Genomic DNA, 72089 nt, shown 5'->3' with positions numbered 1-72089 from the left:
AAATAAATAATAGGTTCCAGCAATTTCCCTGTGACGGATGTCAAGATAACTGACGTGCCACTCACTTTTGCAAAGTTAAACGTTTTTTCTTTCAATTTGATATTACTTTTAACTTCTCTGTGGTGTGTCCTTCATTTAGATTCTTTGGGTGCGATTCTCTGACCCCCACCCCGGGTGGGAGAATTGCGGGAGTGCCAAGTAATTCACGCCATGCTGCCCTGGCACCCGCACGCGATTCTCCCACCCCCCCCGAAAAATGGCGTCTCACGTTTTGCGACAGGCCGCTCGGAGAATCGCCGCTCCAGTTGAACGGCGATTCTCCGGCCCGGATGGGCCGAGCGACCTGCCTAATACGACCGGTACACGCCGGCGCCAACCACACCTGGTCGCTGCCGGCGTGAACATCGCGCGACCGCTGCGTGTGGGGCCTGTGGGGGGCGGAGGGAGGATCGAGCACCAGGGAGGGTGCTCAGGAGGGGTCTGGCCCGCGATCGGTGCCCACCTATCGTCGGGCCGGCGTCTCTGAAAGATGCACTATTTTCCCTCCGCCGCCCCGCAAGATCAATCCTCCAAAATTGCGGGGCAGTGGAGGGGAGGACGGCAACCATGCATATGCGGGTTGGCGCCAGCCAACCTGCGCATGCGCGGGCGATGTCATTTAGGCGCCGCCGGCCGCGTCATTCAGGCGTCGCCGCTTTGATGTGGGCGTCAAGGCCTGGCGCGCGAGATTGACCCGCCGCCGCTCGTAGCCCCCTGGGGGTGGTAGAATAGGGGGCGAGGAACGGTCTCCGTCGCCGGAGTGAAACACTCCGGTTTTCACTCTGGCGTCGGCACTTTGTCTCCCTTTGGGAGAATCGCGGCATTTCTTTCTGACTGGAATGTGTTTTCAGAGTATTTTGAAATTTCTCCTTAAATATCTGCCTCTGCATCTTCACTGACCTATCGCTTAACCAATTTCCCAGTTAACTTTAGCCAGTTCTGAAACAGTTTTCTTAGATTCGCTCCTCTCTCCCTCAAACTGAATGTGAAATTCAGTCATATTATGTGTGGTGAATGTGATTCACACCGGATTATAATCTGTATATACATGTGTCTATATTGTAAGTGCAGTTGCACTACCTGTCCTCCAGGGGGAGTAGCTCTGGGAATGCTCGAGTTTTATGGGGCTTCTCCCTTGGCTCTGCCCAGGACTCCTCCCCCGGAAGCTGCTGTATAAAGATCAGTGCCACACGGTCAGCCGGCCAGTTCACCGAAAGTTCAATGGCTAATAGGCTGGCTCTGTTGTGAGTATATTAAAACCGCTATTCTAATCCTACAAGCACGTGTCAGTAGAATTGTTGGTTCCAACAATTTAATATACTCAGGAAACAGTCGAAGAAATCATGGAAGCAGCCCTCAAGCCCCGACGCCTAGAACTCAACCCAGAGGATGCAGAGGCTAAGGAAATTTTTTCCCACTGGCTGAGATGTTTTAAAGCCTACCTGGCAGAAGCCAGCATCGCCGGAACAACGGAGGAACAAAACCTCAGCCTACTGCACGCGAGGGTAAGCCACAGAATATCCACACAGCTGAATCCGGCCGGTTCTTACACCGCAGCGCTGTCAATATTGGACAAAATGTACGTTAGGCCCATTAACGAAGTTTATGCACGCCACGTGTTTACGACCCGCCATCAGCGGCCTACAGAAATGCTAGCCGAGTTTGTAAGGGTATTGAACAATCTTTCCAATGACTGTAATTATCAAGCCGTTACCGCGGCTGAAAATAGGGAGCTTGCTGTGCGGGACGTTTTCGTGACGGGCCTTAGGTCTAACTATGTGCGCCAAAGGCTGCTAGAAAAGGGGGCCCAGGACTTAGACACTACTGTGGAAGCTGCTACCACTATGGACGTTTCCTTCCGCAGCCTCACTTCGTTTCCCGCGGACCCCGCGACCTCATCGTGGACCCCCGACCAACAGTCCTCCCAAGCCTGTGCTGCACGGCCCCCCAGCTACCGCACTGCCAAAGCCAGTTACTCTGCTGCCCCAGCCAGTTACCCTGCTGCCCCAGCCAGCTACTCGGCTGCTCCAGTCTGCCATTTCTGTGGCCAAAGCCAGCACCCGCGGCAGCACAGCCCGGCCCGTAACGCGACCTGCAGCAGCTGCGGGCGAAAAGGACACTATGCCAGAGTGTGTCTGGCAAAGATAGCCCCAGCCTCTAACCCTCCCACGGCTCAAAGCACTCATTCCCTGAATTCACAGGCCTGTAGGCCCCGAAATGCTGCAGCCTGTATGCCGACTCCGCCCCCACCCGACATGTGCGACTCATGGGGACGGCCATCTTGGCAATCCTCCTCTATGCGGCCGGCCATGTGCGACTCATGGGGGCAGCCATCTTGGCAATCCTCCTCCATGGGTTGGGGCAGCATGGTAGCATAGTGGTTAGCATAATGCTTCACAGCTCTAGGGTCCCAGGTTCGGTTCCCGGCTGGGTCACTGTCTGTGCGGAGTCTCCCCGTGTGTGCGTGGGTTTCCTCCGGGTGCTCCGGTTTCCTCCCACAGTCCAAAGATGTGCGGGTTAGGTGGATTGGCCATGCTAAATTGCCCGTAGTGTCCTAAAAAAAAAGTAAGGTTAAGGGGGAGTTGTTGGGTTACGGGTATAGGGTGGATACGTGAGTTTGAGTAGGGTGATCATTGCTCGGCACAACATCGAGGGCCGAAACTGTGCTGTACTGTTCTATGTTCATGCGGCCGGCCATGTGCGACTCATGGGGGCGGCCATCTTGGGATCCATCCCCTTCAAACTCTGAAACTCACCTCGACGACTACCAACTCAGAGGGCAATCATCACGGGGCCACTCCAGAACAGCTGATCGAGCCGCCGACTACCTGCAACTCAGCGCAGTCACCCTGGATCAATCCCGCCCCAAGCCCCTACGAAGTTCGATGGCGGAGGTCCAGATCAACGGGTACAGCACGCCATGCCTCTTTGACTCCGGTAGCGCCGAGAGCTTTATACATCCAAAGCTGGTAAGACGCTGTTCGCTTTCTATTTTTCCAGTGAGCCAAACTATCACCCTCGCTTCGGGCTCCCACTCAGTCCAAATCCAAGGACGCACCGTTGCTACGCTCACAATTCGAGGCGCTAGTTATTCTAAATTTAAACTTTATGTCCTGCCCGACCTCTGCGCGCCACTCTTATTAGGCCTGGATTTCCAGTGCAACCTCAAGAGCCTCACCCTCAGCTTCGGCGGGCCCCTGCCCCCACTCACTATCTGCAGCCTAACCATGCTGCACATCTCCCCCGCTCCGCTCTTCGCCAATCTCACTCCAGATTGCAAACCAGTAGCTACTCGCAGCAGGCGATACAGCCTACAGGATAGGGTCTTTATCCGATCGGAAGTCCGACGGCTGCTCAGTGACGGGATCATAGAGGCCAGTAATAGTCCCTGGAGAGCTCAGGTGGTGGTCGTCAAGACCGGGGAAAAATTTTGCATGGTCGTCGACTATAGCCAGACCATAAATCGCTTTATGCTCCTAGATGCGTATCCCCTCCCCAGAATTGCAGACATGGTTAATCAGATCGCCCAATATCGGCTATTTTCCACGGTGGATCTGAAGTCTGCATACCACCAGCTCCCAATCCGCCCGGAGGACCGCCACTACGCGGCGTTCGAGGCCGATGGCCGCCTCTTCCATTTCCTCCGGGTTCCCTTCGGCGTCACTAACGGGGTTTCGGTGTTCCAACGAGCAATGGACCCAATGGTAGACCAGTACGGGCTGCGGGCCACGTTTCCGTATCTGGACAATGTTACCATCTGCGGCTATGACCAGCAGGACCACGACGCCAACCTCCACCGTTTTCTCCAAACGGCACAGAAATTAAATCTCACTTATAACAAGGAGAAATGCGTTTTCCGCACAAACAGACTGGCCATCCTCGGCTACGTTGTGGAGAACGGAGTCCTGGGCCCAGACCTGGACCGCATGCACCCCCTCTTAGAACTCCCCCTCACTCATTGCCCCAAGGCCCTCAAACGGTGCTTGGGGTTCTTCTCGTACTACGCCCAGTGGGTCCCTCAATATGCGGACAAAGCCCGCCCACTCTTTAGGGCCACACGATTTCCCCTGTCAGCTGAGGCGCGCCAGGCCTTCAGCTGCATCAAGGAGGACATCGCCAAAGCAGCCATGCGGACGGTGGATGAATCCACTCCCTTTCAGGTTGAGAGCGACGCCTCACAGGTAGCTCTAGCAGCCACTTTAAATCAGGCAGGGAGGCCCGTTGCATTTTTCTCCCGTACCCTATCCGCTTCAGAACTCCGACACTCCTCAGTCAAGAAGGAAGCACAAGCCATTGTGGAGGCTGTTCGTCACTGGAGGCACTACCTCGCAGGTAGGAGGTTCATCCTCATCACCGACCAACGATCGGTTGCCTTTATGTTTGACAACTCGCAAAGGGGCAAAATAAAAAATGATAAATTCCTTTGGTGGAAGATTGAACTCTCCACCTATAGTTACGATATTAAATATCGACCGGGGAAGCTCACCGAGCCCTCGGATGCCCTATCCCGTGGGACATGCGCCAGCGCGCAGATCAGCCATCTGAAAGCCATCCACGTTGACCTCTGCCATCCAGGGGTCACCCGGCTCGCCCACTACATCAGAGCCCGAAACCTGCCTTTCTCCAACGAGGAGGTAAAAGCGGTCACCAGGGACTGCCCGATCTGTGCAGGGTGCAAACCGCACTTCTATAGACCAGACAGGGCCCACCTGGTCAAGGCTTCTAGGCCCTTTGAACGCCTTGCGATCAATTTCAAAGGGCCACTTCCCTCCACTAACAAGAACATTTATTTCCTCAACATCATCAACGAGTTCTTCCGATTCCCGTTTGCCATTCCATGCCCTGATATGACCTCCCACACAGTCATTAGGGCCCTGCATAGTGTCTTCATCCTGTTCCGTTTCCCCAGCTACGTGCACAGCGACCGGGGTTCGTCCTTTATGAACGACGAGCTGCGTCAGTACCTGCGCGACAAGGGCATCGCCTCGAGCAGGACTACCAGTTAACCCCAGGGGGAACAGGCAGGTGGAGAGGGAGAACGCGACGGTCTGGAAGACCGTCCTACTGACCCTCCGGTCTAGAAAACCCCAAGTCTCCCAATGGTAAGAAGTCTTCCCAGACGCGTTCCATGCAATCAGATCCCTCCTCTGTACAGCTACAAATCAAACCCCTCACGAGCGACTATTCATTTTTTCTAGGGGCACTACCACGGGAGTCTCACTTCCGGCGTGGCTGAGGACACCAGGCCCGGTCCTCCTGAGGAAGCACATCAGGGGGCACAAAACTGACCCCCTTGTTGAAAAGGTGCGCCTCCTCCATTCCAACCCCCAGTACGCATTCGTGGAGTTCCCGGACGGTCGCCAGGACACAGTATCACTTCGGGACCTGGCACCCGCTGGATCCAGCCCCCCCCTATCCCCACTGAGGAACCCCTTACCTCGTTCCCTATGCTGCCGCCCCCTCGCGCCCCCGATTCCGCAAGCTCGCCCCACCGGTTCCACGTGCCAGAACCAGCCCGCCCCCAGCGCCCCCAGTCTCCGGTCGAGCCAGAGGTATATAAAGTTCGGACGGGACTCGCCCCGGAGTCTGCCATTGTACCTCAGCTCTCAACACCCTCCCAGCCACCGCAAGAGGCTGCAACCCCGGTGCTCCGCAAATCGAAAAGAACAATTCATCCACCGGACAGACTCGATTTTTTTCACAGGGGGTGAATGTGGTGAATGTGATTCACACCGGATTATAATCTGTATATACATGTGTCTATATTGTAAGTGCAGTTGCACTACCTGTCCTCCAGGGGGAGTAGCTCTGGGAATGCTCGAGTTTTATGGGGCTTCTCCCTTGGCTCTGCCCAGGACTCCTCCCCCGGAAGCTGCTATATAAAGATCAGTGCCACATGGTCAGCCGGCCAGTTCACCGAAAGTTCAATGTCTAATAGGCTGGCTCTGTTGTGAGTATATTAAAACCGCTATTCTAATCCTACAAGCACGTGTCCGTAGAATTGTTGGTTCCAACATTATGGTCACTGTTCCATATGGGCGCCTTCACTATGAGGTTCTAATTAATCCTGTCTCGCTGCACATTACCAGATTTAGGATAGCTTTAGATTTAGGAAAGCACTCTGTGAACTCATCATTTTGGCTATCTTTGTCAAACTTATTTGTCCAATCTATATGTACAGTAAAATCACCCATGATAATCTTGGTACTTTCTTCACAAACCCACTATTTCCTCTTGCATACACCGTCCTGCAGTCTGGTTACTGTTAGGGAGTCTATCTGACACTCCTACAAGTGACTTCTTACCTTTACTGTTTCTCATTTCTACCCAAATTGATTCTACAATTGATCTAGGTCATTTCTTTCTATTGATTTGATTTATTATTGTCACATGTATTAGTATACAGTGAAAAGTATTGCTTCTTGCATGCTATACAGCCAACACATACCGCACATAGGGAAAGAAGGAGAGACTGCAGAATATAATGTTACAGTTAGAGCTAGGGTGTAGAGAAAATATCAACTTAATACGATGTAAGCCATAATGTGGAGATGCCAGCGTTGGACTGGGGTAAGCACAGTAAGAAGTCTTACACCAGGTTAAAGTCCAACTGGTTTGTTTCAAATCACTAGCTTTCGGAGCACAGCTCCTTCCTCAGGTGAATGTGGAATGAGGCATTCACCTGAGGAAGGAGCAGTGCTCCGAAAGCTAGTGATTTGAAACAACCCTGTTGGACTTTAACCTGGTGTTATAAGAACTTAATACGAGATAGGTCCATTCAAAAGTATGATGGCAGCAGGGAAGAAGCTGTTCTTGAGTTGGTTGTACGTGACCTCAAACTTTTGTATCTTCTACTTGATGGAAGCAGGTGGAAGAGAGTCTGTCCAGGGTGCATGGCGTCCTTAATTATGCTGGCTGCTTTTCCGAGGCAGCGGGAATTGTAGACAGATATTGTACCAATATTGTCCATAATTAACAGAATTACCCTTCCACCTTTTCCTATCTGCCTTCCTTGAATGTTATGGACCATACATTCACATACGGAGTCCTTAGTTCTGTCTTTTTTACATTTTTTGGAATTCTAGCCTTATCTGTTGGTACTCTCTATCCCTTTCTGCACACTCCGATCACCATTTTCCTTGTTCCTACCTTGCTCTTTTGCCTTGTCTTCTCTATCTATCTCATCTCCCAAACTTGATCCCTTGCCGACACTTTTTAGTTTAAATCCCTGTCTACCACCCGAGTGATATGACTCACAAGAACACTTGTTCCAGCACAGTTTAGTAGACTATTCCAATGTTACAGTTCCCAATTTCCCCTGTACTGGTACCAGTGCGCAATGAACCAAATCCAGTTTCTCCCTCACAACCCTCTGAGCCATGCATTGAACTCTCTAATCTGATGTAACCTATGCTAATAGTAATCCAGGGATTACTCTTGGGTATTCCTGTTTGTTCCTAGTTGGAACAAGGTCACTTTAAGAGTCCGATCACGTGACGTATTGATGATGTCATCAGCCATTTGCACGGGAAAACGGGCAGTCTATCCTAACAGCCTGTAGGGTAAACACCTTTCCAATAAAGCTCTTGTTTGTTTGTACCTTTGTGGTTGATGCGACCATCAATTCACACAAGACGATTAGTGCAAGTGAACAGTGGTTTTAATAAGCTAGATCTGTGCCTGCCTGCGACTGCTCTGTACTGAGTGCTGCCTACAGGCTGCAGATCTATATACCTCCCCAAGGGGCGGAGCCACAGGCAGAGCCACAAGGGCATCAACATAATACAATTCACCCCCTGTTAAAAATTGAAGTCCAGCAGGGGTGAAGGGGGCTCACAAATCGAGTCTGTCTGGCACCTTGATCGTTCTCTGTGATCGCCTCAGCTCTGGCTTCGCTGCGGGCACGGGTGTTGAACTCGTTGCTACGGGCACGGGTGTTGGGCTCGTTGACTCCGGGAGCATGTCGTCTGGAGCTTCATCACAGTGGGTCGGCGATGGGGGGAGGGGGAGTGTAGGCCGTGTAGCGGTGGGGGCAGATTCGGTGTAGGAGGGGTGTAGGTGATGGTCGCTGGGGAACCGATGGGTGCCAGATCCCGGACGGAGACTGTATCTTGTCGGCCATGGCGGTGCGCTACGTAGGCAGACTGAGGGTTGGCATGTAGGAGCTGTGCTCTCTCGACCAAGGGGTTGACCATATGGCTCCTCACGTGCTTTCGAAGGAGGACAGGCCCCGGTGTTGTCAGCCAGGACGGAAGCGAGACTCCGGAGGTGGATTTCCTGGGGAAGACAAGTAGACGGTCGGGGGGTCTTGTCGTGGCTGTGCAGAGGAGCGACCGAATGGAGTGGAGCACGTCGGGGAGGGCCTCCTGCCAGCGGGAAACCGGGAGACCTCTAGACCGTAGGGCCAGAATGATGGCCTTCCATACCGTCACATTCTCCCTCTCCACCTGTCCATTTCCCTGGGGGTTGTAGCTGGTAGTCCTGCTCGAGGCAATGCCCTTACCGAGCAGGTACTGACACAGCTCATCGCTCATAAATGAGGAGCCCCGGTCACTGTGGACGTAAGTGGGGAAACTGAACAGGGTGAAGATGCTGTGCAGAGCCTTAATGACAGTGCCCACGGTCATGTCGGGGTATGGGACGGCAAAGGGGAAACGAGAGTACTCATCAACGACTTTGAGAAAATACACGTTGCGGTCAGTGGAGTGGAGGGGAGGGGCTCTTTGAAATCGACGCTCAGGCGCTCAAAGGGGTGGGGAGCCTTCACCAGGTGGGCCTTGTCTGGCCGATAAAAGTGCGGCTTGCACTCCGCACAGACTTGGCAGTCCCTGGTCATGGCCCTGACCTCTTCGGTGGAGTAGGGCAGATTGTGGGCCTTGATGAAGTGGAGACGCCGGGTGACCCCCGGGTGACAGAGGTCACTGTGGATGGCCTGAAGTCAGCCACCTTGCGCGCTGGTGCATGTGCCGCAGGGCAGGGCAGCTGGGGGCTCATTGAGCTTCCCAGGTCGATACACGATATTGTAATTATAGCTGGAGAGTTCGATTCTCCACCTCAAGATTTTATCATTCTTGATTTTCCTCCGCTGTGTGTTGTTGAACATAAAGGGCGAATTCTCCCCCCCGGGCGGGGCTAGGAGCGCGGCCCCGTGCGTCACGGCGGCGCGGCCTTGACGACGGTCGTCAAGGCCACACGTCAAGCATCACGCCGGCTAACGCGGCCGATGACGTCAGCCGCGCATGCGCAGGTTGGACAACGCCAACCCGCGCATGCGCAGTTGGCGCCTTTTCCCTCAGCCGTGGTGGCTTGACCTTGCGGGGCGGCGGAGGGAAAAGAGTGCGTCCGTTACGGATGCACGGCTCGCGATCGGTGGGCACCGATCACGGGCCTATGCCCCCCTTGGCACGGCCGTGGTATTGCCTTGCCAATCGGGCCCCCAGATGCCCCAAATGGGAATCATGCGCCCGTTTCACGACGGCAGCGAACAGGTGTGTTTGCTGCTGTGTTAAAACGGACGTGAAGGCCCGGCCGCTTGGCCCATCGGCCTTGGAGAATCGCCGCTCGCCGTTTTTTACTGGTTCTGACCGCAGAAATAGCAAAGCGGCCTTCGGGTTGGACGGGCGGCCGCGCAGCACAGGCCTGGTACACCCTCGGGTCGGGTGATGGTCGCACCTCCGGCGCGCAGGAGGAAATCGCGTGGTCAGAGGGGAAAGCATTTAGTCTTTGAAAGGCTACTTCTAATGAGGCGGAGAGTTTTACCGTCTCTTCTAGGTCGAAGACACCCTTTTCGAGCAAGCGCTGTCTGACATAGTTGGACTGGACTCCAGCCACATAGGTGTCCCGGATGGCGAGTTCCATGTGCTGCGAGGCCGTGACATCCTTGCAGTTACAGTTCCGGCAGGCGAGGAGGAGGCGGCGAGGTAGGCCTCAAAACAGCGGAACCAGTGTGAAAAGATTCCTTTGGCTTCAGCTGCCTGTGGGTCGAGTTCCAGTTGATCAGGTTTGAGGGCGGCTTCCATAGCCATATCTTAGTTTATTAAATTGATGCGATCATCAATTCACACAAGACGATTGGTAGAAGTGAACAGTGGTTTTAATAAGTTAAATCTGTGCCTGCCTGTGGCTGCTCTGTACTGAGTGCCGCCTTCAGGCTGCAGATTTATATACCGCTCCCGAGGGGGCGGAGCCCACAAGGGCATCAAAATAATACAATACAATACAGTGGTGAATTGTAGTAGCAATACGTTCACCATAGTGATCTGCAAGCCTATCTTTTAAAAATTCCACAATTACCTTTGAGGTTCATCTTTATAATTTAGCCCCTAGCTGCTCATACTCACTCAGCAGAATCTCTTTCCTCATTCTACCTGTGTCGTTGGTATCTATGTCGTCTCCAGTCTTTGGTCTTGTAATTACTTAACTCCTGCCAATTGAGTGAATGCTCAAGTTGACTTCTCCTTTTCTTAAACTTGTAGTTGTAGTAGTCTTTTTCTTCCACATCATGCAATGCAATTCCTGCTTCTGCCTGCGTTATTCCTTTTCTTCTGTACCAGCGTATGCACAGGTGGTTTGGACTTCCGTCTGCTGCCAGGGAAGCCAATTACAGCTCTCCATCTATTTTTTTCTGAGCTTTTGTGTTCATAGTGAAGAATTGTTTCTGATTACAAACTTAAATTTTGGTGGTTGGAGTCTATCATTTTAGCTCCAGGATATCACTGCAGGAGTTCCTCCGGGTAGCGTCTTAGGCCCAACCATCTTCAGCTGCTTCACCAGTGACCTTCCTTCCATCATAAGGTCAGAAGTGGGGATGGTTGCTGATGACTACACAATGTTCAGCACCATTCACAACGCCTCAATACTGAAGCAATCCATGTCCAAATGTAGCAACACCTGGACAATATCCAGTGGGATGACAAGTGGCAAGTCACATTCACGCAACACAAGTGCCATGCAATGACCATCTCCTACAAGAGGGGCTTTAACAATTGCCTCTTGACAGTCAATGGCATTATATCACTGAACCCCCAAATATCAATATCTTGGGGGTTGCCATTCACCAGAAACTGAACTGGACTCGACATATAAATACAAGAACAGGTCAAAGGTTGGGAATCCTGCAGCGGGTAACTCACCACCTGACTCCCCAAAACCTGTCCACCATCTGCAAGGCACAGGTCAGGAGTATGATGAATACTCCCCATATTCCTGGATGAGTGCCGCTCCAACAATACTCAAGAAGCTTTATACCATCCTGGACAAAGCAGCCCACTTGATTGCTACCCCTTCCACAAAATTTATTACCAACAAATAGTGGTCGCCATGTGTACAATCTACAAGATGCACTGCAGGAACTCACCAATACTCCTTAGGCAGCACCTTCCAAACCCACGACCACTACCTTTAAAAGATCAAGGGCAGCGGATACCTGTGATCTCCACCACTTGGAGTTTCCCCTCCAAGCCACTCACCACTCTGACTTGGAAATATATCGCCGTTCCTTCACTGTCGCTGGGTCAAAATCCTGGAATTGCCTCCCTCGCAGAACTCTGGGTATACCTACACCTGATGAACTGCAGCAGTTTAAGAAGACAGTTCACCACTACTGATAGAATTAAGTTTTGATACTCGAGGGATTTGTTGAAAGCCTACAATCAAGAATCATATTTTAATCAGGAAAGCTGCTGTTACCTTAGTAAAGGATGATAACTGCAAGAACAAAGTGTCAGTAAGTTTCTGAACTGGGAAAATGTAGCCTTCAAAACTGAGAAGCGTGTGTATTCAGTCTGATTTGATCTTACAAAGTTATGCACCCGATACTAGAATGCCATTCGTAGTCATAGAAACAGCCAGAGAGGGAAGCCCTGCTAGACAGAGATTAGTCAAGTTCCAATATCCTCAGACAAAACCATTAAAGAGATCAAGTTCCAATACCTTAAATGATGCACACACCGAGTTACAAACTTGAATAAAATGTAGTAATACTGCATCAAATTCCATCCAATCTATACTGATAACCTTATCAGCTAATTGACGGACATCTAGCTGAGCAAACCAAAGACTGGGTCCTCCGGGCAAAGAGGCAAATGGAGACAAAGCAAGGGTTAACCCAAAGATAAGCATCTCCCTAAAAGAGAGGCACCCGTCAAGTTAGCTTTTGTTCTAACTCTCACTCCCACTCTCTCTCAGGGGCTGGTTTAGCTCACTCAGCTAAATCGCTGGCTTGTAAAGCAGACCAAGCAGGCCAGCAGCACGGTTCGATTCCCGTACCAGCCTCCCCGGACAGGCGCCGGAATGTGGCGACTAGGGGCTTTTCACAGTAACTTCATTGAAGCCTACTTGTGACAATAAGCAATTTTCTTTTTTTTTTCTCACTCTCTCTCTAAGCCTGTTCTTGACCTCTGCTCCTTTACTCTGCCATGTGCTTTCTTCTTTAAATCACCTCTAAGTATCTTCTAAATTTATTACGCTTTGTTCTGGCCAGTTGACTGAATTGTTTTATCGATGTATCAGAAATCGTGTATCGTCGGCCACACTGCCTAACACTAAAGTCAAAAGTGAACTTTTACCATCACACGAAATAGGTCCTTTTAGTGAAATAAAAATATAAGGATTTATCAATATGAGTATTCCATCAACTACCTCCTGAAAGACATGCAGGAATGTGAAATAAATGCTGGACTATGTTGTGTTATGTTGCTTCGTGTAGCATAAGCTGCTTCCTTGATGTATCCTTTGACAAAGGAAGCTCCAGAGTATGAAATGAGTTCAACTTGTTTATTGAATTATTAACACAGTTCTAAATGAGTTTGACTCTCTGCTAATCTAGCTGTAGTAATTCAGTCTATCTTTACCAGTCTGCTCTAAGCCACGTGCTGGGTGTGATGCTGTTGATCAACCCTGATGTACTCTCTAGATGTCTGTCTGTGGAAAGATGCAGAGCATGTGTGCCCTGTCCTTTTATATGGGTTGTGAAGTGCCCCCTTGTGGTAATGTCACCTCTGGGTGTCCTGATTACCCATTGGTTGTGTCCTGATCTAATGACCCATTGGCTGTATTTCTGTGTGTCATGACATCTCTGGTGCTCCCTCTAGTGGTTACTTTGTTGTAGTGTATTTACATTAACCCCTTGTGTATATACAGTGATGCATATCACCACTGTCTGGACAGCGACACCCTCATCTCATGAATAAATAAGAAAAAATGTTGACTCCTCTGGCACTTTCTCCTCCTTTGAGCATCATGCCTAGTTCCTGTCCCTCATCGCACTTAAATTCCTCATTCTAAAATGCCCACTCTAGTACCATAAAACCTTTCTCACCAAAAGACCTTTGTTGCTTCCTGCTCTCTGCCTCTGAAAAAAAGTAAGAAATCTTACAACACCAGGTTAAAGTCCAACAGGTTTGTTTCGAATCACCAGGTGAGTCCTGATGAAGGAGCTGTGCTCCGAAAGCTAGTGATTCGAAACAAACCTGTTGGACTTTAACCTGGTGTTGTAAGACTTCCTACCGTGCCCACTCCAGTCCAACGCCAGCATCTCCACATCTGATAAAAGTGACATCCACCCTCATTGATTTCAACCTCCATCTCCACCCTGTGTTAGATACACCTCCCCCAAGTCTTTATCCAACTTATTTTAGTTTACCTCCTGTATTTAAATTGGTCCATAACTTCCAAGTTGTTGGGGCAATATATCTGGGGAGTACCCTATAGATTTTCTGGGGAACTCACGCCCCCACCCCTCCATAGGTTGCTAGGTAAGGATTGCACAGAAATTGCCCTGGAGGTTCAAACGTCCTTTTGGGCAATTGCCCTGCACTGGGCGCCATCTGAAAATGCAATTGGAAATGTTGGATTGTTCCAACTGTCACGCAGCAATAGTTACCCAGAAAAAGACAGAATGACTCAAACAACTACTAGCTTCTTGTTAACTAAAGCACTGACCGGCTTCTAATGACGGCATGTAGGAAGCTGGGAAAATTTCCAGTGCCCGAGGCCAGCATGTGTGCAGAAAGTGTCCTCCAGCTGCAGCTCCTGGAAGACCAGGTTTCGGAGCTGGAGTGGCAGCTGGGGACACCACGGAGCACCCGCGAGTGTCATGGATTGCACATAAAGAGAAGTGGTTCCACCACAGGCTCACATGGGTTCTTCAGGTGAGGGACTCGAGTGGCAGATTGATCTCCACACCAACACGGGTTAATGCAGTGTTTGAAGAGTCTTATCAAAGGCTGATTGGAGCATCTTGAGGAGAAGTTGTCCATGATGCAATATTTGGAAGGGTTGGCCTTTCCAGAGGTGGAGAGCGAGAGCAGGGAGGAGTTGGAATCCCGTTGGATCTTGAGAGAATGATGAAGTGAATCGGTTTGATGCAGTGGGTAAAGCCCCGGGACCAGATGAGTTTCCTATTGAATTTTATAAGAAATTTGCGGGGCAGTTGATCCCGCTGATATTGGACATGTTTAATCATTTCTTGGTCGGGAAGCTTAGCCAGCTACACTGGTGCAGGCATCCATCTCCTTGATTCTGAAGAAGGATAAGGAGGGCAGCACGGTGGCCTAGTGGTTAGCACAACCGCCTCACGGCGCTGAGGTCCCAGGTTCGATCCCGGCTCTGGGTCACTGTCCGTGTGGAGTTTGCACATTCTCCCCGTGTCTGCGTGGGTTTCACCCCCACAACCCAAAAATGTGCAGAGTAGGTGGATTGGCCACACTAAATTGCCCCTTAATTGGAAAAAATAATTGGGTAATCTAAATTTAAAAAAAAAAAATTAAAAAAAAAAAAGAAGGATAAGGACCCCACAGAGTGTGGCCGATTTCATTGCTGAATGTGGATACTAATTGTTGGCTAAAGTGTTGACAATGAGGTGATATCGGAGGAATATACTTTTTTTTAAGGGTCGGCAACTGTGGGCCAATATACGTTGTCTATTAAGTATGTACTGTCCCCTCTTGAGCGACTGATCTGGAGATGATTGTTTCATTGGACACTGAGGAAGCATTTGAAACAGTCGAGTGGATGCACCTATTTGAAATTTTGTGGAGGTTCGGTTTCGGACAAAAGTTCATGTCTTGGATCCATTTGTTGTATAGGGCTCTCACCGCTAGTGTCTGTACAAATGGCTTGAGCTCAGGATACTTTCAGCTGGGTAGGGGTACAAGGCAGGGTTGCCCACTGTCTCCACTTCGGTTTGCCTTGGTAATCAAACCCCTGGCTATTGCCTTGAGATCTTCTGTGGAGTTGATGGGGAGAGAGAGGGGAGGGAGAGAGCAAAGTGTGGCCCTGTATGCAAATGATTTGCTTCTTTATATCATGGATCCAGCCTCCACCATGGATGAGATAATAAAACTACTGAGAAGTTTTGGCTCTTTCTCGGGGTAAAAGCTGGATCTGAACAAGATTGAATATTTTTCGGTGAACCCACCAGGAAGGGGAGCTAATCTGGGGTTGTTGCCTTTTCGCCTTGCTTTTGTTATCTGGAAATCCAAGTGGCCCACTTCATAATCTTAATTACTCTAGGTTATCGAGTGGGGTTCGAGTTAATTTGCAGAGGTGAGAAAACCTGTCCTTGATGAGCCGGGTTCGATCGGTTAAAATGTTCGTCCTTTCAAGGTTTTTGTTTATTTTCCAATGGCTCCCTATCTTTTTTACCAAATCATTCTTTGCTGGAAACCACAAGTTGATTACTTCTTTCATTTGGGCAGGGAAGACCCCAAGGATTCGCAGAAGTTTCTGCAGAGAGAGAGACAGTCGGGTAGCTTAGCCTTACCTAATTTATTATTTGATTATTGGGCAGCCAATATTGAAAAGGTGGTTTAAGGATCTGAATTCCGTATGGGGGCAGGTGGAGGCAGGCTCTTGTCATGGTTCTAGTTTGAGGGCCTTGGTAACTGCCTGGCTTCCATTTTCTCCTTCGAAATTTACCTCGAGCCCGGTGGTCGTGACAACGCCGAAGGTTTATAGGCAATTCAGGCAGCATTTTCGGCTCAGCTCCATGTTGTTGTCAGTTCCTATCTGTGTGAATCACCACTTTGTGCCAGCGGATTTGGACTCACGGTTTGGGTGCTGGGGGAGGGCAGTGCCAGAGAGGTTTAGCGTTATTTTTAGGGAGGGTAGGTTTATTGTATTTGAGGAGCCGGTGGATAAATTCCAACTCCTGAGGTCTAATTATTTTAGGTATCTACAGATGTGCAATTTCCTACTTAAGGGGATCTTCTTGTTTCCTTTAGCACCTTTACCCTCTCCAATGAATAGGATTCTATATTTGGCTGAAGTGGGAAAGGGTGACATTTCAAATATCTGCAGTCAGATCCTCCACTGCAGGAGGTGAGGAAGAAGTGGGTGGGGATCTTTATCTGGTTTTCGAGGGGTGGTGTGTAGAGTGATGCTCTACACATGGTCAACTCGATCTCCTCCCGTGCTAGGCTCAGCTTTATTCTGACTAGTAGCTTGAATGTTTTTTTCTCCGTGGTGGAAGACAGGTGTGTTTGGTGTTCTCGGAGTCTGGCGAATCATACCCAAAAGGTTCTGGTCCTGTTTGAAACTTGTAGGCTTTTAGGTCTCCTTCTTTAACACCATGTCCGGAATCCTTGGTAATGAACTGGAGCCTTATCCGCTGGTAGCCATTTTGGGGGTCTCGGACTCGCCGGTGCTACAGACGGTGCTAGGGCAGATGTCCTCGCTTTCACCTCGTTGATAGCCCGGAGGCGAGTTCTGATGGGATGGAGTTCTCCCACTCGATATGGTTGGGCGATCTAATGGATTTCCTGTACCTCGAAAAGATCAAGTACACCATGAGAGGATCGGTAGATGGGTTCTACTCAAGATGGCAGCCATTTGTTTCCTTTTCAGAGAGTTAGTCACCATCAGCTGTTTGGAGGGGATTATTTGGGTAGTAGTTGGGGTTATCTTTGTTATGAGTTATAGGGGTAAGAGTTAGCGGTTAGTAGGGTTGATAGTGGCTGAAATGTGTTATTTTTGGACTGTATCAAGCCAGTACAGTGGCGCAGTGGTAGCACTGCAGTTTCACGGCGCTGAAGTCCCAGGTTCGATCCCGGCTCTGGGTCACTGTCCGTGTGGAGTTTGCACAGTCTCCCCGTGCTTGCGAGGGTTTCGCCCCCACAACCCAAAGATGTGCAAGGTAGGTGGATTGAATACTCTAAATTCCCCCTTAATTGGAAAAAATCAATTGGGTACTCTCAATTTATTTCTTTTTAAATTTTTGTACTGCATCTGTATATACTTGATGACAATTGTGGTGCTATTTTTTATATTGAAAAACTCTTTTTTGTAATGAAAATATTTTTTAAAAAACCAAAGCACTGACCAACCCCAACCTCCCACCGTACACTCCTCTGCATGACCTCCCTCCCTAATGCCTTGGGACCCCCACTAGCCCCACATCCCTGCACCACCCTATCTCTGACACCACATAGGACTCCCTTCACCTCCCAACCCCCTATGCAACTATTCCCACTACCCCCTGATGCTCATTGCACTTCCCCAACCTCCACTACAATCCCTGGCTACCCCCCTGTCAACCCCCCCCCCCCCCATCCCGAGAAATCAGAGCATTCGTTGGTGGAGCAAAAATGATTGTGGGGGGTGGGGGCATTGGCTGGGAGGCATTGGCTGTTACCCTAACAGATATACGTGTGGGTGGAGGTCAAATAATAAACATAGGGACAAGAGTAGGCCATTCAGCCCATCGAGCCAGCTCATCTCGGTCCCCCTTATTTGAAATTGTGGCCTTTGGCTCTGGATTCCCCAACCAAGGAAAACATCATGGGTGGGATTCTGCCGTAATCGGCGGGGCGGGCAACTCTGGCGGGACGGAGTGGTTTGTGCCCCGCCGGCCGGCGGGAAAGGGACTTGGCGCCACGCCAACCGGCGCCGAAGGGCCTCTGCCAGCCAGCGCGAGTTGGCACAAGGGCGGGAGCGCCAGCGTCTGCTGGCATCATACCCGGCATGCGCAGAGGGCTTTGTTTCCGCACCGGCCAAAGCGGACTGCTACAGCCACCGGTGTGGAATAATAGAGTGCCCCCACGGCTCAGGCCCACCGGCGGATCGGTGGGTCCTGATCACGGGCCTGGCCACCGTGGGGGCACTTCCCGGGGCCAGATCCCCCCGCGCCACCCCAAGAACCCCGGAGGCCGCCCGCGCCGCCAGGTCCCGCCGGTAAGGGACTGGCAAAAAACGGGCGGGACGTCGGCCCATCGCGGACTGGAGAATTCGAGCAGCCCCGGGGCCCATTGAATGGCGGGGACCGGCATTCCGGAGCACCCGGAGGAAACCCACGCACACACGGGGAGGACGTGCAGACTCCACACAGACAGTGACCCAGCCGGGAACCGAACCTGGGACCCTGGAGCTGTGAAGCATTTATGCTAACCACCATGCTACCGTGCTGCCTTATGGACAATGATGTACCATCAATTGATGACAGACGAGAAGTCGGGAGAAAATCTGTGGCCGCGATTCTCCGCTCCCCAGGCCGGGTGGGAGAATCGCGGGAGGGCCGCTCTGGCACCCCCCGTGATTCTCCCACCCCCCTCAAATGGCATGTCACGTTTTGCGACACGCCGCTCGGAGAATCGGCGGTCGCCGTTTTTCATGGCGACCGGCGATTCTCCGGCCCGGACGGGCCGAGCGTCCTGTCGATCCCGACCTGCTCACGCCGGCGACAACCACACCTGGTCGCTGCCGGCATGAACAGCGTGCGACAGGTAAGTGTGGGGCCTGTGGGGGGGCAGAGAGAAGAACGAGCACCACGGGTGTGCTCAGGAGGGGACTGGCCTGCGATCGGTACCCACCGATCGTCGGGCTGGCGTCTCTAAGAGATGCACTCTTTCCCCTCCGCCGCCCCGCAAGATCAAGCCGTCATGTCTTGCGGGTCGGGGGAGGGGAAGACGGCAACCACGCATGTGCGGGTTGGCGCCGGCCAACCTGCGCATGCGTGGCTGACGTCACTTAGGCGCCGCCGGCCGCGGCATTCTCGGCGTGCCGCCTTGACGCAAGCTGAGTTTCTCGAAACGCCGCTCCTAGCCCCCCGGGGGGGGGGGGAGAATAGGGGGCGAGGAGCGGTCTCCGACATCGGCTTCGGCTGTTGCGGAGAATTTTGCCCTGTGGCTTTAATCAGCTTAAAGACACCTGCTGGCAGCCGGTCCCAGAACGAGGGCCGGGCTGGAGGTTGGCCACATTTATACATGATCCCGAGGGGAGGAGCCACAGGCGGAGCCAGCAGGGACAAGCCCGGGCATGTAACAATACAACAGTACAAGACAATACAGTGGTTTACCACAGATAAGGACACCCAGGTCTCTTTGTGCACCTACCCTTCTAATTTCTTACCTTTTAGGAAATACACTGCACATCTGTACCGTCTAGAAAATGGATTACCTAACATTATTTCACATTATATTCCATCTGCCACTTTCTTGCCCACTCACTAAGTCTGTCCAAATCCTCCTGCACAATTTTATATCTTCCTCACAACACACATTCCCGCCTAGCTTTGTATCACCTACAAACCTGGAAATAATGCATTTGGCCTCCAGATCCAAATCATTGATATATATTGTGAACAGCTTGTGGTGAATTATATGCCCCGTAATTCACACTGTACTGCCTTACATGTATTGTGTCCTTGTGGGCTCTGTATACGAGCCGTTGCACGGCTCTGCCCATAGGGGGAGATGAGGATTTTGTACTGGGCTCCACCCTTGGCTCCGCCCATGGCTCCACCCATGGCTCCTCCCACTAAACGGAAGTATAAAGCCCTGCAGTCGTAAGCCTGCTCTTAGTTCCTCTGGTCGCAGGCTGGCTTAGTTGTAAGACTATTAAAACCACGGTTTACTTCCAATCACGTGTCTTGTGAATTGATGGTCTCATCAATTTAATAATCTTAGAAAACTTGAAGAAAACTACTATGGAATCAGCCAACAAACCTGACCGACTAGAACTCGACCCACAGGCTGCAGCGGCGAAATAAATCTTTCTACACTGGCTCAGATGTTTCAAGGCCTACTTGGCTGAATCAAGCACTTCAGAATCTACGGAGGAGCAGAAACTCAGCCTACTGCATGCAAGGGTGACCCATTGTATCTCTACACAACTTAACTGTACTACCTCGTATACGGAGGCTCTAGCCATGCTCGATCGAATGTACGTGCGGTACATCAATGAGGTCTACGCGCGCCACATTTTTACGACCCGCCGCCAGCGCCCCGTGGAGTCGCTGGAAGACTTTCTGCGCGATTTAAAAGCCCTAGCTCGGGACTGCAATTATCAAGCTGTAACAGCTGCCCAACATATGGAACTCGCTGTCCGTGATGTATACCTGGCAGGGCTCAGGTCCAACTATGTGCGCCAACGGTTGCTTGAGAAAGGGGCCCAGAACTTGGAGGACACTGTAGAGTTAGCTACAACCATGGAGGTCTTGTTCCTCAGCCTCACCTCGTTCCCGCGGACCAAGCGACCCCATCGCGGGCCCCCGACCAGCGACTGCCCCAGGCCTGCGCCGCGCGGCCACCCACCCACTATGCAGCACCAGCGTGCCATTTTTGTGGGCAGCCCCAACACCCACGGCAGCACTGCCCAGCCCGCAACGCGACCTGCAGCAGCTGCGGTCGCAAAGGACACTATGCCCGGGTATGCCTAGCGAAGAAAACTCCTACTCCAAACTCTCCCGCAACCCAGAGCACTCGCTTCCCAAACTCACAGGCCCGCAGGCCCCGTAATGCTGCAGCCTATATGCCGACTCCGCCCCCACCCGACATGTGCAACTCATGGGGGCTGCCATCTTGCCAACCCTCCTCCACATGGCCGGCCACATGCGACACATGGGGGCCGCCATCTTGGGCTCCATCCTCTCCAGTCTCTGAACCTCATCTCGACAACTACAACCTCAGCGGACCGTCATCACGGGGCCACACCAGCACAGCTGATCGAGCAGCCGACTACCCGCAACTCAGCACGGTCACGTTGGACCAGTTGCGTTCGAAACACCTCCGCAACTCTATGATGACCGTTAAAATCAACGGGTACAGGACACCGTGCCTCTTTGTGAGGTTAGGTTTCTGGGCAGTAACAAAACTGCCTAGAAACTTAACCTCCGGAAGCACCGAGAGCTTCGTACACCCAGATCTGGTAAGACGCTGTTCGCTCCCTATCTTCCCTGCACGGCAAACTATCTCCCTCGCTTCGGGCTCACACTCTGTTCATCTCCAAGGGCGCACCGTCGTGACCCTAACGATTCAGGGCGCCAGCTACTCGAACTTCCAGCTGTACGTACTCCCAGAACTCTGCGCCCCACTTTTACTGGGATTCGACTTCTAGTACAACCTCAAAAGCCTCACACTCAGCTTCGGCGGACCCCTACCTCCACTCACTATCTGCAGTCTAGTGACGATAAAAATCGACCCCCCTCCACTCTTTGCTAACCTCACTCCAGACTGCAAACCCGTAGCCAATCGCAGCAGGTGGTATAGCCTGGAGGACAGGGTGTTTATCAGAACCGAGGTCCAGAGGCTCCTACGTGAGGGGGTCATAGAGGCCAGTAACAGCCCCTGGAGAGCTCAGGTGGTGGTCGTCAAGTCCGGGGAAAATGTTTTCTGGTCTACAGAAGTGCAGTTTGCACTCCGCGCAGATCGGGCAATCCCTGGTGATGGCTTTTACCTCCTCGGTGGAGAAAGGCAGATTTCGGGCTTTGACGTAGTGGGCGAGCCGGGTGATCCCCGGGTGGCAGAGGTAATTGTGGATAGCTTTCAGGCGGTTATCTTGCGTGCTGCCAACCGGGGGTCACCCGGCTCGCCCACTACGTCAAAGCCCAAAATCTGCCTTTGTCCACCGAGGAGGTAAAAGCCATCACCAGGGATTGCCCGAATTTGCGCGGAGTGCAAACCGCACTTCTATAGACCAGACAAGGCCCACCTGGTAAAGGCCACCCGACCCTTTGAACGTCTGAGCATCGATTTCAAAGGGCCACTCCCCTCGACCAATCGAAATGTGTACTTTTTGAACGTCATCGATGAGTTCTCCCGCTTCCCGTTTGCCATCCCGTGCCGCGATATGACCTCCCACACAGTCATCAGAGCCCTGCACAGTATCTTCACCCTGTTTGGTTTCCCCAGCTACGTACACAGCGACAGTGGTTCGTCCTTTATGAGTGACGAGCTGCGTCAATACCTGCTCGACAAGGGCATCGCCTCGAGCAGGACTACCAGCTCCAACCCCAGGGGGAACGGGCAGGTGGAGAGGGAGAATGCGACGGTCTGGAAGACCGTCCTACTGACCCTCCGGTCCAGGAATCTCCCAACCTCCCATTGGCAGGAGGTCCTCTCCGACGCGCTCCATGCTATTAGGTCCCTCATATGCACCGCCACCACCCAGACTCCTCACGAGCGGCTATTTGTTTTTTCTAGGGGCACTACCACGGAGGTTTCGCTTCCAGCTAGGTTGAAGACACCAGGCCCGGTTCTCATTCGGAAACACGTCCGGGCACACAAAACTGATCCACTCGTAGAAAGAGTGCTCCTACTCCACTCGAACCCCCAATACGCTTTCATCGAATACCCTGATGGCCGTCGGGACACTGTTTCCCTCCGGGACCTGGCGCCTGCAGGATCCAACTCTACCACCGAGGTACCCCCCACGGTACAACCCACCCAACCCTCCGCGCCCTGCGCCTCCGCACCTATAGGTTCACTGCCCATGCTCCACGCCCCCGCGCCTATAGGTTTCCTGCGCTCCCCGTCACCCGTCGCACCAGTCGGGTACAAACCTTGGACCGAATCGCCCCCGGAGCCCACCATCGTACATTTGCCGACCACCCCCACCCAGCCACCCGAAGAGGCTGCAACCCCGGTGCTCTGCTGATCCCAAAGGACAACTCGGCCACCGGACCGGTTCAATTTGTAGACCCATCACCCCGCCGGACTTGATTTTTTTTACAGGGGGTGAATGTGGTGAATTATATACCTCGTAATTCACACTGTATTGCCTTACATGTATTGTGTCCTTGTGGGCTCTGTATACGAGCCGTTGCGCGGCTCTGCCAATAGGGGGCGATGAGGAGTTTGTACTAGGCTCCACCCTTGGCTCTGCCCATGGCTCCGCCCATGGCTCCTCCCACTAAACAGAAGTATAAAGTACTGCAGTTGTAAGCCTGCTCCGTTCCTCTGGTCGCAGGCTGGCTTAGTTGTAAGACTATTAAAACCACGGTTTACTTCCAATCACGTGTCTTGTGAATTGATGGTCTCATCACAGCTGGGGTCCAAGTACTGATTCTTGCGATACCCCACTAGCCACAGACTGCCAATGTGAGAATGACCCATTTATTCCTATTCTGTTTTCTGCCTGTTAGCCAATCCTCAATCCATGACAGTATGTTGCCTCCTATTCCGTATGCTTTTATTGTGCAAATCAACCTCCTTAGGGGGACTTCATCAAAAGCCTTCTGAAAATCCAAATATATCACACCCATCCACTCTCCTGTCACTTTGTCAGGAACATCTTCAAAAAACTCCAACAAGTTTGTCAAACATGATTTCCCATTCGCAAATCCATGCCATCTATGCCCAATCAAATAATGATTGCCCCAAGTGTCCATTTATCACATCCATCATAATAGATTTGAGCATTTCCCCTACCTCTAATGCAAAGCTCACTGGGTCTGCAGTTCCCAGTTTTCTCTCTCCCATCTTTCTTAAATAGTGGGGTGACATTTGCTATCTTCCAATCTCCAGGAATTATTCCAGAAACCCACCCCCGCCGGCTGCCAAATTCTCCAGCGCCGAAGATTCAGCGGGGGCGGGAATCGCGCCAGGCCAGTCGGCGGCTGCTGGCAGTGACCACCCCCCCCTCCCAGCGATTCTCCGGCCAGCGATGGGCCGGAGTCCCATTCGTTCCATGCAGGTCTCGCCAGTGTAAATTGGACTAGGTCCCTTACCTGCAGGACCTGGTGGCGTGGGCAGGTTCCGGGGTCCTGGGGGAGCGCGGGGCGATCTGGCCCCGGGGGGAGCCCCCACGGTGGCCTGGCCTACGATCAGGGCCCACCGATTCGGGGGCGGAACTGTGCCGTGGGGGCACTCTATTCCTACCCGCCGGCCGTGTCATCTTCCGCGATGGCCGACGCATAGATGAACCCTCCCCACGCGCATTCGCGGGGATAACTTCAGCAGCCGCTGACGCTCCCGCACATGCGCGGACTCGCACCGGCCGGATGAGTCCCTTCGACCCCGGCTGGCACGGCGCCAAAGGCCTTCCACGCCAGCCAGCTGGGCGCAAACCACTCCGGCGCCGGCCTAGCCCCTGAAGGTGCGGAGGATTCCGCACCTTTGGGGCAGCCCGACGCCGGAGTGGTTCATGCCACTCCGTTCCGCAGGGACCCCCTGCCCCGCGGGTACGGGAGAATCCCGCCCCTGATCCCCAATGCATCTACTATCTCTGTAGTGATCTCTTTCAATGCTCAGGGATACATAATATCAGTTCTCAGGGACACCAACAGATTGGTGTTCAACTTCTGGAGTCTCCAGGATGACCTTTATGTATAAAGATAGGGTCTTCAGCAAGGAGGCACTTAGGGGTATTTCAGAGAGGAGACACCGATTTACATCTTTAAACCCAAACTAGTAACAACTCTGGACTCAAAAACTTATATTTATGTAGCATCTTTAATGTAATGAAATGGCCCAAGGCGATTCACAGGGACATTACAAAATATAACACTGGAGAACTGGAGATATTAAGAGCAGATGACTAAAAGCTTGGTCAAAGAGATAGGTTTTAAGCCGTCTCCAAAAGGAGAAAAGGAAGATGGGCAGGAGGAGTCGAGGGAGTAAATTCTCGAGCTCATCAACCAATGTCACGGCCAGCAATCATAGAGCAATTATGATTGGGAATGCACAGGAGGCCAAATAAAGGAATGCAGATGTTTTGGAGGGCTGTGGGGTTGGAGGAGATTAGAGATAGGGATGAGAAGATCATCAAGATATTTGAGAACAGGGTGGCGTGTGGCGCAATTGTAGCACTGGGATTGCGGCATTGAGGACCCGGTTTGAATCCCGGCCCTGTGTCACTGTCCGTGTGGTGTTTGCGCATTCTCCCCATGTCTGCGTGGGTTTCACCCCCACAACACAAAGATGTGCAGGTTAAGTGGATTGGCCACGCTAAATTGCCCCTTAATTGGAAAAAAAAATAATTGGGTACTCTAAATTTATATTAAAAAAAGATATTTGAGAACAAGGATGAGAATTTTAAAATTAAGGGACTGTTTGACCGGGAGACAATGCAGGCCAGAAAGCACAGGAGTGCCAGGGGAATCGGACTTGCTGTGAATTAAGAGAGAGGCAGAAGTTTGAATGACCTCAAGTCCATGGTGGGTAGAATGTGGGACACCTGCCAGGTGCATGTTGGAATAGTCGAGGCTAGAGGTTGTGAAGTTAAGTCCTTGATCTGAATATTAACCGTTTCTCTCTCCAAAGGTGTTGCCAGACTTATTCAGTAGTTCCAGCATTTTCAGTTTACTACAGGATGATGAGACATGAAACTGAGGTAGTCACATCTGCCTGCCTGGGTGGATGTAAAAGGTCCCATGACACTCTTCTGAAAAAAGAGGAGAGAAGTTATCCCTGTTGTTCTGGCCAATATCTACTCCTTAATCAATATTACAAATAAGAGATTTGATTTGGTCATGAGCACATTGCTCTTTGGTTATATAATGTTGGTAGAAATAGTCTGTGATAACGACACAACCGAAGCAGAAGACGAGGACTTCTGTTTGTGAGCCAGTCCGAGGATCATGTTGCAACAGTTCGGCTTCCAGTTGGTTCAGATGCTTAACACAAAATAAACAGCTCCACAGCTGGCTGATGGATGCTGGAAGAGGCAGAACAGTCCTCCTGTATCCCAGTTAGCACTGCGCGATATGCGCCCGCCCTTAGCCAGCCTCCCGACGAGCTAACATGGGGGCATGAAGCGGAGCGGGTGGTTTCCGGTTCCTGCTCGCGCTCTCCGGCTGCCCCGGGCCGTCTGTTGTTGAGCCCGCCGCCTCGCTCGCGCCATGGCGGAGAAATTCGACAACCTGGAGGAACATCTGGAGAAGTTCATCGAGAACATTCGGCAGCTCGGCATCATCGTCAGTGACTTCCAGCCCAGCAGCCAAGCGGGTCTGAACCAGAAACTGTAAGCGAGAGAAGGGTGGGTGGGAGGGAGGAGAGAAGGAAGGAAGGGGGGGTGTGGGGTGGAGAGAAGGAAGGAAGGGGGGGTGTGGGGTGGAGAGAAGGAAGGAAGGGGGGGGTGTGGGGTGGAGAGAAGGAAGGAAGGGGGGGTGTAGGGTGGAGAGAAGGAAGGAAGGGGGGGTGTGGGGTGGAGAGAAGGAAGGAAGGGGGGGTGTGGGGTGGAGCGAAGGAAGGAAGGGGGGGTGTGGGGTGGAGCGAAGGAAGGAAGGGGGGGTGTGGGGTGGAGAGAAGGAAGGAAGGGGGGGTGTGGGGTGGAGAGAAGGAAGGAAGGGGGGGTGTGGGGTGGAGAGAAGGAAGGAAGGGGGGTGTGGGGTGGAGAGAAGGAAGGAAGGGGGGTGTGGGGTGGAGAGAAGGAAGGAAGGGGGGGTGTGGGGTGGAGAGAAGGAAGGAAGGGGTGTGGGGTGGAGAGAAGGAAGGAAGGGGGGGTGTGGGGTGGAGAGAAGGAAGGAAGGGGGGGTGTGGGGTGGAGAGAAGGAAGGAAGGGGGGGGGTGTGGGGTGGAGAGAAGGAAGGAAGGGGGGGTGTGGGGTGGAGAGAAGGAAGGAAGGGGGGGGGTGTGGGGTGGAGAGAAGGAAGGAAGGGGGGGTGGGGTGGAGAGAAGGAAGGAAGGGGGGGTGTGGGGTGGAGAGAAGGAAGGAAGGGGGGTGTGGGGTGGAGAGAAGGAAGGAAGGGGGGTGTGGGGTGGAGAGAAGGAAGGAAGGGGGGTGTGGGGTGGAGAGAAGGAAGGAAGGGGGGTGTGGGGTGGAGAGAAGGAAGGAAGGGGGTTCGGGGTGGAGAGAAGGAAGGAAGGGGGGTGCGGGGTGGAGAGAAGGAAGGAAGGGGGGTGCGGGGTGGAGAGAAGGAAGGAAGGGGGGTGCGGGGTGGAGAGAAGGAAGGAAGGGGGGTGCGGGGTGGAGAGAAGGAAGGAAGGGGGGTGCGGGGTGGAGAGAAGGAAGGAAGGGGGGTGCGGGGTGGAGAGAAGGAAGGAAGGGGGGTGCGGGGTGGAGAGAAGGAAGGAAGGGGGGTGCGGGGTGGAGAGAAGGAAGGAAGGGGGGGTGCGGGGTGGAGAGAAGGAAGGAAGGGGGGGGTGCGGGGTGGAGAGAAGGAAGGAAGGGGGGGTGCGGGGTGGAGAGAAGGAAGGAAGGGGGGTGCGGGGTGGAGAGAAGGAAGGAAGGGGGGTGCGGGGTGGAGAGAAGGAAGGAAGGGGGGGTGGGGTGGAGAGAAGGAAGGAAGGGGGGGTGTGGGGTGGAGAGAAGGAAGGAAGGGGGGGTGTGGGGTGGAGAGAAGGAAGGAAGGGGGGGTGTGGGGTGGAGAGAAGGAAGGAAGGGGGGGGTGTGGGGTGGAGAGAAGGAAGGAAGGGGGGGGTGTGGGGTGGAGAGAAGGAAGGAAGGGGGGTGTGGGGTGGAGAGAAGGAAGGAAGGGGGGGTGTGGGGTGGAGAGAGGAAGGAAGGGGGGGGTGTGGGGTGGAGAGAAGGAAGGAAGGGGGTGTGTGGGGTGGAGAGAGGAAGGAAGGGGGGGGTGTGGGGTGGAGAGAAGGAAGGAAGGGGGGGGGTGTGGGGTGGAGAGAAGGAAGGAAGGGGGGGTGTGGGGTGGAGAGAAGGAAGGAAGGGGGGGTGTGGGGTGGAGAGAAGGAAGGAAGGGGGGGTGTGGGGTGGAGAGAAGGAAGGAAGGGGGGTGTGGGGTGGAGAGAAGGAAGGAAGGGGGGGTGTGGGGTGGAGAGAAGGAAGAAGGGGGGGTGTGGGGTGGAGAGAAGGAAGAAAGGGGGTGGGGTGGAGAGAAGGAAGAAAGGGGGTGGGGTGGAGAGAAGGAAGAAAGGGGGGTGGGGTGGAGAGAAGGAAGAAAGGGGGGGTGGGGTGGAGAGAAGGAAGAAAGGGGGGGTGGGGTGGAGAGAAGGAAGGAAGGGGGGGTGGAGAGAAGGAAGGAAGGGGTGGGGTGGAGAGAAGGAAGGGGGGTTGGGGTGGAGAGAAGGAAGGAAGGTGGTGTGCAGTCTGGGGGAAGAGAAGGAAGGGGGGGGGGGAGCCTGGGAGAAGAGAAGGAAGGGGGGAGAGCCTGGGAGAAGAAAAGGAAGGAGAGCGGGGGGGGTGTGTGGAGAAGAGAGCCTGGGCGGAGGGAAGGAAGGGGAGGGGGTCGCCCCTGGGAGGAAGAGGAGGGGTCGCGTGGAGAGGAGGGTGGTGCGATGGGAGGCGGGGGCACGGCGAGCGGAGTCTGGGAGGAGGCGGTGGCGTGGCAAGAGGAGCCTGGGAGGGCGTAATGATATCCGGGTGGGCGAGGGTGGCGTCGAGGGAGATAGGAGAGAGGAAGGAAGGGTGGGAGAAAACCATTTAAAATCCTTGTGTTATCCCCAACACAGTTTTTTAAAAATATCTTTTTATTCTCCTCTTTTTCACATTTTCTCCCAAATTTACACCCACCAACAATAAACAATAATCAGTAACAAATATGTCAATCACCATATCAATAACAACGATCCCATCCTCCCACCAAACCCCAAACATTAGCCCGCATGTTTACATAAACAAATGACAAAAAGAAATCTGGAATCATCCACAGTCACCCTTAATACACACAGCCCCCCTCCCCCAACCATCCACTCCAACTAATGTTTGATGTTATCCAGTTCTTGAAAGTGCACAATGAATAATGCCCATGAATTGTAGAACCCCTCCATCCTTCCCCTCAGTTCAAACTTAACCTTCTCAAGAGTCAAGAATTCGACCAGGTCCCTCCACCACGCCAGGGCACAGGGTGGAGAGGTTGCTCTGCATCCCAACAGGATCCGCCTTTGGGTGATTAACGAGGCGAAGGCTACGATATCTGCCTCCGCACCCGTTTCCAACCCTGGCTGGGCCGACACCCCGAATGTGGCCTCCCAGGTCCAGTTTCACGTGCGTCACCTTGGAAATTACCCGAAAAACCTCCTTCCAGTAATCCTCCAGCTTTGGACAGGACCAAAACATATGAACATGATTAGCGCCCCGCCCCACACAACGCTCACATACATCCTCTACTCCTTCAATCCTTGCCCTCGTGAGGTGTGCCCTGCATACCACCTTCAGCTGTATGAGCTCCAATCTCGCGCACGAGGTGGAGGCATTCACTCTCCTGAGCATCTCACACCAGAAGCCCTCCTCCATACCCTCGCCCAACGCTTCCTCCCACTTTGCTTCGATCCCTTCCAGTGGTGCCTTCTCTTCCAAAATAGCTCCATAAACCGCTGACACTACCCCTTTCTCCAGGCCTCCTGTCGTCAGCACCTCCTCCAGCAATGTGGAGGCTGGTTCTACCGGGAAGCTCTACCTCCTTTCTGGCAAAATCTTGAACCTGCATGTAGCTAAACACTCTTTTCTCTCTCTCTCTCTCTCTCTCTCTCTCTCTCTTCCCCCCCCCCCCCCGCCCCTCCCAAGCTCATATTTTGCTTCCAGCTCCTTCATTCCTGCAAACCGACCCCTAAAAAACTAATCTTTTAGCGTCTTAATCCCCTTTTCCTTCCATTTCCGAAAATTTCCATCCCACCTCCCTTCCCCCGAATCAGCATTTCCCTTGACCCTGCCCCCAACCCGAAGTGTTGTTGGCAGAACTGCCTCCAAATTCTCAATGAAGCTATTATTACTGGACTCCCTGAGTATTTCCCCCGGGCTATATGGAGTGGCGCTGTTGCCAGTGCTTTCAGTCCCGACCCCCTGCCCAAACTCTCCTCCATTCTGACCCACTGGGAATCAACCCCTCTGACCCAGCAGCGCACCGTCTCCACATTCGCTGCCCAGTAGTAGTACATCAGGTTCGGAAGACACAAAACCCCTGCCTGCCTTCCCCTCTGTAGCAGCACTTTTCTCATTCTGGCCACCTTCCCTCCCCATATGAACGAGGTAATCCTTCCCTCAATATCTCTGGAAAAATGCTTTGGCAGGAAAATCAGTAGGCATTGAAAAATAAACAGAAATTGCGGCAACGCATTCATTTTAACCGCCTGACCTGCCAGTGACAGAGGGAGACCATCCCACCGTGCCAGATCAGCTTTCACTCTCCCCACCAAACTAGTGATATTGTATATGCGAAGCCTCCCCCACTCCCGGCAACCTGCACCCCCAGATACCTAAAGTGAGTCCCTGCCCTACGGAATGGCAGCCCCCACCCCTGGTCGAAAATACTCACTCTTGTCTAGATTCAGCTTGTACCCTGAGAAAGACCCAAATACTCGAAGCAGCTCCAATACTCCCCCTTTCGACACACTCTGTTCCGACACGTATAACAGCGAAGTCATCGGCATATAAGAACACCCTAAACTCTATTCTCTCCCCCCCCCCCCCCCCCCCCCCCCCCCCGGGGGGGGGGGGGGGGGGAGGGGGGGCCATAGGACATCCCTGCCTCGTCCCACGGTGGAGAGAAAAGTATCTTGAGCTGATGTTGTTTGTGTGGGCACTCGCCCTCGGCTCCTTATATAGTAGCTTTACCCAGTTGACAAACCTTTGTCGAATCCCAAACACTCCAGAACTGCCATCAAGTACCCCCATTCTACCCGGTCAAACGCCTTCTCAGCGTCCAATGCCACAACCACCTCTGTTTCCTTCCCATCCACCGGTGCCATAACGACATTCAATACCCTTCTAATGTTCGAAAAGAGCTGCCTCCCTCTCACGAACCCTGTCTGATCCTCACATTTCACCTTCTGGTGGCACTCCTGCAGCCTACCCGCCAGTACCTTCACCAATACTTTTGCGTCCACGTTCAGAAGTGATATGGACGTATACGACCCACACCTTCGGATCCTTATCTTTTTTTAGCAACAGTGAAATCGATGCCTGTCCCAAAGTTTGTGGCAACACCCCCTTCCCTATCGCCTCTTCAAACATCCCCACCATCAAGGGCACCAGCTTATCCTTGAATTTTTTATAATATTCCACCGGAAACCCATCCGGCCCTGCCACCTTCCCCAACTGCATCCTCCCAATCGCATCCTTTATCTCCTGCTCCACTATTGCTCCTTCTAATGTAGCCCTGTCCCCTTCTCGTAACCTCGAGTACTCCACCCCATCTAGAAATTCTTGCATCTCTCAGTTTCCCCCAGGTGGCTCTGACCTGTACAACCTCTCATAAACTCCTCAAAAACCTTGTTAATCAGATCCGGAGCACCACCAACTTTCCTGCCCTATCCCTCACCTGAAGAATTGCCCTTGCAGCTGCTTCCCTCTGGCGCTGACCTGCTAACATACGCCTTGCCTTCTCTCCATGTTCATAAACTGCACCCCTTGCTCGTCTCAGTTGGCGCACCGCCTTCCTGGTAGAAAGTCGTTCGAAGTTTGCCTGTAGTTCCTTCCTCTTTTCCAGCTTTGCTGGGCCCCCATCTTCTGCATAACTCCTATCTACCTCCCAACATCTCATCTATTACCCTTTGCCGCTCCAACCTCTCCTCTTTATCTACCCTGGCCTTAAACAAAATTTCCTCACCACCGCCATCAGAGCCTCCAGGCAACTGCCGTCGACACCTCACCTGTACAGTTGAAACCTACATATTACTTAATTACCTTTTCAATTTTGTCTCAGAACGCTTGGTTCCCCAAAAGTACGACATCTAATTTCCACCTCAACCTCTGCGCTACCCCCTTCTCCAGCACCATATCCACCCAATGTGGCGCGTGATCTGACACTGCAATTGCCGAGTATTCCGACCCCTTAACCCCAGCCAGCAAAGCCACCCCCCACAAAAATGTCGATCCGCAAGTATACCTTATGGACGGGCAGCACGGTGGCTCAGTGGGTTAGCCCTGTTGCCTCACGGCACTGATGTCCCAGGTTCGATCCCGGCTCTGGTTCACTGTCCGTGTGGAGTTTGCACATTCTCCCTGTGTCTGCGTGGGTTTCGCCCCCACAACCCAAAGATGTGCAGGTTAGGTTGATTAAACACGCTAAATCCCCCCCCACCCCCACAATCGGTTTGTGTGGCCCCAAACACCTTCTTTGCGAATCCCACATCGTCCCAATTGGGACCATATATGCTTAACAGCGCCACTAATCTCCCCTCCAGTGCCCCTGTCACAATCGCAAATCTACCCCCCTGATCTGCCACCACCTTCTCCATCTGGAAGCGTACCCTTTTGCCTACCAGTATCGCTACCCCTCAAGCCTTTCCAGCAAATCCAGAGTGAAACACTTGACTAACCCAGCCCTTTTTAAGTCTCACCTGGTCCTTCACCCTCAAGTGAGTCTCCTGCAGCACTACCACATCGGCTTTCAAACTTTTAAGATTCGCAAGCACCCGTGACCTCTTGATCGGACCTCCTAACCTTCTTGCGTTCCACGTGACTATCCGAACTTTGGGGGGGCGGGATCTTCCCCAACACTCACCTTGTAAACTCCACATCGTCCCAATTTGGGGCATAAACGTTAACCAGGATCCCCTCCATCTTCCCACTCACCATCACAAACCTCCCCCTGAATCTGCTACTATATTCCTCACCTCAAATGCCACTTGTTTATTTACCGGCGTCCCCTCCCCCCATCGCATCTAATCCTGGATGGAAGACTTGCCCTACCCACCTATTTCTTAGCCATGTCTGATAGCCGATCTTCAAGTGTGTTTCTTGTAAAAAAGACCACGTCCACCTTCAAGCTCCTCGGGTGCGTGGAAACACTCGCCCGTTTAACTGGCCCATTCAGCCCCCTCGCATTCGTGTGACCAGTCTGCTGGGACGGGCATCCCACCCTCCTCCCCTGCCGATCAACCCATACCCCTTCAGGCCCACTCAGATGTCCGCTGTCACCACTCCCTCCCATGCTGCGCCACAGCAACAAACCTTTCTCAGCAGCCCCCCGCTCACTCTCTTTCCCCCCCCCCCCCACCCCGACCCCCGTGCTTCCATTACCTAGCTAGCCTGACAGCCCCCGTCCAAAGTGCCTATGCCTCCCATCTCTCCCCCCCCCCCCCCCCCCCGTCGCACACCTCACAAACAACAATGAGATAAGAAAAAAAAGTTGCCCTCAACACAACAAAACATCTCGAAGGAGAAAAGTTCTCCAACAAACGAGAAAAAGGATACAAGAAAAAATAGACAAATAACGCACCCATCACCCCACGCCTCCTCCACAGATTAATGTCCTCCTTCTCCTGCCAGCCTATCGTCTCTTTAAAAACTCAATTGTTTCTTCTGGTGTTCCAAAGTAAGGTTCTCGACTATTAAAAGTCACCCAGAGGCAGGCCGGGTACAACATCCTGAACTAAACCCTTTTTAAAGAGGGCAGCCTTCACCCGATTACGCTCTTCTCTTCTCCAGGTCCGCACGCGGGGCCTGGTACACCTGAGGTTCATTCCCCTCCCCGTTGCATCTCCTCGGCTGCCTCGCCCATCTCAATATCTTCTCCTTGTCCAAGAATGGTGAAGATGCTTCACCATCGCCTTCGGCAGCACATTTGCCTGCAGCTTACTCATCAGCGCCCTGTGCACTCAGTTGACCTTCAGGGCCTGGTCAAATGCTCCCTTCCCCATCAACCTCTCCAGCATCTTGACTACATATGTGGTAACATCCGCTCCCTCGATGCCTTCAGGCACCTCCACGATTCTTAGGTTCTGTCTCCCGGAGCTACTCTCAAGGTCCTCCATTGTCTCCTTTTAACCGCTTCTGACTGTCCTGCATCACACCTATTTCACCCGCCAACGAGGCAAGCTGCTCCACCACCGCCTCCTCCACTTTCCTAATAGCCTGGCCCTGTGATTCCAGCTCCGCTCCACATGATCAATTCCCATTTTTAACAGTTCCACTATCTTTGCTTGTTCCTCCTGGGCCTTCCTCCTCTGTCAGCTCAACGTTTAATTTAAAAAGTCCACCAGTTGCTCCTCACCCATTGGGCAGCCAAGGTGTAGACCCTTTGCCCTCCGTCATCTTGACCTGTGGCGCACAAAGATTCTCTTGCTCCAACTGCTCCCTTCTTCTCAACCCACTTCTGGTCTATGGATCATTCCACCAGCCCCACCAGTGGAGTCAAATTTTTCTCCAGTCGTCCCTGCACCTTCTTTCCACAAAACATCCACTTTACGAACTGGGAAAGATCAGAAAAAACAGCCTCGAGCGGGAGCTGCCTAATGTGCAACCTCTCACACCATAGCTACCCGACATCGAGGGGCAAAGTTTAGAGGAGATGTATGAAACAAATCTTTTACACAGAGGGTGGTGAGTGCTTGGAAACCGCTGCCAGGGAGGTGGTAGAAGCAGATACGATAGTTACTTTGAAGGGGCATCTTGACAAATGCATGAATTGGATGGGAATAGAGGGATACGGACCCCATAAGTGCAGAAGGTTTTAGTTGAGACAGGCATCGTGATCGGCACAGGCTTGAATGGCCTGTGCTCTACTGTTCTTTGTTCTTTGATTTCCACATTACTTGTGCATATGTATGGATTTAAAATGTATTCAGTTTCTGTGGATTCATTATGACAAATGCTGACAGTTTTGTTGTCATTACCACAGCAAAATTTGAAAAATAGTTACAACACTGAAGGAGAAAAGAAGCACATTAGTGTGAAAGAAAAGTTACATAAAAACATGAAAGCAATAACTGCAGCAAGAGCAAAAAAATGTTAATTACAGGCAAGCATCGAAGGAAAGATATATTTGAGAGTGTGTTTGTCGATGTAACCTCAGCGTGAAGGCGGGGACACATCGACTTTCAGGGTGGTGATGATATTTGTGAGTAGTTTTGTACTCTGAGGGGACAGCCGTGGGGATGTTCTGCATCTGAAGTGCAGATTTTGTACAATTGGAGCAATCCTAAAGCAAATTTACCAGGTTTGCTATGTTGATTTCAGCCAAGACAAAAGTGGCAGGTTTGCATTTGTATTGTGGTTGGCTAAATATGAGTTGCGCATGAAGATCTGGCTAAGTAAAAACACAAAGGATGCTAATAAATTGGAGGTTATGTTCTAATTCAAATTTCAGGAAATGGATGCTGTTATGTTTAAACTTGTTACCATAATCTCGTGGGAGCATAATAGATCCAAGTAAAACTTCACCAGTGAGGAGCATATTTTCCAAAATCTGAAGTAATGTAAAACCATCTAAATCATTTAATAGGATTTGCCAGTAATTTTTAAAAAGTATACTAAAATGTGCATTTCACATCAAAATTTCAAAATCTGTTTTGAAATGTCAGGTTAGATTAAATCTGTTCCGAATTCCTGATTAAGCAAGCGATTGATATGATTCCCTCAGAAGACTTCTAAAACATAACACAACTTTCTTTTAATCTCCAGAAATTCTATGATTACGGGGCTGCAAGATGTTGACAAATGCCGGCAACAGCTGCATGATATTAATGTACCACTGGAAGTATTTGAGTAAGTATTGTAGCTCATTGTTTGTCACAAAAACTAAATTCTGACAGGCAACTAATTTAATTATTACAGTAGAGCTTGGTGCGCACTCAGCCGGGTATTTGAACCAGTATTTCTTCAAACTTAATGTTCAGTTGGTGGAAAAAACAAACCAGAATGCATGTCACTTCAATTGTTCTACAAGTGAAAGCTGTTTATTTACTTTTCTGTAACCTTTCCTGCAATTAGATTTTGCTATTTAAGGCTGCATTTACACGAGCAGTGAAGCTGTGGTGCAAAGTGGGAGTACTTTGCTCCAATTAAGTTGTCTTTGTCAATGCAGAATCAAAATCATCTTTGTTCTGGGGTAAAATAAAATTAGGATTCCCTGAAAAAGTCAGACTAGCTTCAATGTGAAAATGTAGTATAAATACACGTTGAAATGTAAATAAAAATACATGTTTTACTTTTGCTATTTCATCACAAAGCTGCTTACGACCATAAAAACCTAATTTGCGTGGACTGATTAAAATGGTCTGGATTATGAATGCTGAAGAAATGCGCATTGTGAGGTGAAATTGCTATTGGTTTTATCATGTGAATGAAATAATTTCAAGAGCTCCAATTGAACTTATTGTTCAGAAGAACAAGTGTTCGCAGTGAGATGAGAGTGATTGCCCTTGATATTAAGGAGCACAGTTGAAGTAGATTGAAATCGGGGGAAATGTCTCCACTGGGTGCAGTCATACCCAACACAAATGAAGTTGGCTGTGGTAGTTGGAGGCTAATCAGCTCCACTTTAGGATGCTGCAGGAGTTCTTTGGATAATGTCCTACACCCACTGTCATCAGCTGTTCAATAAGGTCAGAATAGAGATGTTCACTAATGATTACACAGCATTGAGTATCGTTCAGAACTCCTCAGATACTGAAGAACACCATGCCTGCAGCCAGCAAGATGAGGGCAACTTTCAGTCTAATAGATGGTAACTAATAATTGTGCTACAGAAGTGCCAGGCAATGGCCATCTCTAACAAAAGAGAATCTGACCATTGCTCCTTAATATGGTTAAATCCCCCACCATTAGCATTCTGGGGAGGGTTACCATTGATTAGTAACTTAAGTAATCTTATTACATAAATACCTTGGCTACAACAATAGGTGAGCAGGTCAGAGGCAGGGGATTCTTCAGTGAGTAATTCACCTCCTGAATCCCAAAGACTGGCCACCATCTACAAGGCACAAATGAGGAGGGCAATGGATCAGTAACTCCAACAACAATTGACGCTCAGAATCGACCACAACAAAACAGCCTGCTTGACTTGACACCCCTTCCACCACTTAAAACATTCACGCCCTCTACCGCCAACACATAGTGGTAGGATTGTGTGCCATCTACAAGATGCACTGCAGCAACTTGTCAGCACTCCTTTTGGCAACGCATTCCAAATTTGCAAACTCTACCGCTGAGAAAGACAAGGTCAGCCGATGTCTGGGAACAGAATTACTTCTACATTCACTTCACGTGGCTTGGAAATATTTGGATTTTCCTCCCTTGCTGCACAATGGGTGCTCCTAATCTACATTGTCCGCAATAGTACAAGAAAACAGTTCACCATCACCATCTCGAGCGTAATTCGGGTTGAGCAATAAGTGCTCGTCTGGCTGGCAATGCTCACATCTCGAGAACAAAGATTTTAAAAGGCATACATCTGCCAAAGCACTTTAAGAAGAATTGGATTGAACAGCTGGTGAATTAAAGTTTGTCAGTGAGGCATAATTTCAAAATGGTATAGAGGGTGCAGAAGGAGCGTGCAAGATGTTTACAAGTTAGACGCGAAAGAAGAGCACTGACTAAAGCACTGTCAACAAAATGAGCAAGAATGCTTGGAAGCTTTTGGTCAGTGAAAGATCATCTCAGAAAATCAACTTCTTATCCTCTCTAGATGCATAGGAAAGTATCGACAAGCTATATATTGGCATTGTTACTTTAAAACAGATCGCTTCACACTTCTCAGCAATAAATTTGCATATGGACCTGCACTTGTATGCTGCTCTATTAATTTGCATCAATCATTTTACACGACAAAATGACCAATTCATTTTAGTGGCATTGGTTGAGGATGAGCTGTTGTCACAACAGTGGGTAAACCTTCTTCTTTAATTTGAGTAGTCAGAGATCTTTGATATCACCGGGATCACCAAAACGTGTGGATGGGGTATCTGTTTTATATCTCATCTGAAGTATTGTGCCTCTAATGATGCAGCACACTTAGTACTGCACCAAGGTGTCCAGCTGTGCAGGAATAGGGCACAGATAAATGTTATGAATAGTCTTAAGGGCAGCACGGTGGCTCAGTGTATAGCACAGCAGTCTTGCGGTGCCGAGGTCCCAGGTTCGATCCCGGCTCTGGGTCATTGTCCATGTGGAGTTTGCACATTCTCCCCGTGTTTGCGTGGGTTTCGCCCCCACAACCCAAAAATGTGCAGGTTAGGTGGATTGGCCACACTAAATTGCCCCCTTAATTGGAAATAATTAATTGGCTACTCTAAATTTATTAATTTTTTTAAATGAATAGTCTTAATTGTTAAGAAAGCCATGGGTTTCTTGGCGCAGTTATAGCAAAGGAGATGTGGGAGTTTCATTCAAGATCAGTATGTTATACTGATAATGGCAGACCATATTCTAGAAATACATGAAATACACACTACATGTATTCTAGAAATACATTTGGTCCAACCAGTCTGTATCAGCATTTTCCCTCCACAAACAACTAGTTCACATCACATTGATCTGCTTTGTCCCAATATCCATTTACCTGCTTTGTTCCAATATCCCTTCAACCTTGTTTTCTTCAATCACCTATCCAATATAAACTGGAAAATTGACATGAATTTCTGCTTCAATTACAAACCCAGGAAGTGAATTGTGAATTGCACAGCTTTCAGAACTCCCAACGGAATTTCTATTGCTCTCTGTTCTAAATCTCTTGCATTTAATCTTGCAATATAACAAAGGACCAGAGGGAATGCATCCAAGGGAAATGAGTGGAAATTATAGTGGCATTGGCCTTAATTTGCCAGTTCTCCATACAGTGATGATGCTAGAGGATTTTAAAATTGCAAATATTGCACCCATGAACAAAAAAGGTTCCAGGAAAATTCAGCAATTACAAGCCAGCCAGTTTAACCTCAGTGGAGGGAAAGCTTTTAAAAATAAGTCGGGACAAAATTAATAACTTTTGCAAATGTGGTTTAATTAAGGAAAGCCAACATGGTATTGTTAAGGGTGAATCATGTTCAAGGCAACTCAGAAGTTGAAAAGTATCGATGTAGCCTTATTCCTTATATGATTCAGGTCATCAATGAAGTACTTAAATGATGACTATTATGTGTTCTTCAGTGCATGTAATGTAGGACTGGTGTACTGTCATTTTTATTTATTTTGATTTAACATTATCCTTCCTTTAATAAGTTGTCTCCCACTTACCTGTTACCTGCTGAATTTGTTTGCCTCTTTCTGTTCCTGCGTTATTCTTTTTGCATGTTTTAACTTGATTACTGTGTATATGAATATTTTGATGCACGTCATGCTGCAATTTAGCCTTCAGGCTGCAAACGTGTTTCTTGAATAAAATACCATTATAGCTAACTGTTGCTGTGGTCACAACGGGTCAATGAGGGGAATGTGGTTGTATGTGAACTCCAAAATGAGTAAATGCCACACAACAGACCTGTGAGCAAAATTGGAGTTCATGGAATAAAAGGGATAGTAGCAACATGGAGGTGTGGAAACAATGGGGAACATTTGTTTTTGACACTGGAGGAAGGTTTATAGTGGTGTTCCCCAGACTTTGGTGTTATGATCCTTGCTTTTGATAGATATATATTAATGACCTAGACTTTGGTGTACAGGGCACAATAAAAAAATTTGTGGATGGCAATATTTAGAAGTGTGAACTGAGTACAGTATTAAACTTCCAAAGGACATAAACAGGTTGGTGAAATGGGTGGACAAATCGCAGATGAAATTTAATGCAGAGAAGTGTGAAGTGATTTATTTTTGAGAAGAACAGGGAGTGGCGATATAAAATATAAGGTACAATTATATACGGGATCTAGAAGCAGAGGGACCTGTGGGTGTATGCGCACAAATTATTGAAGGTGGCAGAACAGGTGAAGAAAGCTGTTAATAAAGCTTAGGGGTCCTGGGATTTCTAAATAAGAGGCGAGTATGAAGGCATGGAGGTTGTGATGAATCTGTATGAAACAGACACTTTAGGAAGGTGTAGACATTGGACATTGGAGAAGGTGTAGAAAAGATTGATTAGAATCGTTTTGAAGCTGAAGCATATTGGTTGCACAGATTGGAGCCGCTGGGGCTGTTCTCCTGGGAGAAGAGTAGGTTGAGAGCAGATTTGATAAGAGGTATTCTAAGTCAGGACTGGTGTGGACAAAATAGATGGGGAGAAATGTTCCATTAGTGGAAGAATTGGATACCAGAATACATCAATTCAAGGTGATTAGCAGAAGCAGCAGCAACAACATTTGGAAAAACGTTTTAGTGAGTGGTTAGGATCTAAAATGCGCTTTCTGAAAATGCGATGGAGGCAGATTCTTCATTGCGTTCAAAAGAGAATTAGATTATCTGAAGAATTATTTGCAGCACTCTGGAGAAAGGGCGGAGAAGTGGTACTAGATGAGCTGCTCTTTCAGATAATTGGTGGGCCAAATGGCCACTATTGATGACAAGATGGGGCGAATGGCCACTATTTGTGCTGCGCAACCATTTTGATTCTGTGATCTCTTGCCGTTGAACTACCGGGAGCAGTCTGCTTCATCAATCCTGCCCCAACCTTTCACAATTTTCGAAAAAGTCATTATGCAATACGCATTGTCCTATATGTTTCTATTTCCTCATACTAGGCAGCTTCCCACTGAACTTGTGATGCTTACTTTCTGAACCCCTCGGAATTCTTATTTGGTGGAGCCCAATACTGCGCGCACATTGGGTCTTGCGGTTTTCTGAAGATTTATCATCGCCTCTTAACTAGTATATCTACATAACTTACAATAAAGATTAGAATTGTATTAGCATTTCTTACAGCTGTAATAATCTTGGGTGCTGGCTTTTGTGAACTTGTTGTCCCTCAAATTCTTCAATTCTATGGCACTGTGACTCCTCTTTTGCAGAATATAAGTGCTATTTTTAACCAATATGTATCACCTTGCACTTACCAATATTGACTTCCATCTCTTTTTGTTTATCCTGCCACTTTGGTTCAAAAATGTTGTCACTTTATGTAACTGTTTTGTCAGTACAGTAGCACCTTTCCTGTTCAGATGTAGTCTCATCTGTTTCAGAACTGTTGCCTCTGCTCAACAAAGTGGAATCCCTCATCCTGATGTTGCTGCTTTATCCATGCATTAATTTTCCCCTGCTTTCTGTCCTCCCCTGTTCTGGTATGTAGCTTGGAGAATAATTGTGTGGATAGACATCCATGAGCTTCCAATCTTGTTTGCTCATCTAAATTAGTTTCATGGGCCCTCAACAACAAGTTCTATTTAAGAAAACTAAATTGGGTGCTCAGCATAGGAATGAGGTGGAATGAGCAGAGTGTTGACTAGGTGAGTTTAGCAAAGATAAAATGGAGGGTGAGGGGAGAGACTGTTAGAATGGGGTTGATTTAGCTTGATAGGAAGGGCTAAAAGAGGAAGCAGCATGGATAATGAATGCATGCTAAGTGAGAAATCCATCAGCTCCTTTCATTTGTTGGAGATGGGAGTGGAGGGGTTAGGAAATAGGGATTTAAGGAGGCAGTTGATAATTGAAGAGAAGCCAAGGGTTAACTTTGCTATCCTAGACGATAAGTAGGTGGTATTGGCATGTGAAAGTGCATGGTAGAGCATGATGTGCTCTAACCAGCTTCGGTGACAGATTGCTAAGACATTTGTACACCTGGATCCAATTACCATGGAATTGTGGGAGAGAACATGCAGCTTGCTCCAAATAGAAATGGATGGGAGGAAATTAAGATGAGGGGTTAAGGACATTAAAGGCATGGGTAGAAATTAACTAAGTAAATCTACAGCTGCAGAAGTGTCACAGTGAATGGAGGTCCTAAGTTTAGGCGGTTGGGGATTTTGGGTGTGGGGAGCAGTGATGGTTAATGGGGAGCTTTTTTTTTAACCTGTTGGAATGGACGTAGGAAGTAATAAGAGTTTGAAGTGGATGGGGAATTTGGGCAATGGATGCCAAGGAATAATCAGACATTGTCCCATTATTGATGGAGACTCAACTTCTGCTTCTTAATATTTTGAGTTCCAGTATCTAGGGACTCTGATTCATTTTCTGCAGGATTATTTGGGAATTTTTAGGAAAATGAGACACAACAGCATGTAGTATTATCTCAAATTATTCATTTTGAATGCAGGTACATTGATCAAGGCCGAAATCCTCAACTTTACACCAAAGAATGCTTGGAGAGAGCCTTAGCCAAGAATGAACAAGTCAAAGGAAAAATTGACACATTGAAGGTAGACAATCTAAGGAATTTGTTTGTCAACTGTCTTCGTTTGCGATATATGGGAAAAATATTCTAACCTTATCTACGGTGTCAACGTAATGGTTTGTAAATGGGAAATAATGAGAAGAATGTTTAGGAAATGGCAAGACTCTTGATTAGTGTACTATCAGAATGATGCAGGATTTTGTTTGGAGGTGGAAATTAGACTATTTTTGTTCGAAGCAAAAGCTGAGAACATATTGAACTCCTAAGTAATAACCTAAAAAAGCCTTTTTTCATGCTATTTTTAACACATATAGATTTGTTAATCTGAAGTTTAATAAGGCAGCTGGTGTGAACCTGGTGATTGAAGCTAACATATGCTTAATTGTGGTTCGACTTCAAGGAAAATTAGCAGAGAAGGGTTACGAATGTGAATCTCAAGGCATTGGAGACCAAGTGAAGGTATATTATTATGATCTTGGTCGAAACCAGTAACTTAAAAAAAATTAATAAATCACGGTTATTTATGGAGGGTGAAGCCACAAGATTCCACGGTTTAAAGCAATGTTTTCATAGAATAATTTTTCTATATGAAAGTCAAACTAAGAAATACTTGGCTAACCCTATCTTAGGGAACCATCTTTATTCTAAAACATAGAACCAGTATAAGTTAAATGTGAATTAACAGGGAACTTGATTATAAACTATAATTTGCATATTACCTGGCAGATGCAACTAAGACAAAATGTTATAAATTGGTTCAACAGTCCACTCAGCATTTATGTCATCGATCTCAATCAAAAGTCTTCAAAACTCTGCGTTATGATGAATTTCAGCTCCTAGAAATCTAGAATTTATCTTGATCCTAAGCCGACAGCAGCATAGAATCATTCCGAGTTCTTCGGGCAAAGTATACATCAAAATGGTACACGTCTGCAGAATCCCCTCAACATTGCTTATCGCAATCTTGGATGGCTTACATCCATCAATATTGTCTTCAAGTAATAGAAACAGCTGCAACAGCTACTCTGTTGCTTATTCTCAGCTTTTGGAATAAGCCTCTATCTTCAACCAGCCTGTACTTCACCACTAGATGCATCATTTACACATACTGAGCTCTGCTGGCTCGTCTCCTTTTATATAGTTTCAGCAAGAAGTTTTGGTTTCTATCCTCAGTTTTAGTCTTTGTTTCTTCAGCACCTGGGAGAGTTGGCTTCCTTTATTGGTTTCCCTCTGTCTCATTTGCCCACAGATTCTATCACAATATAATTTCATAGTTTAATAGGCAAGCAAGTTGTCTTGCTTGCTGGTTTTGAAGAAAGTGCGGTGAACCTATAGAATGCTTACAAGGGGAAGGGAGTGTTTGTGACAAAGGAAGGAAAGGAAATACTTGGTCACTACATTTTCTTGCTTGAAAGAAAGGTAGAGATGGTGGAAAGTGGATAAACACAGATAAAGATGAGAAGGAAAGATGTTGAGAATGTAAATTAAGATGAGGCAAAGAACTCCTTGTGAAGGAAACAATGGAATTGGAAGCCGTAACAAATTGCGCTTAGTTATATGAAAACAAAACTGAAAATTAAGAAATTGGAAACTGGTGAGCAAGGACAAGATTGCAGGGAGGGAAGAACCCTGCATACCTGACATCAACACTTTCTAGAATTCTTGAGGTACAGTACTTGAGTTGCATGGAATAATGATAGAGGCAGATGAAGAGGAAACACCTGTGGTTAATCTGTCAAGGAGGATGTATACCCTTGAATATATATTGCAGGATGAATATCTTGCAGGATCAGTTAAATTGAAAGCCAAAGAGATGGTCAGTGTGCCTTCAGACATAGGTGTGCTGAATAAAACTCCAGAGACAGATTTGAAAAGCATGAAGTGTATAGAAAAGATTTGTGTATTAAATTCATAGACTTCAACTTTTGCCGTTGTCTAGTTTTTGGGATTCAGTGGATTAGCTGAAAAGATTACTGAACGTCTAAAGGGATGCATAGAAGGTGGAGGCTTTTGTGACAATTGATGGTAAAGTTAGTAGTTGGATGTCAGTGATTCAAGGTCATCAGCAAAAGAACCAGATGATCTGGAATTAACTTCCTAGAAGGGTGTTCGAAGCAGTTTCAATAGTAACTTTCAAAAAAGAATTGGATAAATACTTGGAGACAAAAAATACAGGCAATTGAAGAAGAGCAGTGGAGTGGGAACAATTGGATAGCCATACTAAAGAACCAACACCCACGACCATCTTCTATGAATGACAAAACCATTGAAAATAGATATCAAGGTTACATCTGCATACTGTCTGGTTAAAGTTTATGAAACCAAGGAGCTATTGGCAAGTAAAGAATGGGCCAGAACCCAAGAAAATGACATGAAATATCGGGAGCATGTTGCTGACCTCTGCTCCTTCGTTATTCCATAATGTGACCTAGATGATGAAGGAAATGAGGCCTAAATAATTGGTAAAGAATTGAGGTCATGCATGTAATGCAGAAGGGATAAAAGAAGATTGAAATGAAAGCAAAGTAGTGCAGGTGCTGGAAATTTGAAAGAATAATTGAAAGAAAGAAAAACAAAGTGCTGGAAAAGCATCTCTGGAGAGAGTAATGTTTTGAGTCCAATATGATTGAAATGGTTTGAGATAATAGAACATATTGCCACGAAAGGGTTATTTTTTCCTTAAATATTGTATTGATAATTTAGAAGTGCTTTATTTTTGTTGAGTTCCAATAATTGTGTCGTCCCCAAAAATCAGTTGGGAAAATTCCATTGGTTGCCTGGATTTATGGGGACCAAATATAATTGGGGATTAGTTATAACTGGATCGTTTAAAAGAAAAGAGGAACATGAATTGTGCAAGATGATGTCCATTATCAGGTGGGAGGGCTGTATAATACCTGGATTAATAAGTGACATTAGATAGGACTTTGCTGAGGGCAAGAACCCCGACCTCTCCATTAAATAGTACTCATTGTCTTCAATTCGCACCTTAATCTCCATTTCCAAGTAACTGACTCCATCCCTCTCGTGGCTGAATTCTAAAAGAGACAGCTGCGAGATAGATCGATGGCTGGTGGTGTGGGAACCAACAACAGGATCAAACCTATTCTTCCTCACCAATTTATCTGTTGCAGATGCATCTGTCCATGAATGTATTGTAGAAATGGCCACTGCACTGTCCAGCTGGAGAAAAAGTCCCATCTTCACCATGGGGACTCTCTCCATTGTTTTGTGTGGTACTATTGTGCTAGATGGGATAGATTTTGAACAGATCTCACAACTCAAGATTTGGCATCTATTAGGTGCTGTGGGCCATCAGAAGCAGCAAAGTAGTATGCACAATCTGTAACCTCATGGCCCAGCATGTCCCCATTCTATCATTACCACCAAACTGAGGGATTGATCCTGCTTCAATGAAGAGTGCAGGTGGACAGTCCAGGACCAGCACCAGGCATACCTAAAAATCAGACGTGAACCTGATGAAGGTATGCAAAACTACAAAATCTGAATGCAAAACTACAAAAGCAACATGTGATAAACCGAGCTAAGTGATCCCAGAACCAACGGGTCAGATTTGAGCTCAGCAGTCCTGCCATACCCTGCTGTGAATGATGGTGGGCAGTTGAACAAATAACAGAAGGAGGAGGCTCTTCAAATATCCCCATCCTCAATGATGGGGGAGCCCGGTACAGCAGTCAAAATACCAAGCTAAAAAATTTGCAATAATCATCAGCCAGAAGTGACGAGTGAGCCATCTCTGCTTCATTGAATCATACAGTACAGACGAGGCCCTTCGGCCCATCAAGCTTGCACCAACAAAAAACAAATATGAGTAATCCATATTAATCCCACTTCCCAGCCCTTGGACCATAAAGTGCTCCTCCTGAGGTCCCAGCATCACAGGTGCCAGCCGTCATCAATTCTAATGTGTTATTTGGGTGGCACTCTGGCAAGCACTGCTGCCTCACAGCTCCAGGGACCAGGTTCCTTTGTGGCGTTTGCACTTCCTCTTCGTGGGCTTCCCCCGGGTGCTCCGGTGTCCAAAAATGTGCAGGTTAGATGCATTGGCCATGCTAATTGCCCTTAGTGTCCAAAAGGTTAGGTGGGGTTACTGGGATAGGGTGGGGGCATGGTCACGTAGGGTGCTCTTTCCAAGGGCTAGTGCAGACTCGATGGGCTGAATGGCCTCCTGCACTGTAAATTCTATGATTTTATTAACTCCACATGATATTCTAGACTTGGCTAAAGCCATTGGGTACTGCAAAGGCGATGAGCCCTGACAACACTGAAGACCTGTACTGCAGAATTAGCTGTGCCCTTAGCAAAGTTGTTCCAGTACAGAATACTAGCATCAAACCAGTAATGTGGAGAACAGTCCAGATGTGTCCTGTCCACAAAAAGCAGGACCAATCCAATTTGGCCAGTTACCACCTCATCGGTCTACTCTTGATCAGCAAAATGTTGAAAGGGGCCGTCGACATGCAATCAACTGGCATTTGGCATGAATAACCGCTCACTGACACACAGTTTGCCAGGATCACTTGGCTCCTAAACTCATTGCAGCCTTAGTCCAAACATGGGCAAAAGAGTTGAACTGGAGATCAAGTAAGTGACCGTCCTTGACATCAAGGCAACTTTGACTAAGTGTGACATTAAGGGACCCTAGCAAAACTGGAGTCAATGGGAATCAGGAAGGGAACTCTCCACTGGTTGGTGATGCCTTACCTAGCACAAAGGAAGATGGTCATTGTTGTTAGAGATCAATCATTTCAGGTCTAGAACATCAGTGCACAAGTTGCTCAGGGTCATTTCCTAGGCCCAACCATATTCAGCTGCTTCATCAATGATCTTCCCTCGCATCAGAAGTGGGAATGTTCGCTGATGATTGCACAATGTTTCATACCCTTCACAACTACTTGGGTATTGAAAAAGTCTGTGTCTATATGCAGCAAGATCCGGACAACATTCAGGCTTCAGCAGAAGTAGCATATAACATTCATACCACACAAGTGCAAGAAAATGGTCACCTCTAATTAGAGAATCCAACCATCTCTCCTCAGTGGAATTTCCATTGCAGAATCCCCTAATATGAACATCCAAGGTGGGGGGGGGGGGGGGGGGGGGTCTGAGGCACGTAATTCTGCAGCGAGTAATTCACCCGACTCCCCAAAGCCTGTCCACCATCCACAAGGCACAAATTGGGAGTGTGATGGAATACTCTCCACTTGTCTGGATGAGTGCAGCTCTAACAACAGGAATCTCAGCATTATGCAGGACAAGCATCCTGCTTGATTAGCACCCCTTCCACCACTTCCTCGCTCCACCAGTGTGCATAGTGGCAGCAGCATGTACCATCTGCAAGATACACTGCAGCAACTCACCAAGGCTTCTTTAACAGCAAGTTCCAAACCCACAATCGCTACCACCTAGAAGAACAGTGGTAGCAGATGCATAGGCACAGCACCACATGCAAGTTCTCCTCCAAACAAAGCACCATCCTGACGTAGAACTATATTGCCGTTAGTTCACTCACTAGAGTCAAAATCCTGGAACACCCTCTCTCTGTAGATATCTACACCACATGGTTCAAGAAGGCAGCTTATCATCTTCTTGAGGGTGATTCAGGATGGGCATTAAAAGTGCTGCCCTAGCCAGCAATGCCCATGTTCTGTGAAAGAATAAAACAAAAACTGGAGTTCATTCAAAATGATGTTTGTACAAATCTCAATTTTCATTAATCTGTCCCCATGTACTGAGACCTAAATTGGCTCCCAGTCTGGTAACCATTCAATATTAAATTATCATCTTTGTTTTCTAATCCCTCCCTATCCTCTCTGTCTCTCTAACTATCTGCAGCCTACATCTCCAATATCTATGCTCCTCCAGTTCTGATCTCTTGTACATCTCTGATTTCAATCGCTCCACCATTAGTAGCCATGCCCTAACAGGTATACCTTTTTGGATACTATTGCGGGGGATAGCCTATCAGGGGAAAACAACAGCAACCAGAACAATGGCACCACAACTGGTTCTGTTGCTGAGCAGGGGAGGGCAAAGTGCAGGAGAGCGATAGTTATCGGGGACTCTATAGTCAGGGGCATAGATAGGCGGTTCTGTGGGAATGAAAGAGACTCCAGGAAAGTGTTGCCTCCCTGGTGCCAGCGTCAAGGATGTCTCTGAACAAACACAGGACATCCTGAAGGGGGAGGGTGAACAGCCAGAGGTCGTAGTACACATAGGTAATGAAGACATAGGCAGGAAGGGTGATGAGGTCCTGCAGAAGTAATTCAGAGAGTTAGGCAGTAAACCAAGAAGCAGGACCTCTAGGGCTGTAATCTCAGGATTACTTCCTGTGCCACGTGCGAGTGAGGCCAGAAATAGGAGACTAGTGCAGCTAAGCACGTGGCTAAACCAGTGGTGTAGGGGAGAGGGTTTCAGATCTCTGGACCATTGGGATCACTTCCGGGGCAGGTGCGACCTGTACAAGAAGGATGGGTTGCATCTAAACTCGGGCACCAATATCCTGGCTGGGAGGTTTGCTAGAGTCACTCGGGAGAATTTAAACTAATATGGCAGAGGGGTGGGAACCAGAGCGTTGGCTTAGGTGTCCTAACTGAAGGGAAATAGAGAACACAAATGATAGAACATCACCCTCGGGCAGAGCAAAAAGGTGACGTGAGAGAAGTAAGGTGGTCAATGCAGGACTGAGGGTATTGTACCTTTTAATACGCACAGTATATAGTGTTGCTCTGTTTACTTGCTATAAATATGGCAGTTAATAAGGTCACCTTTCTTAATCCTAATTATGTCGTCAGAGTCGCCAGGTATCTCTCGATACCGCCACAAGGTTCAACCTGAATACCGATCAAAGAGCCAATATACCAGTTTGTTAGTTCAAAATCAATACTACTTTATTTACACACAGTAAGATCTACTCATGCACAATAACACTACAAGCTAAACTATATCTATCGCTAACACCTATACTTAACTTCAGGTGCCCACTTGGGTCAGAGGAACAATGGCCATTGTTGGGTTTGAAGAGGTAACAGGAGTACAGCTAAGGTCGTCCGTCTGGTAGCGAACGTTGAACTTGAACTTACTTGCTTCTGGTGGTGCTGGTGGAAGGGTCTCTCCGCTTGAGAGCCGAATCCAAGAGACTAAATCTTTGGCGGGGGTTCCTTCTTATACTTGGAGGGGCTTTGCGCGCTTTTAGGTGGGCCTTAAACTTGGTCCCAATTAATTGGGCAGCTTCTTGATCATTGTCATCGATCTAAACCAATAAAGGGGCTGGTGCCTTGATGGCTGGGCGTGTCCTAGGTGGCCGTTGGCCTTGCTTTGTTTGCCTCTTCTGGTTGAGGTAATGGTGCCGGACTGTCTGGGACAGTTTCGGCTATCTGAGCACTCGTTCTTTGTTTCCTGGAGATGGGCCATCAATATGTAAATCGACCCAGAGTTTCGATTCCGTCTGCAAACTGCCTTCCAAATATACGTTCAGGCTCTGTGCCTGCTCGTTGCTTTGTATTGTCCATTTTTCCCTATAGGCTCTGCGAGTGTCCATTTTGTATACTGAAAGTGGCCATCCCAGATGGCTACAACGGAACAAGGTAAATGAGCTTGTTGCGCACATTGAAATTGGCCGGTGTGGTGATGTGGGCATCACAGAGACATGGCTGCAAGGGGATCAGGGCTGGGATCTAAATATACAAGGATATGTGTCCTAGCGAAAGGACAGGCAGATGGGCAAAGGGGGTGAGATTGCATTGTTAGTAAGGAATAAAGTTAAATCGATTGCAAGGAGCGATATAGAATCAGAAGGCATGGAATCTCTGTGGGTACAGTTGAGGAATCGTAAAGGTAAAAAGACCCTGATGAGAGTTATGTACATGCCTTCTAGCAGTAGTCAGGATGTGGGGAAGAAAATAAATCAGGAGATAGAGAAAGCATGTAAAAAAGGCAATATTACAATAATCATGGCGACTTCAATATGCATGTAGACTGGGAAAATCAGGTTGGTAGTGGATCCCAAAAAAAATAATTTGTGGAATGTTTAAGAGATGTTTTTTTGGAGCAGCTTATAGTAGAGCCCACTAGGGAACAAGCAATTCTGGATTTGGTGATGTGTAATGAGGCAGACTTGATTAGGGAGCTTACGGTGAAGGAACCCTTGGGGAGGAGTGACCACAATATGATAGAATTTACTCTGCAGTTTGAGAGGTCACTCATTAAGTGCCGCTATGTGGTTGCTATCCAATTTCGTTTGGTGAGGCTTATGCAAAACACCTTTATATTTTACGCTGTTAAAAGGTGCTACATAAATACAACTTGTTGACTCAGATGGTTATTTTACAGTAATATCTAATTCCAATTTAAGACTCATCTACAGCTGTGTACTATTTTGCATCTTTTGAGTTAAAAAGGAAATCTCAATGGAAACAGAGTGGAGCGTAGAATCTGGCGTTGGCATTGAATTATGCAGCAGCGCATAGCTAACAGAGTCCAGAAACTTCTTATTTAATTGAGGTCAGTGTGCATTGGAAAGAACAGCTCTGTTTTGAAAATCTGTATTGATATTTACTGTTAAATGTTTACAGCTTTTCAAAGCTGTGAATTCGAAAAATGTTAAGCATCGATAATTTTGTACTGATTTTCGTTGCGTTTGTTTTTTTGGTTAGATTGAGTTTTGCTTTCAGGAAATGCTACCATAGAAACTGGAAGTTCTGTAATACTGTCTTTCCAGTGCCATGGCTGCAGCTATCCACCAAAGCTATTTAATATTTAGGAACACTCCCACTTAATCTTTGCACTTCAGTAAGCACAGATGTTTCAAAGAAACAAATTCATGGTGTGGTGTAACATACGTGCCCAAACAAATAGAGAATACAAGATGTGATGCTTATGTCCTTGTAATCTATCTCTAAACTAGTGACCTGAATCTTGTGATTATGGGGAGAAAATAACTCTAGTTAATTTGCTGATGTGCAACTGAACCATGCAGAAGTCCTGTCCGTGCACATGCATGGTACTTGAACAGAAAATTTTAACTTTGATTGTTGGTCATGGGGTTAGAGCCACAGCGATGTGTTTTCTTTGTGCAATACATAGCCTGTTTTTTGCAGACTCAGAGCTTTTCCCAACATGTTTAAAATTAGGTGACTTGTCCATGCTAAATTGCCACTTAGTGTCCAGGGACGTGCATGTTAGGGTATGGGGTTACGGGGATAGGGGCGAATGGGCATGGATAAAGTGCTCATTCGAAGGGTTGGTGCAGACCTGATGGGCCGAAATGGCCTCTTGCACTGTAGGGATTCTAAGCCTACTCCAGATGCCATCTAAGTAAATGAAAAGAATTCCAGCACCCACAGCAACCCTGACGATGTTCCCAAGCCCTTACCACCTATATTGTAGATCCTCCCCCACTGGTGCTTGGTGCTCCCTCTCCCCCAACTCATCTTTCAGAATCCCTGGCTAATTTCAGGAGAGTCAACATTGTTGGGTGGAGTGCAGGAAGAGGTAATCCGCATTTTCTGGGATTGGTGGGGACGGGGGGGCGGATGTAGGAATTGGTGACCCATGTATGTGGCTAAGGGAGTGGGGAAGGGGGAGGATGTTGTGGAATTGATGCTTGGTTTGGTGGTTGATAGATGCATTTGGAAGGTGGCAGGTCCATCCTGTTCCTTTGCTGACTGGAAGATCTGGGCCCTTTCACTCCATCAGCAATTTCCCAGATCTGTTCCACTTTCTGTCATAAGAAGGAGAATGTCTGAGCAACAATGCATCATAATGTAGCAAGCATATTGGAGACAAATCTGTAGTTTTAAAGGAGTATGACATTCACAAGCTTCCTGGGTTCAGAATGCTGCTGTGACTGTCAATGTAATATAAAAGACAGAATTTCCTTTAGGCAATTGTGGCTTTGTACTTGCCTGTCAAGAAGCGAACTGAACTGGAAAAAAAAACATTTCTTTTCTAGTCCAATTGATATCATCCTATTCTTGGCTGCCTGAATTGCAATGTGGATGAGGGCATTCAATTGAATACTGTCCTGTATGACATTAAATGTCTTGAGTGACAGGAGGAGATACTGGTATTCTGTGAGATGATGCAATAGTCAGTTAGTGCTTTACACATCTTTGAGATGCAACAAATTTTATTTGGAATAAATTCTCAACATTGATACATGTTTCATAGCATTTCCATTTGTTTCCTCTTCTGAAACAGGGTGTGGATCTACTGGCTGCTAAGTAGTTGAGGGTGGGAAGGGGGTAAGAGTTGATTGTTCCAACCCACTTTCCCACCCAGATCTGTCACCTGAGAGTCTGCTATGCCTGAAAAGACTCTATGTACTCTGAAATGAACAGTGATGCAATGGAATTTAACTAAGTGGATTGTGTGGAGAGAAACACTGTTGTAAATTAGGCTAGAAGCCTTTTCCTATTATGAAACATTTGATACTACGTAAACATTACCTGAATTTCTGTCGATAACATTGTTTCTATACTTTGTATGCAGCTATCAAAGGAGAATCCATCCTTCCCCAGATCATCACCAAAGCTGGTGTTTCCTCCTTTTCAATCCTCCTTTTCTTTTCTTCTCCACCTTGCATTGTTATGACAATACTGATAAACTGGAAATAAGTGTCCCAAGAATAGCTTGGGTTGATTAATTACCTTTTTGTTTTGCACTGGTAATGAAACCTCTATGCCAATTGCTTTTTAAGCTAATGAAAATCTGGAAATTGTACTGCATTACATAACTCATCCTACTATTGAGATATTTTTGTGTAATTATTTTTCTCTGTCTTGTTTTAAAATTTAAAAATGTCTTTAAAGCATTTAGCAACCATATTCTCGTAACATCAAGTATCAGCGAAAGTATTTTTAAGTAATACAACCTGAAAATGACTGGTAGCAGGGATGATGTAGAGGTGGGCGGTGTTGATACGATGGATGGAGAGTATGTGTATGCCCTTGATGGGGAGTTAAAATGAAAATGATGTCCTGAGGAATAAAAATAAAAATCTTGTCATGGTAAAATGTTTTGCAAGTACCTGTAGTCAATTTTTTTTTTTTAATTGTTTCAGAAATTCAAGGGGCTTCTGATTCACGAACTGAGCAAAGTCTTTCCTGAAGAAATGTCCAAATACCGAGCTATCCGATGTGAAGACCATCTGCCTACGTAGCTGGATCTACTATATTCTATTTAGTGGAACTATACTGCTTCCTTTTTTTTGGGAACCAACTGAATGTGGCTAACTTTTTGCAGCCTGAGAAATTCTTCTTTAATGCTTAAGAGAAATACATAGTCTGTTTCCTACACTAAAATGGACTTGAAAATAACTTGGAAATAAGCAAATGCCTTTTTACTTCTTAGATGCATTAGTGCTTGGATTGAATTGGATTTAGTTTGTCCATGTCGGGTTATATGAAGACAAAATTGCGATTGGATGGAAGATGTACTCAGTTGAACAGATTGAGATACTTTTGTATCAGTATACATAATTAATTTTGTATAGTGCTAGTCAGTGTAGCAATTTTTGTAACAAAAGTTCTTTGCTACCAGAATGCCTAAACAGTTTTTTGTTTAATCATCGTTATTACCAACTACAATTTATAAATGTCTTTAAAGGGGAAAAGAAGACTCTAAGAATATTCAGAGCAAAAAAAAGACTTTATAGCACAAAGTGCATACCATCCAGAGTCTCTTTCGCACTATCTTAAATACTAATTTTCTTTCATGCCTCTCCTGATGGTGCCGAATCAAGTAGTGATGCTAATTATCGCTGAAACCTCAGTCTCACTTTTCAACAATTAATATTGCAGCATTTTAAAGGTGCCAGTCAAACCTAAATCATCTTTTTCCAGTTCCGATGAAAAATAATCCATCCTGAAACATTAACTGTTTCTCTCCATAAGTGCTGTCAGATCTGCTGAGCATTTTTAACATTTTCTTCCAGATCAGCTATTTTCTCTGAGAGCTGTATATACTGACTATCCAGTGAGGGGTGGGGTGGGGGGAGGAGAAGGTGTGGGGAGAGTATTTTTCTGGCCCTTGAGGTTTGTAAATTTTTATATGTCCTTAAGGCACACATGTTCATTGAAATAAAGTTTGATTTTTCCAAATATACTAGAAAGCCTTTTATTACCTATTAATATTGAGAGTCCTAAAGATAAATATCAACAAACATGTACCTCATGCTTTATATTTCCCTTTCATTAATTCCAGGCACTGATTTTCAGATGCAAAAGACAGATTTATAATGACTTTCCTTTTTCACTGAGCTCTAGCCCGTTTGGATGACGGAGCCCCAACTTGACACCTAACTAAAACCTTGGGTACAGTTGGAAACATATCGAATAGTAACATTTTGAAACTTTGGCATCTAATGGTTGTCTATTGCCATTAGGACCCACTGTCTTAACATTTGTGCTTCCTCAGTGTACGATTGCAGACCTTTTAACTAAATCATGTATGGCAGCAAAAGTTAGTTGCCAGAAAGCCAACAAGTATAAAGGTAAGAGAATTAGACTTATTAATGATTTGGATTTGATGACTTTGCCTACCCTATATGGTCCAGGGATCCAGTTTGAAAACTTATCCCGTACATATAGTATATTTTTAAAACAAATTGGATATTAAGGTAAATTCAGTCAGAAACAACTAACTAATGTGGATCAATAACTGCTTTGACATGCATTTTATAATTAATTATACACTTGCAGTTATGTGTACACAGGATGTTGAGGCAAGCTGATCAGGGAGTTCCAGAAGCAAAAAGATTCAGCAAGTGAAGCGTCATTATAATAAAACTAGGGATTTTATGGGTGGGTGCAGAATTCTGATATGCATCTGCAAGAACCTTTAGGCTTTTGCTATAAATGTGAAAATCTGGCTTGATTGTGGAGCATCCACTAATTCAACTCCAAAATAAACTTCCAGAGGACTACAAATTTAACCATTACTTTTTAGTTAATCTTCCCTGACTGTCTGAACTATATTTGTATCTTCAATGATTCCGCTGCAAATTTTAGGTGGGATTAAATCACCCAGTAGAGTGGTCAGCAAATATATGGTTGTTTAGATGACATTAACCCAGGTTTTGGATGAAAAGGAATCAAATTGGATCAAGCATGCTTTCAGGATGAATCTTTTATGGGTGTTGGGATACAAAAATGAATAACAGTTCTATGACCTTGTTTTCTGTGGAAGTTTAATGTGCCTCTTTATGTATGCCACACAAAAACATAACCGAACAATGGGGAAGTTTATTGTGCTCTGTTATCTATGCCACACACAAACGTTTAAAAAAATATATATATTTTTTTATTGACTTTTCTCGTATTTATAAACAGTTGTCTGCACGTTCTCCCCGTGTCTGCGTGGGTTTCCTCCGGGTGCTCCAGTTTCCTCCCACAGTCCAAAGACGTGTAGGTTAGGTAGACTGGCCATGCTAAATTGCCCTTAGTAACCAAAACAGTTAGGAGGGGTATTGGGTTATGGGGATAGGGTGAAAGTGAGGGCTTAAGTGGGTCGGTGCAGACTCGATGGGCCGAATGGCCTCCTTCTACACTGTATGTTCTATGTTCTCAATGATCCAGAGATGGTTTGATAAGATACAGGAAAAACACTGTCAGCTGTACAGCAGTATTGGTCTATCACCTAATTTCTGAAGTGTTCTGTTGGCCAGATCCAAAATAATCAAACCTAAAACGATGCAGGAAGAACTTCTCCAGAGGGTCTATGAAGGCCACATGGAAATGGAGAAATTTAGACTCAGAGTCAAATCAGCTGTTTACTGGATAGACATCTACAAAGACATCGAAAGAGTGCTGTCTACATGCAGTATTTAGCACACTGAGCTAAATTGCTGGCTTTTTGAATCAAATGAATCAAATTGAATCAAAATGTAATGGCAAAAATTAAAGAAAGTGAAAATGAGGGAATAATCAGGAACAACCATTTCACCATTAATACAAAATCAAAACACTAGGTGCTGACAATGAGAAATAAAAATGAAAAATGCTAGAGACACTCAGCCATGTCTGGCAGCCGTGAATGAGAACCTGTTGACCTTTCTGATCTAAAGCCAGTTTTGATGAAAGTTCACACACCTAAAATGTAAACTTTCTCCACAGCTGTTGCCAGACCACAGTGTTTCCAACATTAAAATATACATTGTATTTTATATTACAGAAAATGACCCAAATTGGGAGATTAAGCTTTTCTTGCATGGTAATCCTTTGTAACTGGTGTCCGTCTGTGTCAGGAGACAGTGGACTTGCACCCAGGGTATATGTCTGTTGAGGTTGATTTGAAGCAATGGTGGTTGTTTAAGGAGATATTCAATTCCTCCCAACTAAAATATATTGAAAAAGGATTGGGGGTGACATTCATGGCTAAGCAAGGAAGTTAAAGATAACATCAAGGAAAACATTAAGGCATACCACATTGAAAAGGACAGTGGCAGGCTGCAAGATGGGGAAACTTAAAGATCAACAAAGGATTACTAAAAAGATAATAAAATGAGCAAAGGTAACTTATGAAAGGAAACTAGCGCAAAATATACAAAAGGATAGTAGATAATAGGGAAGAGTAGCTAAAATGAATGTTGGTCCCTTGAAGGATGAGACGGGAGTTAATAGTGCGGTAACACAGATAGCAGAGATGCTAAATCAATGTATTGCCTCACCTTTTACCTTCGAGGATACTAGTACCACCCTAATCGTAACAGGTAATGCAGAGGTAATAGAAAATGTGGAACTTGGAACAATCATCATTAATAGGGAAAAACGCTAAACAAACTATTGGGACAGAAGACAGAAAAGTCCACAGGGCCTGATGACCTACACCAGGTGTGGGCAAACTTTTCCGTGCAAGGGCCACATTCAGAAATTCACAATTTTAAAGGGCCGCATAGTATATTAAGTAAAATAATTAATATTTTAAATAGCCAAAATAAAAGGTCTTTAAAGAAACAAAAGCACATTTATTTGATAAACAAAGTAACTCAGTAGGTAACAGAACAATGTCAATGAGAATGATGCATCTGACGGCAGTCATTTACCAGTTTGTTGAAATCAGGTGTCAAGTTGCTTGTGCTGATCCTTAACACTGACAGAAGCACAGCCTAGCCGAGTCAACGATAAAAACGCGCGTAGTGGGGTGGATGAGTGGGGTTGCCTTATTGGTCGGTTTAGTTGGGTGTGCGACCAATAGGAGTCCAGGTTACAAACAATAAGCTTATTGTTTGTAACCTGGACTCCTATTGGTCGCACACCCAACTAAACCGACCAATGAGACAGCCCCACTCATCCACCCCACTAAGCGCGTTTTTATGCGGCCCGCCAATAGAACATAGAACAGTACAGCACAGAACAGGCCCTTCAGCCCTCGATGTTGTGCCGAGCCATGATCACCCTACTCAAACCCACGTATCCACCCCATACCCGTAACCCAACAACCCCCCCCCCTTAACCGTGCTTTTTTTTAGGACACTACGGGCAATTTAGCATGGCCAATCCACCTAACCCGCACATCTTTGGACTGGGAGGAAACCGGAGCACCCGGAGGAAACCCACGCACACACTGGGAGGACGTGCAGACTCCGCACAGACAGTGACCCAGCCGGGAATCGAACCTGGGACCATGGAGCTGTGAAGCATTTATGCTAACCACTATGCTACCGTGCTGTCCCAATGAGGTGCCCGGAATCATAACCGGCATTTTTGAAAAGCCGCTGAAGTAAATGCGCTTATTGAATAAGCGCATTTACTTCAGCGGCTTTTCCCTGGCGGCTTTTCAAAAATGCCGGTTATGATTCCGGGCACCTCATTGGCGGGCCACATAAAAACCTTTGTCGGGCCGTAGTTTGCCCACCCCTGACCTACACAATAGTGTCTTAACGAAAGTGGCAAAAGAGATGGTGGATCCATTCATTTTAATATTCCAAAATTTGCTGGATGCAGGAAAGGTTCCAGTGGATTGGGAAAATGGCAATGTAATGCCCTTATTCAAAAAGAAGTCTTACAACACCAGGTTAAAGTCTAACATGGAAGGAGTGTGCTCCGAAAGCTAATGTTTGAAACAAACATGCTGGACTTTAACCTGGTGTTGTAAGTGCTTCTTACAGTGCTCACCCCATTCCAACGCCGGCATCTCCACATCTTATTCAAAAAGGGAGGGAGGCAGAAAGTGGGAAACTATAGAGCAGTTTGTTGAATGTATGCTATTGGGAAATTGTTAGAATTAATTATTAAGGAGCTAATAACAGGACATTTAGAAAGTCAAAATACAATCCATCAGAGTCAGCATGGTTTTATGAAGGGTAAATTGTGTTTGACTAATTTGCTAGAGTTCTTTGAACCTGTAACAAGCCAAATGGATAATGGGCATCCTGTAGATGTATATTTGGACTTCCAGGAGGCATTTGCTAAGGTGCCACACAAAAGATTAATACATGAGTTACGATCACATGGGATTAGGGATAATTTTATTAGCTTGGATAGAAGACTGTCTAACCGGCAGAAGATCAGGATAAATGGGTCTTTTAATGGTTGGCGAGATGCAACTAGTGGGGTGCTATAGGGTTCGGCCCTCGGGGGGGGGGGGGGGGGGGGGGGCAACTATTTGCAATATATATTAATGACTTGGCAGTCGGGATAGATGTACTGTAGCTACATTTGCAGATGCCACTAAAATAGGTGGGATAGTAAATTGCAATGAGGAAATAAGACATTTACAAATGGATGTAAATAGGTGAGTGGGCCAAAATTTGGCAGATGGATTTCAATGTGGACAAGTGAGGTTATCCATTTTGGTTGGAAAAATGGAAAGATAGTGAAATGAAATGAAAATCGCTTATTGTCACGAGTAGGTTTCAATTAAGTTACTGTGAAAAGCCCCTAGTCGCCACATTCCGGCACCTGGGATCTGGATGTTCTCATAAATGAATTGTTGCGAACTAGTATGCAGGTACAGCAGGTAACAAGGAAGGCAAATGGAATTTTGGCCCTTGCAGCTAAAGGAATGCAGTACAAAAGTAGGGAAGCTGCAATTGTACAAAGTATTGGTGAGACCGCACCTGAAGTACTATATACAGTTTTTGTCCCCTTATTTGAAGAGGCATTAGAGGCTGCTCACTAGGTTAATTCCAAGATGAGGGAGTTGTCTTAGTGACTCCTCAGCCCTTAGCAACCTTTAAAACTTATCTGGATAGGCACATGAACAGACGGGTATAGAAGGATACAGGCGGTTTATCTAGATAGGACACGTGATCGGTGCAGGCTTGGAGGGCCATGGGGCCTGTTCCTGTGCTGCATTGTTCTTTGTTCTTTGAATGTGTAGTCTTTATGTCCTGGCCTCTCTTTGGCCTTTCTGGTGCTGATGGTTCAAACTCCTTGCAGGCCTGTGAGAAGTGATGTACAAGCTGTTGCAAGGGACTTCAGCATGGGATGCCACCGTGGCTTCATCAGCACGTGAAGGAATGCAGCTATAAATACGAAGTTGAGAAAATCCAGTTTATAAATAGTTATAAGATTAAAATAACAATTTTCATATGAATTGGGGATTAAAAATTAAAAGCAGAGTTCATCTGCACAAACGTTCAAAATCTTGGGTATAAATCGCTCTAACACAAGGCAGTTCTGGCCTTTACATTGATCAATAGTTAAATACTACAATCTTATAATGAATAATCTTAAGGATGACCCTAAACAACTTGTCAACTGAGTGTAGTGACCACTATTTGCACCTCTTGGAATCCTATTTGACGAAAGGATGTTGACTAAGGTTGAAGGATGTGGACCAAAAACAAATTGTCTTGCATAAGCACTCAACATGCTTCCTGTGTGTGGGGAGGGGAGGGGTGAGGGGGGGGGGGGGGGGGGGGGTGAGAGTGTGATCCCATTTATGGTCCCATTTATGATCCCATTTATGATGTCCACCATAAAACTGTTCTGCATCCAGGCAGAGCACATGGGGTCCATGTCCAGGGGATTATAAATGCAGGTAGAACGCGTCTGGGTGAACTCTTGGGCTGGAGCTTTGGCCAGGTGCGGGCAAGAAATCCCCCAAACAGTTCACTGCACATGGTTGTCGAGGCGGAGCTGTCGGCAGGAAGGGGGTTTGGATTGGTTGGGGGGGGGGGGGGGGGCAAAATCCATCAAATAGATGGTCCCTTTAGACAACCAAATTTTAGACACGATTTTCCTACAGGCCTCAATGCTGATGTTTGGGGAAACTGCATTTAGAGGCTGGTGAATGCAGAACACCATGACCCTTAGCTCCGCTGCCCTTCTGACATCTGCCAACGACCCATCTGCGGATCGTGACGCGCACTTTGAAAAGCTCTGAATTAAGGCATTCTGCATTTTGGTCTTGGTGCACATTCCTGCCAGATTGGACAGTTTGGTTTTGGCTCTGGGCTGCAGGGAGACATCCTGATTTCAGAAACCAAAAGCGTTTCGGAAGCAGGATTGAGAAAATATGCCAAAGAGAGTTGATGCCAGGATGCAGCCTTGACCTTGATAGCCTCGGATGATGTGTTGTAATTGACAAAACTGCATCTTCTCGTGGAAAGAAGAAATGATTTCCAAGAGTCCAGGCTGGCAGCCTATATCCTGCAGTAGTTGAAAGCATCCGTCTCTGCTGACAAGTTCAAAGGCCGTGGTGAAGACTATGAAAGCAACGAAGAGTGCTCTGCGCTGTTTGCAACACTTCTCCTGTAACTGCCAAAGTGAGAAAATCATATCACCTCATCTACCACCTCAAGCCCCACTGTGACTTATGATTGATATGCGATGCCAGGATCTGCAATCTGGTCAGTGCATTGTGAGCAAACACCTTCTCTTCCCCCCCCCCCCCAAAGATGCCTCAGTAATTTTTGCCGTCATTGCGATTCCCTTTGTTTCTGTACATGGTGGCTATTTTGGGCCTCTTGCTTTCATGGTTCCTTCATACAACCCTCGAGCATTTCCAGATCCAGCAGCAGCTTGTCTGCTGTTTTGAAGTTTCAATCAGTATTGATAAGCAGATTCTAGCTCTGAGTACCTGAACTTTATTTGCTGGGCAATTGCTTGTAGTTCATGAGGGCTTTCTTCTTCATTGTGTCATGAGGCTCTGCCTCTTTATACTTGAAATTATGATTTTCAACTTTCAACTGACTGGGAATTTTGGAATCTGAACTGAGAGCTTAAAAATGGAATGGCTCATTCCAAGGTGAAAGTGAGAACCAAACGAATCGCACTGAGGGGAATGTGAAGAGAGAGAGCGCCCATAGAAAGTTGTAACTGTCAAAGGAGAGGCACTATAATGCAAAGTACTGGATATTGAAACAATCTGTGCCAGAAACAGACCCACTCCACACCTCTGGGAAATACACAATTGGTGAAATACTTCTAGACAAGTTTGTTCAGTCATGAGAGAGAGTTTGTAAGTAACAGTCAGAGTCAAGTCAATCTGCTTCAGAGGAACAGGCTGAATGAAGGCTGCTCTCTCCCTTTTTGAAATGTGTTGCTCAATTCAAGAAATAAACAAAAAAAAACCAAAAGTTCTAACAAAAAAAGAAACAAACTCTACCAGAAACCTTCCAGTGAACTGAGATGTTGTAATAATTGAATCATTATCAGCATCCAAGAAATCGGCTCATCTAAATCGGCCGCAGGATCCAGGGCTGGAAGTGGGGAGAGTGGCTGACATGTTGGCCTTTGCCTCCCTGGTAGCCTGGAAGCAGGTTTTGTTAGGGTGGCGGGCACCGGGGGGGGGGGGGGGGGGGGGGGGGAGTGACCAGGCAGAATTCCTACATCTGGAAAAGTGGATCAGAGGAGGGGTTCTTCTTGAGGTGGAGGTTGTTCACCGCCTTCTTGAAGAAATGGTAGTCGACGGGGGTGAGGGGGGGGGAGCGATTTGTTTTGTTACGGGGTATCTTTGTTTTACATTATAATTATGAAGTGGGACATGCGAGGTGTTCAAGGGAATGGAGGATTTTTTGTATGATGGTAAGTGTATAAGGATGATTGTTTCTTATGTTTTGTATATAAATTGAAAATGTCCTGAATAAAAATATTTTTTTAAAAAGCTATTCACACTTTATTATTGAAGTGTTGGCTAGTGTAGACTTGAGAGATGAACAGACACTTCCAACACTGATGAAGGTTCAACTCAATTTTATTAACTATTTCTAACTAACTAACACACGATGACTGTGGGTCTAAATGATGCTAACTTAAACTAGAGATCTAAGCCTTGTCCGAACCAGTTGATTCTCTCAGCACGTGTTGTGAGTCAGTGCTGGGCTGGATGAGTTCTTATTACACTCAGAGGCAGCACCCAGAATGAGCGGGAACTGTGGAGCCCTCTGCCTTTATAGTGTGTGTATTCTAACTGGTGATTGGCTGCGGTGTTTGTATATGTTGATTGGCCCCTGTGTGTGTCCATCAGTGTGTGTCTGCACCATGATATACTGGTGTATATTATGACATCCCCCTTTTTATAAAAAAAGTTGATGTAGGCATGTGATAATAAATAGAATGGGTGTGTGGAGAATGTACCTAGCTACGTGTGAGGTGCGAAGACATATGTACAAAGCTATATACAGGGAACAAGACTATTTACAGAGGAAGGTGCCTGGTGCAGATGTCGACCATGAACTGGAAGAACCAACGAATCTACTTACAAATCACTGGATAACGAATGCAACAATAAAGGATATAGGAAACATTTCAGAGTCCACATGTGTACAGAGTTCATAAGTTCAGTCTCTAAGGTGGACGACGAACTCTGGTTGACCAGATAATAATGTCGTTGACATATACTTGGACGCCGTCGATCCCCTCCATCATCTGCTCCATGATCCGGTGGAAAACGTCGGATGCAGAAATGATGCCAAATGGCATCCGGTTGTAGCAGAACCTGCCAAAGGGTGTGTTGAACGTACACAGCTTCCTGCTTGACTCATCTAGTTGGATCTGCCAGAAACCCTTCGAGGCATCCAGTTTTGAGAATAGCTTGGAGTGGGCCATCTCGGACGTGAGCTCCTCCCGTTTCGGAATCGGGTAGTGCTCCCGCATGATATTCTGATTCAGGTCTTTAGGATCAATACAGATCCGCAGCTCGCCGGACGGCTTCTTGACTCAGACCGTGAAGCTTACACAGTCTGTGGGTTCTGTGACCCTAGAAATGACTCCTTGCTCCTGGAGGTCCTGGAGCTGTTGCTTGGGCGGTCCCTGAGGGTCGCTGGGACTCTGCGAGGTGCATGAACGACAGGCGTGGCGTTGGGCTTGAGTAAGATTTTATACGTGTACGGGAGCGTGCCCATGCCTTCGAAAATATCATGGTATTACTGGATGATGGAGTCGAGTTGTACCCTGAGGTCTGTGTCAGAGGATGCAGACACGTTGCTTGAAGAGAGAGAGTGTACTCTCTGCACTAAGTGGAGTAGCTTGCATGCCTGCGCACCAAGCAAGGAGGCTTTTGAGGCAGTAACAATTTTGAACGGGAGAATGACTGTGTGAGCACGATGTGTCACCTCAAGGCGGCAGGAGCTGCTGGTGGCGATGGCATTGCCATTGTAGTCCAGCAATTTACAGGCAGACGGCAGGACAGCAGGCTGTACGCAGAGCTTGCGAAAATCAGATGACGAGATGAGATTGGCAGAAGCGCCAGTGTCCAGGCGGAACTTGACAGGGGACCGGTTGACCGTAAGGGTGGCACACCACTCATCATCCTGGCTGGCGCCGTGGACGTGGACGGGTTCAGTGGCACGCTTGGGGGACATCCTGTTCGTAGTAACGACGCCGATTTGGAATGGGACCTGTGGGTCATTGCAGGCAAAGCCGGAATCAAGGTCTAGAGTAGGTTCATTGATGGCAGGCTGGATAGCCCTGATGTCTCTGTGGGGCTGGGTGGACCTTTGAAAAACAGCAGGCATGGAAGATCTGCACATTGTGGCGTAGTGGCCTCGTTCGCCACACTGAAGGCAGCATCGGGACTTTGCGGGACATTGCCGCTTTAAGTGGGCGGAGCCGCAGTTGCCGCACGCCGGAGCGTCGGGACGTTCGTTGCGCCACCGCGCATGCGCGGGGCAATCCAGCGTAGCGCGCACCTGCACGAAGTGGTCGGTGACGTCAGCACGCTCGCTGCGTGTAAGCGGGGACTCCGCGAAAAGCGGGCGAAATGGCCGCCATCGTTCAGATCCAGAGCCTGAAAAGATTTAATCATTTGGACCCGTTCTGCCTCGTAAGGGGCTTGCCGCACCGTTTCAGCAGCCTGGATGCAGGAGTAGCGCGTGGAGGCATATTCATGAAGTACACAGGTCTCAATGGCCATAGAGAGAGTGAGCTGCTTTACTTTTAGTAGCTGCTGGCGCAGGGGCTCAAATTGAACACCAAAAACAATCTGGTCACGGAGCATGGAATCAGAGGTGGACCCATAGTTGCAGGACTGCGCAAGGATGCGGAGGTGGGTAATAAAGGACTGGAAAGGCTTGTCCTTACCCTGAATTCGCTGCTGAAACATGTATCTCTCGAAACTCTCGTTGACCTCGACTGCGCAGTGGCTGTTGAACTTCAGAATTATGGTCTTGAACTTTGATCTGTCCTCCCCCCTCATCAAAGGTGAGCGAGTTGTAAATGTGCAGAGCGTGGTCACCGGCTGTGAAGAGGAAGAGATCAATCTTCCGTGCGTCCGAGACAGCTTCCAGGTTCCTGGCTTCGAGGTACAGCTGGAAGCACTGTTTGAAAAGTTTCCTGTTCAAGCCCAGATTCCCTGCAATGCGGCGAGGCGGCGGCGGGCGAATGGAGTCCATTCTGTAGGATGGCGCGAGACTGGTGGAAGGCAGGTCACTGAAAGGTAGTTCTCAGAAGTGCGAGCATTCCTCAACTCCTGGTACTATGAAGTGTTGGCTAGTGTAGACGCGAGAGATGAACAGACACTTCCAACACTGATGAAGGTTCAACTCCATTTTATTAACTAACTTCTAACTAACTAACACACGATGACTGTGGGTCTAAATGATGCTAACTTAAACTAGAGACCTAAACCTTGTCCGAACCAGTTGATTCTCTCTGCACGTGGTGTGAGTCTGTGCTGGGCTGGATGAGTTCATATTACACTCAGAGGCAGCACCCAGAATGAACGGGAACCGTGGTTCCCTCTGCCTTTATAGTGTGTGTATTCTAACTGGTGATTGGCTGCAGTGTTTGTACATGTTGATTGGTCCCTGTGTGTGTCCATCAGTGTGTGTCTGCACCATGATATACTGGTGTATATTATGACAATTATCTCAGCTGACATTCTAAATTTGTAACCGGGAGAGATGCATACCAATTAAGGCCCTTTGAAAACGGTTTACTACTGTCTCCAGGTGGATTCAGGGCATTCATCATAAATATTCAATGGTAACAGCATAGCTACAGCTCTTCCATTAAACCATATGGCTTTAAATGTGTGTGAATTTTGACACTTATTTGGTAAAACAAAATTACAGTTGTGAATTATTGCAGCATGTTCATACAATGCATGCAGAGTCACAAAGCTCTGTAAAACTGTACATGTTGTTGCAATGGGAGAACTAACAAAAGTTTCCTATAAGTCTACCCCTTCCTGTTGCATGGTTCACCACGTTTTAAGCTAGTTACATATCCGTAGATTAAGATGTGAAGTCAACTGTCATATTAGAGTACCTTTAAGAAATGGGTGTTTAAGAAATGTGCCTTTAAGAAATGAGTGTTTATTAGTCATGTCAGAGTGTGGGTGGAGCTGGGCTGTCTGTCAGCTTTTTAGTTTTGTTTTAGGCTGTTTGCTGCAGGGTTTGTTTTAGTTTTGTTTTCAGTGTTGGAGCTGAAGCCAGACAGAGCAGGTGTACTGTTGATCTCTCTGCCATGAAAAGACTATCTCTTGATCATTTGGTGAATTCAGAATTAGAAATGTTCCCAGTATTAATGTAAACCTAATGTGCTTCTGTTAAAAGGTGTTTCTTGGGTTTTCTGGATGTTGTTTGGGAGGCGATTAAGGATTACTTAGTGTTGTATTCTTTGGGGGTTGTATTTGAATTGATGGTTGCTGAGATGTTCACTATGTTTTAAAAAGGTTAATTTGAGTTCATAGAATAAACATTGTTTTGCTTTAAAAAAATATTTTTCCATTTCTGCTGTACCACACCTGTAGAGTGGACCATGTGCTCCCCATGCCACAAACTATTAAAGATTGTGGGTCAGGTGAACTCCATGATACACTTTGGGGATCTGTAAACCCTGGCACATAACACAACTCTGACATTTTGGTCATTTCAGTCCTTCAACAAGATACTAACTTTTAACAAAATGTTATTCCCTTATAAAATGCAATGGAAAAATCCAATTTTGGGTAAAATCACATTGTGTAATAATACTTGAGCACAAATTGCGTGATTTACATTGCTGTTTTTCTGTTATTAGCCTGTGTCAAAATGGGGTCAAAAAACTTACATTTATAAAGTGTCCTTAATGTAGCAAAATGCTCCCCGGTGCTTCACAGGAATGTAACCAGACAAAAAAACGGCTAACGGAATAACATTGTTATATTTACTGAGGGAGGGAAATTATTGAAAAATTGTTTAATAACGTTATGAATTTGATTGTGGAATTTTAACAATTTGGAAGCCGACACAGTAGCAATCTTCAAAAAGAAATGGATAAATCCCCTCCATGGGGCAGATGAGTGTATAATGTTTTCAATGAGTTGATGCAGGCACGATGGGCCGAATGGACCTATTGTGCAGTGATTCTGTTATTTTATTAAAAATGCAAGATGACATTCTCCTGACTGTTCAGTGAGTAGTTCAAACAAGTGGAACAGGAACCTCTGAGTTTGATCCCTTAATGCAAATGGAAAATACTGTGGATGGCGGAAATGTGAAATAAGAAGAGAAAATGCTGGAATTATAGAGCAGGTGAAGGGCCATCTGTGAAGAGACAAATAATAATACTTCAGGTTGATGACTGTTCAAAAAACTTAGAAATGCAGTAGTTTTTAAACGAGTCTAAGTGGGGGAGGGCAATGTGCAGAGAGGGTGGTACGGTAGCACAGTGGTTAACACAGTTGCTTCATAGCTCCAGGGTCCCAGGATCGTTTCACGGCTTGGGTCACTGTCTGTGCGGAGTCTCCCCGTGTCTGCGTGGGTTTCCTCCGGGTGCTCCGGTTTCCTCCCACAGTCCAAAGATGTGCAGGTTAGGTGGATTGACCATGATAAATTGCCCTTAGTGTCCAAAAAGGTTGGGTGGGGTTACTGGGTTATGGGGATAAGGTGGAGGTGTGGGCGTGGGTTGGGTGCTCTTTCCAAGGGTCGGTGCAGACTTGATGGGCCGAATGGCCTCTTTCTGCACTGTACATTCTATGATTCTGTGAAAAAGAGCAAAAGGAAAGGGTGAAAGAAAGTGAGAGACTAAATGACAAAAGAGGTATCGATGCAGAGCTTAAAAAAAAAAGTGACAATGGGACAAGTAAAATAAATGATGTGGCAAGAGGAAGTTTGAATTGCAGACTGATGAGCAGCTACCATCCAAAAGCAAAAATAAGGAAAGATGAGACAAGACTGAAATGGAACCTTGCACAGAGAATGGAAACAAAATGGGGGCGGAGATTAAGGCCTGAAGTTATTGCACTCGATGTTGAGTTCAGAAGCCTAATCAAAATTGCAGTGTTCCTCAAGCTTTCACTGAGTTCCCTTGGAACACTGCAGGAGGCCAAGGTCAGAGAGGTCATCAGTAGAACAGTGAGGTGAATAAAAATAACAGGTGGCCTGGAGCTCAGAGTCATGCTTGCGGACTGAATGGAGGTGTTTTCATAAAGTGGTCACCCCATTTGCATTTGGTCCCCCCAATGTGGACCAGATTGCAGTATGAGTAGCAAATGCAGTATCCCTAAATTGAAAGAAATACACCTAATTGGCAGTTCACCTGTCTGGTGATCTACCAGGGCCTAGTTTTTAGGCCTGACTAAAATTGGCCATTTTAAATTAAAGAATTGGTACTTTAATATGCGCCACAGCCACCCCAGCACAGCCCCATGGAAATTCGAGTTGGCCAAGTTCAAATACACAACCAACAGACAAGCTACCAGAACATGTCTGGAGCTGCCCCGTCAACCAACCATCAGGAGATCGTCACACCCTATTGACATGCACAGGTTTACTGTCAGTAGCCCAGATCAGGCCAGACTTTCTGTCACCCAGAGTTTCTGCAGTTACCTTATTTGGAAACAGATTATGTGCAGCCCACACTACCAGAGATAGGACGCCTGGGGCGGGCTCAGATGGTCTGTCAAACGGTCATCAACCGGACCATTGGATGCTGAGACTCCTCCAGAGGCACCATTGACAGAAAGCCAAAGGAAATGGCAAAGGAAGGGGGATAAAAACAGACACTCCGGACCCCTCGGCATCAAAGACTCTGTGTGGGAGGTGGCCTTGACCAGACCAGAGAAGTGAAGACCAGACCGGAAGGAAGGAAGGAAGGAAGAGACTACCAGTGAAAATAACCTTTGTGAATAAGGACCACAGGAAATAATGATCAGATCCATAGTCCTGCCAAGACATCTTTGCGGGTAATATACAATGATCGTGGGTACCTCCAGTATTTTATGGATAATTTAAGGATTAATTGTATCAAATAAATATTGTGAATTTGAACTTGTATTTGTGGCTTTGTTCTCCTTGTTAATAAAGACACCTCGGTAAGCCTTTTGAGTAAGTAAACTGGCCAAACGTATCTGAGATTTTGCAGGTACAACACCTGCAAGGAGTGTTTGGGGGCCTTGGGCAGATCGGATCAAGGAGGTAAAAGGGGAGGTGTTGAATCGCCTTTGCTTGTGTGGAAAGGTTTCATGGGAAGGGGAGGGTATTGTATTTAAGGAGTGGACCAAAATGTCGCAGAGGGAACGGTCCCTTTGTAATGCTGAAAAGGAAAGAGCAGATGTGTTTGTAGATGGCATTGTGCTAAAGGTGCAGGATGATCTGTTGAATGTGGAGGTGGGTGAGGTGAAAAGTGAGGACAAGTGGAACCCTATCGAGGCTCTGGGGGGGGAAGGGGAGGGCTGGAATCCTTGGTTGAGGTAAAGCGAAGACATACGAGAAGCATTGGTATGGAAGTTTACATTGTTAGAACGTGTGCTGTAGGGATACTTGGAGAATAGAATTCATAGAATCATAGAATTTACAGTACATTGCGTCTGCACCGGCCCTTACCAAGAGCACCCTACTCAAACCCACTTCTCTACTCTATCCCCATAACCCAGTAACACCACTTAACCATTTTTTTGGACACTAAGGGCAATTTAGCATGGCCAATTCACCTAACCTGCACATCTTTGGACTGTGGGACGAAACCAGAGCACCCGGAAGAAACCCACAAACTCAGTAACTAGCATGTGAGGAAGTGTAGTTAAGGTAGCTGTGATAGTCAGTGGACTCATAGTGAATATTTATTTATAGCTTATTCCCAGAAATGGAGACCAAGAAGTCGAGGAAGGGAAGAGTCAGAGATGGGGGCTGGATTTTCTGATTCTGGGGCTATGTCCTCATGCCGGCGTGGGAACAGTATGGCGTAAAACGAGTACCAATTCCCCGTTTTGAAAGGGGCTAGCAGGACGGCAGCGTAGGGCACGTGGCTCTTTCTGCTGATACGCCCCGGAGAATTGCCGGGTCCGTGGCTGTGCATGCCCATGGCAACGGCCTGCAGCAGCCGCCCTGTGGTCGGCTCGCATGCCCCGGACCACCCCTCCCACAGTGCCCCAGCCCCGAATAATATCCGCCCACTGATTGGCCCTCTCCCGACTGTGGAGGCCCTGGACTGAGTCCGCAGCCGCAACGCCAAGTTCCCTACGGGTGAGACCACATGCAACTCACGCTGTCGGGACCTCGGCTGGTCGGGGGCGGAGCATCGGGGGGGGGGCACGCCTCAGGCAATGTCCTGAGGTCGTCGATACATGGCGAGGCATACTCCTAGATTACGCTGCTTTGGAGGGGGCAGAAGTGGGTTGGTTAGGGATTGGTTGGGCCTCCAATCAAGGAAGAAGTAGAGAGCTCTCAGACATTCCTGGTGGCGGGGAATGTCCATGGTGAAAAGGATATAGTAAAGACCAAGAAATTGAGGGTATTGAAAAATAGGTGGGAAGAGATTGGATAATGGGGGGGGGGGGGGGGGGGGGGCGGGCAGTCAAGATAGGAAGCAACTGCTTTCCCTCTGGTTTGCTTTCAGCATTCCGAAGGAACCGTTCCCTCCATGTGACCATGGTTCATTCCTCAATCACTTCCCACGTTCCCACCCTTTCCCATGGCATCCCTTCGTACAAGAACAGGAGATACAACACCTGTCTTTTTACCTCTCTCCTCAATGTCCAAACCAAATGCCCCTTTCAGGTGAAACGTGTTTGTTCCTGAAATAATATTTCCGTGTAAACATACAAGTGGAACCTAACGGTGGGTTATTCTCTGGCCCTTGCTTCGCCACTGCTGAATTTCACGCACAGAATTGCAGGTAAACGTGTATTTCTTTCAATTCACTATTCATGGTTCACAATGCAGTCTGCCCAACAATGGAGAGACCCAATGAAGGTTGTATGACTGCTTTGTGAAACACTTCTGTTCAGTTTCAGGCAGAACCGTGAGCTTCTAGCCACCTGTCATTTTTATTCCGGACTTCTCTGTCCTCTGTCTCCTTCAGTGTTCCAGTCAGGCTAAAGGACAGTATCTCACCTTTCAAGCTATACCATTCTTTTGCCGTCTGGATTCAGCAATGAGTTCAACAATTTCAGATCATAAACCCCGTCTCCATTTTGTTTCCCTTTACTTTGCACTTTAGGTTTTGCACTCATTTTTGTCTTGATTTTGGGCAGCACGGTGGCGCAAGTGGTTAGCACGGTAGCCTCACGGCGCTGAGGTCCCTGGTTCGATCCCGGCCCTGGGTCATTGTCCGTGTGGACTTTGCACATTCTCCCCGTGTTTGCGTGGGTGTCACCCCACAACCCAAAAGGTGTGCAGGGTAGGTGGATTGGCCTCCCCTTAATTGGAAAAAATGAGTTGGATACTCTAAATTTATTTTTAAAAAAATAAAAATGTCTTGATTTTGCTTTTGGATAGCAGCTATTCACAGTCTGCCATTCACACCATCTCTAGTCACATGTCTTGTTCCTTCACTTGCCCCTTGCCACTCCCTTTGGTCCTGAACCACCACCTTTGCCAATTAATCTCTCCCACCTTGTGCACTATCACAGACCTCCCCTTTTCTTTTTCCACTCTCCTTTTCATTTATTTCATTTTGAACCTACTAAATTTTTGATGAGACGTCATCAACTTCACAAAACGTTAACTCTCTGTTTCCACACGCTGCCTGAACTGAGTATTTCCAACGTTTTCTGCTTATTTTATTTGTGTTTGATCCATTTTTCTCAGTCAAGGAAACTGCCCTTTGTTGTATCATAATAATAATCTTTATTGTCAGAAGTAGGCTTACATTAACACTGCAATGAAGTTACTGTGAAAAGCCCCTAATCGCCACATTCCGGTGCCTGTTTGGGTACACGGAGGGAGAATTCAGAATGTCCAAATTACCTAACAGCATGTCTTTCAGGACTTGTAGGAGGAAATCGGAGGACCCGGAGGAAACCCACGCAGACAGGGAGAATGTGCAGACACCGCAGTGACCCAAGCCGGGAATCGAACCTGAGGACCCTGGAGCTGTGAAGCAACATTGCTAACCACTGTGCTGAATTAGGAAAGGAGCATGTTATGCTGTTGCTATTGATTACTGTCCAGGCATTCCTTTCTGAAAGACAGTGTGTGTGAATCTTGGGTGAACCATGATTGGGTTTGGCTGTGTCCCTCTCCCCCCTCCGTGCAATCAAGTAACCTGCCCACGATCCTCATGAAGAACATTTGCATGAAGAATGGCTGACTGGATTTGAAAGGAATTAGAAATGATGGCGCCACATCTCCAGAAGAAATTAATCTTTTCCGATTACAAATGCCAGAGACAAATTAACAAGGAAGAGATTGTTT

General features: G+C 47.4%; 1 protein-coding gene across 1 annotated transcript; it reads left to right on the top strand.

Annotated features, from left to right (window-relative positions):
- Positions 1-25973: 25973 nt before the first annotated feature.
- med10 (mediator complex subunit 10) lies at positions 25974-54187 on the top strand. The gene is made up of 4 exons (XM_038797191.1): positions 25974-26214; positions 35491-35574; positions 41984-42086; positions 53145-54187. The coding sequence occupies exons 1-4, from the start codon at positions 26093-26095 to the stop codon at positions 53241-53243; spliced, it is 408 nt and encodes a 135-aa protein (XP_038653119.1). The 5' UTR covers positions 25974-26092; the 3' UTR covers positions 53244-54187.
- The last annotated feature ends 17902 nt before the right edge of the window (positions 54188-72089 follow it).

This window comes from Scyliorhinus canicula, chromosome 5 (assembly GCF_902713615.1).
Source record: "Scyliorhinus canicula chromosome 5, sScyCan1.1, whole genome shotgun sequence".
Classification (NCBI taxonomy): domain Eukaryota; kingdom Metazoa; phylum Chordata; class Chondrichthyes; order Carcharhiniformes; family Scyliorhinidae; genus Scyliorhinus; species Scyliorhinus canicula.
This window is presented reverse-complemented; position numbering and strand designations above follow the sequence as displayed.

What these genes read in the sequence shown, in the direction of transcription:
- med10 (XM_038797191.1), top strand. Translation starts at nt 26,093, where the DNA reads ATGGCGGAGAAATTCGACAACCTGGAGGAACATCTGGAGAAGTTCATC. An exon ending in GCGGGTCTGAACCAGAAACT is followed by an intron (nt 26,215 to 35,490) that starts GTAAGCGAGAGA and finishes TTTAATCTCCAG; the next exon opens with AAATTCTATGATTACGGGGC. An exon ending in GTACCACTGGAAGTATTTGA is followed by an intron (nt 35,575 to 41,983) that starts GTAAGTATTGTA and finishes TTTTGAATGCAG; the next exon opens with GTACATTGATCAAGGCCGAA.